We start from the raw sequence: 66,260 nt of genomic DNA, 5'->3' as shown, positions 1-66,260 counted from the left end.
AATACAAAGGATGAATTGACGACAAATTACCCAAGTAAACTGAGGTTCAGCATTTGTTGCGAACTTTTGTGTTTACTTTCCGTTTAGCTCTTTCGAGTTTCTGTTTAACTCATATGAGTTTTCATTTAACCCTAATGGGTTTTCGTTTAGCTCTTTTAAGCTTCTGTTTAACCCTTCTGGGTTTTCGTTCAGCTCCTATGAGCTTCCATTCAACCCTTATGGGTTTCCGCTTAGCACTTATGTGCTTCTGTATAGCCTTCGGGCTTCTGAATACGATGTACTCATATCCATAAGTCGTTCTCCAATTTGATAAGATTTAGTAAAATTTTTATGTGAATTAAATTGAAAGTTGTATTGATCATTATTGATATTGAATTGAAGGAAGTGGGTTCATCGATTTATGTTGTGATTGACAAGGAAGTTACATTGAATGAAATTATTTAAGGTGATGTGTTATAGTAGGTTCGGTAAGATTTATATTTAAAGCCATCGAACTTACTAAGCTTCATTAAGTTTACTCGTGTTTTTTAATGTTCTTGTAGATTAACGTGAGGTCGGGAGATCGGATCAACACATCAAGTCACACTATCCAATTTAATCCGGTAGCTTTTGCAATATATATTTTGGTTTATATGGCATGTATAGGGATGATTTGACAATGAAATAATTTAAAATGTGGTTGTGAATGATATATGTTGTATGTATGTTTACATAATTAGTAGTAGATTTTGATAAACCAATGAGATGGATTGAATAGGTAAGTTTTGGTATTTGAGTATTTCGAATGTTATGTCATACTTAAAACATGATTTTGGTTGGTTTTAATTGCTTGCTTGTGATGTATTGTTGTATCAAAATGTTGTGTATAGGTTGATTTAAAAAAGGGGTGAGAAGTGTGGCCTTAAGATGGCCTATTTTCGTCCACACGGGCAGAGACACGAGTGTGTGTCTCAGCAGTGTGTCAGCACATGGGCGTGTAGTCTGGCTGTGTTTCCCCTGCATCCTTAAAATTTAGAAACATAATGCCTAGGTATTTTCACACGGCCTAGCACACGTGCGTGTGGCCTGGCCATGTGACCCCTGCACCTTAATTTCACAAATTAACATACTCACACGGCCTAACACACGGGCGTGTGACTTGGTCGTGTGACCCAAGTCAGAGAGTTACACAGTCTAAGACATGGGCGTGTCTCTTGGCCGTGTAAACCACACGGCCTGGACACACGGCCGTGTAACCTCTGCACCTAAGGTAAATTTTGAAATTTTGGGAAAAATTCTTTAAGTTTCTGATTTAGTCCGGATTTATTTCTAATGTTTATTTTGGGCATTGAGGGCCCATATAAGGAACAATACGAGTGAGTTGTGATTGATTTCTGATATATTTATTAAATGTTATAAAATGTTCATATTTATTCTGCAAGGTTCAGTAATGTCCAGTAACCCTATTCTAGCGACGGATAAGGGTTAGGGGTGTTACATAGTAAGTTCCCATGGTTGGAATCTGCCTTTAGCTGTGGCTTCACAACAAAAGTCCTGCAGATGAAACTTATTTTTTAGCTATAGATTTTACAACATAAACCTGCCATTGGAATCGACCTTTGGCTGTGGATTCACAACAGTACCCACAGATGGAATCTAAATTTGGCTGTAGGTACACAACAATTTACAAATAAGAACTGTCGTATGGCTGTGACCTTGCACCACCATTTTTCTTGCAAATAGATTGCTTGATCTTCCTCTGTACATATCATCCCAACCTATGCAATGCATTATGACATATTGAATTTAGACAAAATATGATAGTATTTAATTTACTAACACATGACAAATTAGTAACGAAGTCATGCTTCTATCAAGTATTTGGGTTAACAGTATCATAGTGCATGTCATATATCCATTCGCAAGTATAGATTCAATAGCAACATAATGTATTCATTTCTTATGCAAATATTCATAAATATAAATAAATACAACAATAAATAATCAATCCTGATTTCTAGCATATTTCTTATCATCAGGGACCTAATTGCATAATTTAATTCACTAAAAGTAGTTCGAAACCTATTCAAGGACTAATATGATCAAAACATAAAATTTTAGGTTAAAACTATAAATCCTGAGTTATAGGGCACACACGGCCATGTGACTGGACCGTGTAGGAAACCCTGGACTGTGTGAAGGGGGTACACGGCCGTGTGAGAAACTGTGGCTGTGTGGTGTTCAAAAATCCAACCTACAAGGGAGACACAACTGTGTGGAGGGTCCTAGACTGTGTGAAAAGTGAGAATCTAGGGTTTCAGGGGGGGACATGGCCATGTAAGGTGGTCGTGTGGTCCACACGGGTGGCTTACATGCCCGCATGGCTGGCCATGTGGTCTAATCTAGACTCGGTTTTGTCTCGATTTTCTCATAAAAACACACACCTGGCTTTCAAAGTCTCGAACAATGATCCTCACGTCCAAGCCTGATTCGAGATACCTACAACGAGTCTTTCAAATGACAAGTACGCGAGAATTAATATCGATTTTCAAGATTCATCAAAAGTATCATGATTTTCGAGAAAACTCGTAAAAGAGTCGTAATCAATTTGAAAGATTTGACAAGAACGATATTTATTCCAGAATTTTTGAGTTTTATTTAATTGGAAACAAGAATACTTATCGATCTTTGGGGGAATTCCAAAGGTTATCGATGATAAATTCAATGCTCGGAAGGGAGACAGGTTAAATCATGAATTGATTTTGATTTGGGATTTCAAAAGACTAGTTTCCAACAAAGAATGTAAAATTTTTATGAAAAGAAAAAGGGGAATAAAAGAAAAAAGATGTATTTAAAGAGAAGAGAGGAAAAATTCTAGTTAGGGTTGAAAAAGACGTAGAAATTCACATGTAATTAGGAAAATAGATTAAATAGTTAGGGTTTTAGTAATTTGAGGGGGTAAATGGTAAATTACCCTTTTTTGTCAAAAATGAAGAAAAAGAAATGAAGGAAATAAGTTTGGTGTGGCTTAAAGTTGAGTGCAATGGAAAAGGAGAGTGCTTAACCATTACTGCCCATTCTTAGTTTATTTTTACCACATTTATTATATATCTTAGTTGACCTTGGTTCCTAAAATAAAATAAAAGAAAATGGAAAAAATTACGTTTTAAACCTTAGTTCTTTAATAAATATCCTAAACTCTTAACCATTAAGACTAAGACTCATTTCTTGATAATTAATTAAATTTCTAACCCTATGTATTTTGAGGTGTTACGACTACCAACTGAAAGGTCACCAAAAGCTTCACCTTCCATCTTAGCCGCCCAGGCAAGCGAGAGGTAACCATTCAAGGAAGACAACCACATGTCTCTCCTAGCACCTGATCTCTTGTTAAAAACATGATCCTTTTGGTCACCAAACCCTATGTGGGTTCAACTGCTCCATACCATCGAATCAGAATGAATGACAAAATATGTCCCGTCATAGACATCCTCATCCTATCGAAGACATCTGCCCCACTCATCCCATAATGATGATTTGTTTGTGGGACTAACATGTTAATGCCATCTACACATGACCTCACCTATATATACCCCAAGGACGATGAAGAAAGGATCAACTCTTAAGCATACTAGACTATACTCTGCAAAATTTACCCTAACACTTTCAAACTCTCTCCACCTCCACTTTTGATAACTTCCGACTCTCCATCCTAATTGAATGAATCAACCTCCATTGATACCACCACATTTTTCTCTATACTTCTCCCTTATTGTACCATTATATCAACAAATAGTAAACTTTTTTAACTCTTCCACCTTCTTTTTCTTCAACTTCATCAATAAGAGAGGGCTTATTAACTATCAAATCAGGATGTTCTCCACTCTTTTCTCGATTTCCACAGTTGTGACAACTAGTAACATAAGTAAATTTTAGGTCAACCATTGCCTTCAATTGAGCATATAGACATCTTTGATTTTTCTTATCTTCATCATATGGAGTTAAGATTACTTTGTATCTTAAATTCCATTTTTATTGGCTAGGGAAACCTAATTTTTAAAAGCTTGTTTATGATCATGCTAGTAGATATGACATTGGTATAGGTTATATCAGGTGGTACTTATCGTCTCAATCCTAAACCAATATAGTTTAAGTGGTCAAAATTGCAATGTGTTTTTGTCATTGCAGGTTAATATCGATTTGCACTAATACGTATCGGCTTGTATCGGATGGTACAAGAAATTTGATATTTTAAAATAGCTTTGAATTTTTTTTATCTTAACATTTTTATAATTAAAATGTAATTAAAAATTAAGTTATTGAACTTAATTAATAATTTCAAAATTTATATTTACATATAAATATATTTACATGTATATAACATATATTTTATTAAGAAACTAAAATTAGAGTATAAATATATATATACATTTAAAAACATGGATGAACCCAAATAATACATCAATATCAATACATACTTATATTAGAACAAAATGATACAACACTAACAACCTTACATCATCCATCTAATTGTCCTACATAAAGTTTGTGGTCTCAATGATGAAGCTATGATATTATTTTGAAATCAAAATGCAATATTTTACTTTTATATGAAAAATAATTTGTTATTGATTTTAATTGAATTTTCCGTCGCGCTATCTACTTTTACTTATTGTAACATTTTCATAAAATAATAGCAACTAAACAGCTTTGCTAATAAATACTCAACAGTCAAAATTGATTTAGTTGTGAGGTTTGAACCATAAATTTTGTCAACAAACTAATTTACGAGTAATCTTCATTAATAAATCCATCACTACTCAATCTTAACATGAATTTTAACATTGGAGGAGGTAACTTAAACCCTACTAATTTTCCTACCAATATGATGGTGTAAAATAAATATTAGAAAACGGAGTATCTCTAAAGCCACCATCCATCCTCCCGAAGGCATCCCACGCTGCTTTCACACATCTCTGAATATTGGATTCGTTAGCACATACGTCGAGCTCAATAACGACAGCTCGAGGACCACTAGGTTGAGGTTCGGAAACAGGAAAGTTGAGGCGATTGATATCATCACAGAAGGATTTAAGGCGACCAACGCGGCACGCGGTAGCCACAATAAGACAGCCAGATAAACCCAAGTCAAGACCCGGTCACCATCACCACATTTCCGCTGAGGTTGGCCCATGGCTCTTGTTGCTTCTGCTCCGCCATTGCCAATATCAGAGGATGGATGTCGAAACAATCTGAGAGACCGGTGGGAATAACACGAGGTTGACACCAGCACTTAAGAAGTTGGACACTTCCACTTAATTGCCCATTATTTAGTATATAGGCTCATGCCTAATTATGTTACGATTATTAAGAAGTTAGTCACTTGCACTAATTGCCCATTACTTAGGACACTTTTGGATTGATGATGCTTTTATATAAAAACAACGGCGCACCGTATTAAAAGTAAACGTCTATCAAAGGGCCCTTAATCTATACCCTTTTGAGTTGACGGCTATTATTTATTTTTCTTTTATCATTTTATTGTAAGAAGTTAGGCACTTGCATTAATTCTCCATTATTTTAGTTAATACCAACAACCTTATATTTCTATCTCTCTTTTCCAAAAATATCTAAACAAACCCTCGCCAGGTTTACTTAAAACATAAAACAACAGTGGTATCCGGAAATATTTAATCTATAATCTAACAAGATTTGAACTAAAGGCATCATGCATATAAAACTCTTTTATTTACCAATTGAACTAAAACAATTTTTAATTTTCATTTGAAACTTTTATAAGTATATATGTCTTCTAAATTTTATCTATTTATGTATATCTATACTTTTATACTATTATTTAAGCTCTTAATTAAGTTGGTGTCACCTCAACCGGATTACCAACTCGGTTAAAAAATTGTAGAAATGTCCTTCCGTAATTAAAATCAGTTATATTATTTGATAGTATTTTAATCTTTTATTTAAAAAACTAATAAACATATGCATATAATAAGATTTGAACCCGAACCTATTGCTATAAAACTTTTAATTTATCAATGAGTTAAAGCTTTATTTGAATATTTTTATACATTTTAATTTTATTATGCACACTTTATTACTTTCATTAATTGTATATCTATCTAATGTATTTAATTTAGAGTTATTAAAATAATTATAATTATAATATTTTAAAATAATTATAATATTTAATTTAGAGTTATTAATTAAAATTTTAACGTAACAGTTCTAATAATTATACATTTAAATATACTTCTAATTTAATAAAATTTATGATAACTACACATTTAAAAATAATTATTATTTTAAAAAGTTTGATGTAAACAAAATTTTGCTAATTCTAAAATAGAATTATTACTTCAAATTCCTCTAAGCATGAAATATAATAAAATTATGATAATTATAATTATAATTTAATTTACAATTATTAGTTAGAATAGTTATAATTTAATTTTAACATTATTATAATTAAAATGATTTTTTAAAAAAATTGTGCTAATTTTATTTATATAAAAATAGAGTTATTAACGGAATAAAACTCTAAGCATCTTGATTACCACTTAATTAGCATTAGAATTATATGTCAATTAAAATTTAACTTTAGCTTTATAAATAGCATTGAATAGTTAGCTATATGCAACCAAGTAGCATCTAAGAAAAATTGCTGATAAAAATGAAGAATGTTAGCAATAATAAGTTAGAATTATTTCAAAAGAATGAAGCCTTCAAGCTATGGTTCTTCGAAGAAGTAATATCGAATCATATTCAAACAACAATAACACTGAAAAGAGATAAAATATTATTTTCATCGATGATGAGGTAATATAATGTTATCATATTATTTGTTAAATTTCTTTTGTAAGTTGTTTATACTATTCAAGCAAGCAATCTTAAATCCATTGTTTATTTATCCATTATTTGTTGGGTGGAGGTGAAAATGTTCTATAAATTTGTTTTTGAAAAAAAAATCAGATTTCAACATTTATTTTTAGTGATGATTAATTTAATATAAATATTTATGTATTTACTTTCATATAATTCTAAATTTGTATATTATTTTAATGTTATACATATAAGTACTTGGAATGTTCATAAGGGTGCATTTAAGTGCTTATATGATTGTTATGGAGTGTTTTGGTTGGATTGCACCATAGGTGTATTTGGAGTGTTTAGATGAATATATTTCACGAATCTTGCTTATATTCCATCTCTATTAGTAAGGACTATGAATGAAATCGTACTATTGACTATTGATGAAATTGTGATATGGTATAATCAAATTTAAATGAATTACGGAATGAATTTAAAGAGTTTATATAATTTTTAAGAGACGAAAAATTAGTATGTGATGGATGATGTTCAAAACTTGCACTTAGAAATAGATGCATCGTGAAAGTGAAATAAAAGTTTAATAGAGTCACATTTGAAATTGCAATATGAGGTTTGTAAATTGCATGGAGTAAAAGTGTAATAGAAATAGCTTAGTAAATGAGATCGGGAATTTGTAAAAGAGTAGGTAAGGCAATCGGTAATGAGAGTTGGTACATTGTTAACTTAATGAGTATAAGGTATAGTAATGAATGGGATAGATTGGGTAAATGAGAAGATATGGAAACTTGGTATAAATTAGTAAATTCAAAAGGGAAAAGTACTGGTGTAGAAACTTGTTGATTCATAAGGTGGAGGGCATAACATACCCAACACTATATCTGAATTTGTAACATAGCTAAAATCTAAAAAGAAATGAGCTAGTAAATTAAATAAGGGTAAGAAGAGATAGTAATCATAAGTCGGTGTGTAAATGGCCTAAATCATGATTCAATGGAGCATCACTAAACATTTTCAAATGCTTGCATAAGTTTGGAGTGATAAGGAATGCTGCTGCCAATTCCTGCATCATCAGGGTCACAATCCAACAAGTGAAATGTCATGCTTTTAAGTTGGTTTCATAATTGCATGTACCTAGGTTAATTAGAGTTGTATCATTTGGAGCGTAATTGATAACTATGCTTGTTAGTAGATCGGTTTTGTTATGGGTTGCTTAGGAGTCAAATTATGGGTTGTTCTGCAGCCAGGTAGTGATACCCAATTAGGGTTGTCGATGCTTAAGAAAGTTGATAACCATTTGAGGTTTTTGGATGAGTTAGGTATCCGTATTAGTATTTGGGTATTGATACCTCAAGCATAAATATCAATACTGACTAGTAAGCATCAATACTCACTGAAGTTAATAGAAAAATGAAATTTTCTCTAGACAAGGTCTTAATACTTATCCCTAAGATACTGATACCCTTATTCCATTAAGTATATATGGAAGTTCTCTAAGATTAGTATGAGACCCAATCATCATTTTAAAGTTTACAATTATGTTAGCAACACTATATCGCGATATTATGATCATATTTTAGATTGGAATATCAATAAATGCCTTCGAATATTGGATGTAGCATTATTTATTTAAAATCATTGTCATTCTGGCTAAGGAGTGGTACATTTTCAGATACTCTCAAGAAAAAAATATCATTCATGATTAATGTGGTCAATGATAAAAGTGATGCTCGTATGATCATTCATGATATACAATAACTATCTTCAAGCTCCAACATTGAATTTTATCACATCTTCATAGAAGGAAACAAGATAGTTGATTAGGTGGCTAAGAAAATAGTGATTGGAATCTGTCCACCCAACTGAATTCTATATATTTCTCTTGATAAGTTGAAATATTTGTTGTAACCTTAGATTTGTTTAATAGGATGAATATTGACTAAAAACAAAAGATTAACTATATTGCTCTTCCTTTCATTCTTGATCTTTATTTAAAAAAAAACACCTCAACCATCCTAATTATTGTAGGTAAACATCTATTATATACTAAAATTAACTATATATCAAAAAAAAAAACATGAACTCTAGATAATGCCTTGTGATTGATTCATGAATAATTGACTTATGCGTGCAGAAATGAATGAATCTCAATATTTTTATATTAATTTATGTAATCATATATATTATATAAAGCATGATGCACTAGTAAATTAAGAAATAACACAAAGTGGAAGCATAAAATTTTGACAAGTGGATAATCTATTTGATTGAAACATCGTCGATTTAATAATAAAATAAAAAATATTTGGTACATTGTCAATGGAAATTTTGGACATCATAAATAGGGTCAAGGTTGATAAATATCCTAAAAGAATATAGTAAAATACTAAAATATATATTTTAAAAGGAAACACATGACTATTTTAAAACTGCATGGAATAAAAAAATACACTACTAATGTACCAAATCTTAATCTTAACAAAATATGCGGACCTAAATGTTAAAGGATATTTTGCCTAAAAAATGTTTCAAAAATAATTTTAAGTCACAATTAAATTAAATTTTTGAAAATTCGTACATTTTTAAAAATCAGTTGTAAAATTGTTTTAAAATATTAAAATTTTTAATCAAAATTGTTTAAAAAATTATAACTTTTTACAATTACAGTTTCCTATCAACAAATTATGAATTGTTTAAAACCTAATTACAAAGGATTAAAAACATAGTTAATAGAATTTAAAATAATTAAAATAACATTAAAACTATTTAATAATATTAATATCCGTTTTCAATAATAATAACAAAATAAATATTTCTATAATTGTTTTCAATAATAGCAAAAATTATCTGTGTCAAATAATAATAAAAATAAAGTGTGTTAGTAAGTGTGTTAAATAATAAATAATCCATGAAAAATATTTTACAACATTTTAAAAAATATATTTTATTAAATTAAATGTATCTTATATATAATTTTAAAAATTCAAAATATTGTTTTAAAATTTTATTGAACTGATATTTGTTTAAAGCTTTATTTTTAAAAACATAAATAAAAATCTATATAAATGAATAACTTTTAAATTGGAACATAAACAATATAAGGAAAAAAACCAAATTAGTGTGTAATTTAATACATATGATGATAATTTTTGTAGTAATATTTTTCAAAATAATATTAAAATTTAAAATAGATACATAAATTTATATATTTTAAAAATAATTTAATGATGTTTTAAAATTATTTGTTATCACCTATATTTTTAATGTATTATTAAATACTTTATTTTTAATTCTTATATTATTTGTAAATCCACTAAATAAAAAAACATTATGAATTAATTTAATATATTTTAACTATTAAATATAGTAAATTTGTGTATCCGATGGGAATAAAACTAGTTATATTATATTATGCTAGATCATGAGGGAGTGAAAAATTATATAACAAATAAAATTTATAAAAAGGATTAAACAAAATTTTATTAAAATGATAAAGGCATTAATAATTACAATAATTTGAGTTGAAAACTCATCAAGGTTTCATATTATTTAATGAGTAAACTGATTATATACGTAGTTATGGTGATATGAATAAATAAATATGCGGCCATGAAGTGGAAAGAAAGGAAATTGGGAAAGGTTTGCAATGACAATAGTTAGGCATTAGTCAAATTATGATACAATTATGGGGCATTTGATGTGAGTAGCTTCGTAAACATGGCACAACTTCAACCATGAATATACTTTTTTATATTTTTTATATATACACACATCGGATATTAAAACCAATATTTTAAAATGTGCCAATTTTGAAAGTTGAAAGCAAAAAAACCAAGTACATCACACTATAACTTTCTTTTTCATGGAGCATACGATAATTTTATATTTGGTTCAAATAGTATTTATTATTTATGTTTCCTAAGTGAGATAAAATCATTTATTTACTATAAAAATGCGAGTTAAATTAGAAATTTTATTATATGCGTATTTAGAACATATATAAGGATATTTAAAAATACATACAATAAATAATGCAACGTATGATATAAAACTAAATAATTATAACACATGAAACATATACGACAATAAATGAAAAAATAGATTAGATTGTAAGTAAAATAAATTTTAAACATGTAAATACATAGTATTGAGAATACTAAATGTAATATAGTTGTTTATCATGGTGTTGTCATCAATCTTGAGTTAGTGTCGAAATAACTTACCACACCAACTTAATCAACAACCTTACTAATACTAGATTAAATTATGAGTAAAATCAAATTTAAACATATAAATGCACTACAATTGTTGATCATTGTATTGTCATCAATCTTAAGTTTGTATCGAGTTGACTCATGACACCAACTCAATTAAGGATTTTATTAATAGTATAGCTATACAATTGACGGTGATAATGAAGTGTGCATAATAAAATTAAAATGAATAAATAAAGTTAAATAAAGTTTTGGTTGAGTGGTAATTTTAAGGTTTTCCCAATGTAATTGACATAAGTTCAAATCTCATTATCTGCATATTTAAAAAAAATTTAAAAAGACTAAAGTATCATCAAATAATATAACTTATTTTAAATAAGAAAGAACATTTTTGTTATTTCCCTAACTGAGTTGGTGTCCGGTTGACTTGTGACACCGGTTCAATTAGGGACAATTGATGGAGTTAAGAAAGTCATAATACAATAAAATATAAATATTATACTAAAATCAAGTTTTTGTTTAGTGGTGAAGTTAATTTGCTATTGATCTATATAGCATGGGTACAAATTCAACCACATGCAAAATTTTAATTTTTAAATAAAAGATTAAAATACTCTTGCATAATATAACTTATTTTAGTTACGAATGAACATTTTATAATTTTCTTAATCGAGTTGGTGCTCAATTGACTTGTAACACTAATTCAATCGAGGCTTAAATAATAGTATAGATAATAACCGCAAGTATAATATATATATTTAAGAATTTATATAATTTACAGTTAATTTTTAAATTTTTTAAATATTATGATATGTTTAATATTTTTAAAGAATACAAACACCCAACTAATCTGGCAAAGAGAAAATAAATCTAAAGTTCTTAATTTTTTTGTTTATTTTTGAAGTGTAACAAGCAGAATATAATTAAAGTATAAATACAAATTGAAGTAGTCATAAGTATAAAACTATTACAAATGTACTGTTTGAGTAGACACATTGTATAATTACACAATTACATCAAAAATAAAGTAAGAAGTGATACAATCCAAAGTAAAACTAATAAATTGACTGGACTAAAACTTACCTATGACAATAACACGTTATGAGGTTTGGAGACCTACGCATATAATTGTGCAAGATAAGTCTCGAAACTAAATTAAGGTGTCTTTAATATCTAAAAATAAAATATTTAAAATTAAAAATTAAAAAGATATAGATTTGGCGGTTCTTTTATTTGAAAATAGTTGCTAAGAATCACTGTTCTGCTTTGATGAGTAGGCAATTATTGCTTGTCGTCTAATATACGGACCCCGCTATTGACTTGTCTTTATCCCAGCCAATCACTGGCTGCCCATAATGTACTAGGGTTGCCCCTTACTCCACGAAACGAGGGTAGTCTAGTAATTAAATGGAGCAAAAATGACACGAACGCCCTTATTATTCCACGTCTCTAAATTTTAAGAGGACACTCTATTCATCCCCAATCATGCAGATGTCCAAACAAATCAGGTGCTCCTAGAATTATTATTGGGCTGCCAAGTGGCATAACTTTATTGGTAATGAGATTTGTGCTCGGCCATTTGTTTTAGGACAGTCACATTAATAATTTAATCAAAATAATAAATAGTTATTATATTAAATTATTTAAATAATATTTAACCAAATGTATAATATTAGTTGAATTAACCCTTGATTTAGTCTTGCTTAATCAATACAAGTAATTAATTAATTAGAGTTTTTCTATCATAGCTTTAAGTTGATGCATGTTTGCTTTTCGTTTCCACACGAAAATGTACGAGGGAGGGACATGATTGCAAAATAAATATTTTATTTAAGCAATTGAAAAAATGTATTATCTACTCCCTTTGTTCAGACACAAACAAATATACCCTTTCATTTCATATTTTATAAAAGCTTAAAAAACACATAATGGATCCCACTTAAATACCTTTGTTCAAATTTCTTGCCTTTTTCATTTTATAACTTCCCATTCTCTTCACTGCTTCTTTCTTTCGGTTTTTCAAGGAAGAGAAAAAAATGTTTGCTTCTGGGTACAGAAATGGAAAGAGCAAAAAGAAAGCCCAACAAAAAGGTTTCTGTTATGCTTGAGATTGGATTAGAGACTATATTATACCCCAACCTTGGTTCTTTGGATTGCTTTAACTGTAAGTAATAATGCTTTTGCTTCTTTGTTTCCTTTTCTGTTGCCTTCAGTGAATTTTCCTACTTTGAATTATTTTTGTTTCCCGTTTAAACTGTGTAATTCAGAGCTCGAATATGTCAACTTCGTTTTCTCGGGAAAAACTTAGAACAGTTGCCATTTTGGAAATCCAAGGATTGATGCTTTGGAGCTTTTATATATATTTTAGATTAATTGACTTTATGAAGTTTTGCTTTTCCGATCTTTCATTTGAGTGCATTTGATTTGATGAATTAATCTTTTCTCTCTCTCTCTCTCTCTCCTTTGCCCAGAGATCTCAGTTCAGCCTTGAATGTTGGTGTCGCCCTTTATTTCATGTTTTTGTTCATTTATCTCACTGGATTTTTTTACTTGTCCTGGTATATGCATGTCAATATTATTTTCCAGTTCATTATCGCTGTTTTTGATGAACACTGTTTGATCTGATGCTGTGTTCTCTGTTTAATCTGTATCTTTTTATGTCAATTGATTTGATGTCATATGTACGGGCGGCAATCATTTTTTCAGGTTTTGGAATCTTTTTCCTTTGGGACATAAGACTGGGAGTTTTTTTTTTTTTTTTGGATCTGGTTTTAAATACCGGTTAGTATATATGATCATTGCAATTCTAAGTTGTTCTCCCTATGCTTTATGTTCCTTTTGATCTCTGTAACAAAGGGATCCTTTTGTTCTTACCATAAATACTACCAAATAGAAGCAATAATCTTTAAAATTCCTGATTCATTTGGGACACTTCAGCAATGTATGCAGAATTGCAGATTTATTTGTGAACACAGGTAGGGGGATAGTGAAGTTTTTGGTTTATGTATTGCTGGTACACTTGTAGCACCGTTCTTTGGTTTATAAAGTTTGGGAATATTTGGAGTACATGTTTATCTTCTGGTGAACTCTGCAATATGCCATCCTGCTGGTTTTCAAGAACTATTACATGTACTCAATACTGGAACAGTATGACCTCTCTTTGCAGCTATTCTCTACTGGGAAGGTAGTCTTTGAATAAAAGAAAATCAATTTGTCAAACACCAAAAGAAATTGGTTTGTTAAGTTTGTATAAACATTTTACTTTTTAGTTTCTTTTATGCTGACTATCTTATATTTTGAACAAATGAACTTTATTAAGATAACTTACTAAGAGAAACCATTGTAGCATTTTCTAGTCAATTTGAAGCTTATGAGTGCCTTCCAAAAGTTTTTGTTTACTCAATATGGGATCTTAATATCTAAATGCTGGAGTGATCTTACAACACTATCTTATTTTGCTTATCAAACTTATCTCTTTTACTATTCTTATCCAAATAGGTGATTAAATTTTGCTGGAGTTAATATTGCATTGGATGTGTAGCATGTGTCATTACTGTGGTGCTGAACTTGCGAAGTCTATTGAAGAAAAGAGGAAACAGGATAATGGTAATGCTGTAATTTCAAGTACTGGAGACCCCATTTGGTCTTGTAAATTATGCTGTGAGAGGAAAGGAAGAGACTTCGTAAAGCAGGATGGTATTACTCCATATGCAACACCAATGATCAGTCCAATTTTCTCATTGTCTTGTAGTGACCGCTCATATTCTAGCTGCAGTAAGCACCTATACTTTTTTATTAGTTAATTTGTTTCAATTTCCTTTTAATCCAAACCTTTACATTTTGCATTCTGTTCTATCAGGTGATTTTTCAGTTGATATAAACTCATATGATCAGTGGGTTTCCTTATTCTCAGTTACGGTGCTGTTATATTAACTGGAGTCTTGAAACTAAATCATGGTGTGAGCGGGCATTTATTTATTATTTTTCGGGGGCGAGGATGGCCAAGAGGTTGTTTCAAAAAATATTCTGCCAAATGGCCGATTGCAACACCTGAGCTCAGAAGGCCCTAGGAAGAGAGTTGATAGCTTGAATATGATGATAGAAAGCAACTTGAGGGATAAGAAAAATAGCTATGATATGGACATAGTGAGAGATATTGAGATAACAGAAGCTAGTAATGAACAAGAAGCAAAAGAGAGCATTGTTGAAAATTCTCCTACAACCCTAGGCAAAGAAAATGGGGCTTCTCAGTCCATTAATGTTGAAATGGATAGTCAAATTTGGGAACCTCCAGAGCCAGAATATCCAGTGGATGACTTGGAGGGAACCGTGGCTTATGATGATGATGATGATGAATGTGGAGATGGCACAGAATGGGGAAAACCAAGTTCCTTGAGTCATATTATAGATGATGACAATGGAAGATACAGGTTTAAAGAGGAAAAAAAAAGAGCAATGGAAGAGGTAATAAATGGGAAGTTCAAAGCTATCATCAGTCAATTTCTTAAATCTGTGGGCGTTGCCTGTTCTGTTAATGACAGCAATAGTTGGGTGGATATAGTTATTTCTTTATCTTGGGAAGCTGCTATGTTTTTGAATCCCGATGCTATTGATGACAAAGCAAATGGTCCAGATAGATACGTGAAAGTAAAATGCATTGCAACTGGTTCTCGCAGTCAAAGGTGATAGGAGTTAAATATACTGTTTCTTAAAATTACAGTTCTCTTTATGGATACAGTTCTCTTTATGGATATTTATTCATTAAGTAATTCAGATTTTACATTAAATAGACTCAAATGTTTTTGTTACCTTTGATGTTTCCTTTTTAAGATTGAAAGGTGGTTGTAATGTGCTTTTTCTGAAGCAGAATATAGTTCTTATAAACATCTGTTGTCTCTATAAAGTATAATTGAGGAACAGATTACTGTTTTTCTCTCCTTCAGTCTGTAGCATGTGAAAGGACATCCTCTTTTGTAAATTTTAATCGCCTTTTAGTTAAATGAGCATAGAGCACAAATGAAAATCCTCGTTCTTCTTATTTTATTTGAAAATATAACCCAGCAATTTAATGTTCATGCTGTTATAGGAATTTTCTCTTCAACTTATAAATTAATGTTTATTTTGCAGCCAATTGATCAAGGGATTGGTCTTCAAAAAGCATGCTGCTCATAAGCGCATGCAAACTAGGTACAAGAATCCAAGGCTGTTACTAATTCAGGGAGTCCTTGGTCAGTCGTCTAGTGGGTTGTCTTCATTCAGTTCACTAGATGAGGTAACTTGGCAATAACCAACTTTGTTTTTGTACTGCAGAGGTATGCTATATGTTTCTGATTATTGACCTATAAATACAGGAAAAATGTCATCTGAAATGTCTAAGTGAGATGATAGATATGTGCCATCCAAATGTGATATTAGTGGAGAAAACTGTTTCACGTGATTTTCAAGAGTGTATCCTTGAGAAAGGAATTACACTGGTGTTTGACATGAAGCTACATCGTCTAGAGAGAGTTGCACTTTGTACTGGCTTACCAGTTATACCATCTGAAACTTTGATGAATCAAAAGCTGAAGCAGAATGACTCCTTTAAGCAGTGCGACTCCTTTCACATAGAAAAGTTCGTTGAGGAACATGCTTGCTCTGGTGAAGGGGGGAAACGACCAAGTAAAACATTGATGTTCCTTGAGGGCTGTCCTAAACATCTCGGTTGCACTGTAAGTTGACAACTTTTTCTTTCTTTTAATTATTTTCCCCTGTAATCAGGATGCACATACAAAAAACACTTTCTTAGGTGCGGGAAGCAAGATATCTAGTTGGATATGGGTCCTGTTTATATGTCGGAGCAGTGTTTATGTGGAAAATATAGTAAGCAGTTCTAATCAAAAGATTATTCCTTTGACAGCTTATCCATCATTTCTTGCCCTATAACTTCTTGATGGGAAGACATCAAAAATTCTTGTGCCTGTTCTCTGCAATTAATGAAATTGGATAAGGCCATCAATTCAAACCTCATTTATCAAAGGCCATTAAATATTCAATTATAATTCACATTAAAGTACTAATTAGACCTGTAGCTTCTTAGGTTTTTATATATGATGATTTGTTGTAACTTGTAAGCTTGAAATTCAGAATTATCTTAACGCTTAAACCTGTTTTGTTGAAACGTTGAGAAAAAAGCAGCTTGTTGTAGTCTTTGATCTTTCTCATAGAAATACTTAACTCCGTATAGCATATGGCCTTCCCGTATTAAAAATGTGCTTTTCTTATTTTAAGCCTTTAGTTAATTTACATTTGACCAGTTTGTATAGATTGTTGCTCTGGGTTGTCTTTCCTTGTTGATTAGACTTTTGAGGCTTCAGTGTCGTGTCTTCCACTTGAGTTTCTTTTGCATCATCCATTTTTATACCTTTGGTTTCTCAAGAACAAATCGTGTTTGATATCTGGACTTAAGATGTTTGACCTGATGCCATCTGTCTGAAAACAAGCTCTCTCTTTCCTTGTTTCTTTTCCGGTTAGATATGTAGGCATATTCCTGTGTATGAATTGCCTTGTTAATTTGATATCATAATGCTGCAGATTTTGTTGAAAGGAAGTCATTCTGAAGAACTCAAAAAGATTAAGTGTGTTGTGCAGAATGCCGTTGTCATGGCATATCATTTAATCCTGGAAACTTCTTTCCTTACTGATCAGAAGGCAATGTTCTCTAGAATTCTTTTCACTGGAATAGCAAATGTGTTGCTACCAGGTCGGGAATCCTGTGCTTCAGAAATCGGTAACCTGAGTGTTCCTTGTCTCGATGAGTCTATTGCTGAAACTCGATCGCATGAAATTGACATTCCGATTTCCAATGCATTCCATGAAGAAGGTTACCACATAAATGGGGAAATAAATGGTGATCAAATCATGAATTCAGGATTAGACTACAATTCAGCATTATCTTTGGAGCCATATAATCCGGCAATTCTCTCTGGGTTGTCGTCTATTTCTGCTTCTCTGAAGAAAGTTATAGGAAATAATTTCCCTCTTGCATCCACTGCCCCTTATCGGTCATTGTCTGCATATTTTGGGTTAAATGGGATGCAATCCAAGCTAACAGAAGCAGTTCCGACAGTGAAATGTTTTGAGGTCACAGATGAATTTTATGTGGAATCTAAAGGTGATCCTGATGAAAAGAAACCTCTTGAGGACAGACCCCAATCTTCTCATGCTTTCTTTGAAGCCCCATTTGACTTGAAAGCTAATGGACATGATAACGAAGAACTTAACAATAAGGACCTCAACACAATGTTGAATTCACAGAGTATTTTGGTTCTTATTTCAAGCCGGAATGCCTTACGGGAGACTATATGTAAGCAAAGCCATTTTAGCCATATAATGTTCTACGGGAATTTTGATGTTCCTCTTGGAAAGTTCCTTCAAGATAATCTACTCAATCAGGTCTGGAATCCCCTCTTATTAGTAGCTTTTTCTCTTCTTGTTAATTTTTCTCCATTATTTTGATGAGACGAGGTTGATTAGATTGCCAACTTCTCTGAAGTATTGGAGATATGATCTTTATCTTGTAATGTTTTGAAATTATGTCACCTACAATTATTGGTTATTTAGTTTACCTTTATTCTCATTAGAAACTTAGGTAACCTGAAGTTGTATGATAATGGATTGCATTTGAATACCTAACTTTTTGTCGCTGTCTGATGCTTTTGGGTTTTCCACTGACAGAAACTTCTGCTTTTGCAGGGAAGTCAGTGTGCTGTATGTGCTGAACCGCCAAAAGTTCACTTTTACCATTATGCACATCATAGTAAGCAATTAACAATACAGGTTAAACAGCTTCCTAAGCATTTACCTGGGGAAGCACAGGGAAAACTCTGGATGTGGAGTCGCTGTGGCAAGTGTAAAACTGGGAATGGAATTTCAAAAACTACAAAAAGAGTGCTAATGTCAACTGCTGCCCGTAGTCTTTCATTTGGAAAGTTCTTGGAACTCAGCTTTTCTGAACACTCTTCATTCGGCCAATCATCCAGCTGTGGTCATTCTCTGCATAAGGACTTCCTATATTTCTTTGGGTATCGATTGCTGCTTCTCTTGTCATTTAACAATAAACTCACAGTACATTCATATGCACTAGTCAAATGGGAAAAACTTTCCTTTTTGTTTGAGAATTATGCTTAATGTTTTTCTGTTAACACCTTCTGACTTTTAAATGCTTGTAAGTAACTTACTGCCTAGAATTTGAGGAGGTTTATACAGTTCTTATGCTCAGGGATTTATTCAATAGGTTTAGGGTGGTTTTCCATCTTAGAATGCAGAATAATTAGCAAAATGCATGCTTTTCCTATGGAGTTGTCTAATAATAGCTAACATCTCTACTTTTTTAAGAAAAAGTCTAGAAATTCTGCAAAGAGCTGCCTTAGAAATTTGATTTCCTCACATTTCTTGTCATGTTAATGTAATTGCAGGTCGGGTCCTATGGTTGCAATGTTTAGTTGCTCCTCAGTTACTACTTATACCATGTCAATGCCTCCACAACAGCTGGAGTTTAGTAAGTCAATTAGATCAGATTGGCTGAAGGAAGAGTTTGAAAATGTATGTTCATATTCCATTTTCACTGTGCTTTATCTTCTGATATAATGTTTCTTCTGTGATGAAACATATTTGTCTTCTCGCCTTTGACATTCACTCGTGATAATATATTTGAATTGATATTGATATTTCCTCTAGGTTTATATGAAAGGGATGCTAATGTTCAGAGAGGTTGCAAGCTTTTTGGTGCAGATAAGGTCTCAATTTGAGGGCTCAACTCTAAACCTTAAAGGCTCCTTAAAGGAATTTTCTGATGTTGAAGAGATGTTGAAACTGGAAGCTTCTGATTTTGAGGTTGGTTTTCTCCTGTTCTTTCTGATCTATTGTTCTTTCTGATCTATTGTTGGGTGTGTGATGCTTGTTTCTGTTTCTCCTTGTTTGAATAAGCTGTTATTCTAAGTGAAACTAGATTGTATGTACAATTTTTTATATGCATGATATCTTATCAACACAGTAAAATTAAGACTATTGTTGCTCTGCTATGCACTTGAAATCACTATTTAAATGATTTTTTTGCCACAGTATTTGAGTGTATGTTTCTCTGATTCATGTGTATTATTGGGCAAAAAACTGCAGGTAAACTTTCAGAATGCTGTTGCAGAGAATGGAAATGCAAACTTGGGTTTTCATCCACTCCTCAGCTTGACCCAAGTAAGGTGGGTTCTTCTTCTGGAATCATGCCTTTGGGATAGACGCCTGCATTCTCTCCTCTTGCCTGATCCTACAGTAGTAGTTGTTGGTGCCAATAACAAAGCGGTTCTGGAGCAATTGGAGTCGGATATGAGTAGTGCTGATGGAGAGGACAATAGGACAGAAGCTAAATCTGGAAATGGTGATAAGTGTTCTTATAATACAGGTAATCTGAAAGATGAGACAGGTTCATTTGTTGAAAGAAATGAATTTTCAGGTGATAAATTCTCTTCAAATGTTCCTGTCAAAAAATTCGAGGAATGTGACAGCATACACAATTCCACTATGGTTGAGAATATTGGAAAGCCAGCAGTGAATGGTACATGCCCTGTGAAATCATCCAGCCTAGAGTTTGTTGTGACATCTAATATTTCTGTTCTTCCTCATCTTGGTGATGAGAATTATCAAGCAGAGGATGAACTGCTGTCAGATCATTTGCAAGTGGATAGAACAATTCCAATTTCTACAGAGCTTTCTTCCGATGAATCGATAGTTGACTCAAATGGATCTAGTAGGGGTGGATCTCCACGTTCATTACTATCCAGCTTAGAAAACTTAAACGGATGGTTTTGGATGCCTTTATCTGAAATCAGACAGATATACATGAAGGATCTTCTAAGAGGAAAGGCCCCCAAGTTCGAATCTATCAGTAGTTATACTCCTGAGAAAATACCCACAGGCAATCAATTAATCAGGGACGAAGGGACGAGGCTACACATACCTCTAGGAATGAATGATTATATATTGTCAGACTATGAGAGTGAACTATCAAGTATAATTGCTTGTGCATTATTGTCGCTGAAAGATCATGCTGTAGCAGAAATGTCTAATGAGGATGGGAGGAGAGATAAACTAACTGAAAGTTTACGTCGCCACATTCAAGTTCCTACAATAACATCCCCCCATTGGTCTCCTAGTGGTTCATCTGATTCAGACTCTGTCTCTAGTCTGAGCATTTCTTCAGACGAGTCACAGTTTTCCAGTTTTGATGGGTTAAACTTGATGGATTCTTTAGTTCCTCCTGATGCTCTTAACATAGAAGTTCCTCTAGGGGTTTCAAAATCACTTGGGAAGGGTAAATACACAGTAGTATGTTTATATGCTAACCAGTTCCGTGATCTTCGGGAACGGTGCTGCCCTTCAGAGCTTGATTATATTGCTTCGCTTAGCCGTTGCAGAAACTGGGATGCCAAAGGAGGGAAGAGCAAGTCCTTTTTTGGCAAAACACTTGATGACAGATTTATTATAAAGGAAATTAAGAAGACGGAGTATGATTCATTTGAGAAGTTTGCTTTACATTATTTCAAATACATGAACCAGGCGTTTGAGTCTGGTAGCCAAACCTGTCTTGCCAAAGTTCTTGGAATTTATCAGGTTAGCTTTTATTTGTTTTGACATCTTGATTACTTTATTCTTTGTTTTTTTTTCTTTGAACCATTTGAACATTTTGTAGGTGATAGTAAGACAGCCAAAAACTGGGAAAGAGACAAGAAATGATCTTATGGTAATGGAGAATCTTACCTTTGGAAGAAACATTACTCGCCAGTATGATCTTAAAGGTGCCTTGCATGCTCGATTAAGTTCAGCTGCTGATGGTTCTGGAGATGTTCTTTTGGATCAGAACTTTGTCAATGACATGAATTCTTCTCCGTTATACCTTAGTAATAAAAACAAGCGTCTCTTGCAGCGTGCTATATGGAATGACACAACGTTCCTCAATGTGAGCTTTTAATTCTTTCAATTGGATTTTTTCTCCCTTTTTAGGTTAAACTTCTCTCACTGGGAATAAGGTACTGACTGAAAGGGCTATGATTATTTGCAGTCGATCAACGTAATGGATTACTCTTTACTTCTTGGTGTGGATACGCAGCGGCGGGAGCTTGTTTGCGGGATTATTGATTATCTGAGGCAGTATACATGGGACAAACAACTAGAGACATGGGTTAAGTCTTCTCTAGTTGTTCCCAAGAACGTGTTGCCAACAGTTATCTCTCCCAAGGAATACAAGAAAAGGTTCAGAAAGTTCATGTCAACTTACTTTTTCAGCGTCCCTGATGATTGGTGCTCACAGGAATCCTGTGATCCTTGTGAACTTGGTGGTGGCATTAGAGATGATGATATTGATATGTCCTCTCAATCCAAGTAATGGTATTTCTGCCTAGATCTTGTATTCCTTGTTTCTCTTTTCTTTGTTTTCCCTGGAAGTAGCCATCATTTTTGAGAAATTATTGTGTACATATCCAATCCGTTATCGTGCAGTTTTTAGCAATTTTTTTAGCAAATTTCTGGGGTAGTTTCATTGCTATAGGTCTACCATATCCATATTAATGTCCATATCTTTGTACAGTGAAGAGAGGAATTGTAGATAGCCGGGGTAATTGGAAGACTGATAATTTTAAAGCAATTTAAAGTTGGTGCTTTTGTTAATAGCATGTAAATATTGAAGTTTTATGTTGAAGATTGTACTTGCAATTATGAATGTATTGATGGGGATGATCCATCCTCTGGTTTTGACTACACTGTCAGTTATGTTCCCAGCAAAGGATTTGCAGATATTTAATATGGGTGGAAGATCTTAAAGGATGCAAGGATAAATGATTATCAAACTCAGTAGCTGGATTTGTTTAACTTTAAGCAACAAGCAAACCCGCAATTATGAATAGGGTTTTGTTTTTGATGTTTTTATAATAGAAAAAGGTTTTTTATTTAATATTAATATAATTATTAAAATCTTTAATAGGCAAGTATCAATCGATAAAAAAATAATTTAAATACTTGGAGAAGTGAAAGGTGGAAAGTGTAGAGGAGTAAAATTGCGGTTGAGGGAAGTAGGAAAACCGGGAAAGGCATACATGGAGAAACATGATTGGGTTGTGAAGAGTAACAAAGTGACAGTGAGTATGACTTAGTCTCTCTTCGTCCACGCTCGTTCTAACAGAAAGAATCTTGCCCACTAGTGTGTCTCTCCATTACGCACTCCCACTTAATATTTTTAATGTTAACCCACTTGCACTTGAACTTGCACTTGCACGGACCCTTCTTTTAAAGTCTCCCACGCCAGGAATCAACCAAGCCAAGCAAAGCACAACGCAACCCACTTAGCTACTACAACGCTTACCCAAACTTACCAAACCTCAAATAAACAGTTTACAGGTAATTTTTCTTTCTTCAGATCTCACCTTCTGTTTTTTTCTTTCTTTTTTTTTGGTGTCACTTTTTCTTTCAATTCTTGTCTTTACTATTTTTATTTTGCTTTTGTTCCTATTCGTTTTTTTTTTGGGGGGGTCGTTAGGTTTCGGTTTCCGTGTGCGTTTTATGGAATATGGTTTTTAATTGATGGGAACTCCAAATTGGGAGTGTTTTAAGATGGGTTTCTAGTTTTGTCTCTTTTCCTATCTCTAAAAATGGAACAAGGGAGGGAATAATTGAATTGTTTCGATGTCTTGTTATTATTTTAAGTGTTTTGGGTCGTTTATGGAAATGTTAGATATATGTGATTTGCATGTAGAGCAATGAACAGAGGTTTTTTTTAGCTTCCCAATAAATGAATTGGTCCTGTCTTGGATCGTGAGGTAAATTAAGCACAGTTTGATTGTCAATTGGTTGTTAATGGAAACAACTGTTCTTGGTTTTATCTTTTATTTATTTGTCTGTTTGTTTTCGTTTGGCCGGCATTGTATGTCATACACAAATTGCAGCTGTGTGTTTTGCATATAAGTTTCGCTTGAGATTCAATTACCATAAACTTTTCAAAAAGGAAAGAAGAAAATAGGGCATATTTTACAAGGGATGGTGTGTTGAACTATTTGGGGTTGTTGGAGAATCAAAGTGCACAAATCTCCATTCATGCATTCAGTATGCTTGTGATTCTAGCATCATCAGTCATTTCTATTTCTTTTCTGAATCTGTTGAGTAGGTCTTCTTACAATTAGTATAATTTATAACAAGCGTGTTCATGAACATGTAAACAAGAAAAATTTCCTAGTTATGTGGTCGACACAAAGATTGCCATTCCTGTAACTAAGAAAACAAGTTTCATTGTATATACCCAATCTTTAGTATAGTATGAATTCATTCTCATGCATCATCAATAGAGCTGGGAATTACTACATACCAAAGTGGAAACTAAGAAAGTGAGCTTATTTGTTTGGCATTGTTGTGCCTTGGTTCTTTTAATGTTGGTGGGGACATGGGAGATCATCGATTGCAATGATTTGCATAAAGGAAGAAGGTCTCTCCTTACCCCAACATCTTTAGGTATGTACATTGTTGGATACATCTGTGAGTTTGATGTTTTTGTTGTTTGTTCATAGAGAATCACATTGAAGATACTTCATAACATTTAGCATAACCATTTATGTATTGCACAACTTAAGAGAGATCTAGAAAGGAAGGGGAAGTTAGGGAACTAGAATATATAATGATGATGGTTCACACACATGCATGTATAGAAAAATAAGGAGTTAGGGTTCTTCAGTTGATTGTCCTCAGAAATTTGTTGATGCTTGGTAATCTGCTCGTTAAGTAGTACAAGTTTGTTAACAGAAAACCTATTTGCAGACGATGTTATTTTGTTGTCTTGAGAGCTGTTGTTCATCACAGGTAAAGTTAAAAGTCACCAGTAACCAGTGGCAGAGAAAGTGAAAAGAGATGGATTCTGGTATAGCAGACAGGGCAGTAATATTAGAATTATAGTGTTGTATTCTGGAAAGATCTAGCATAATAAGTAGTCAAATCACTGTTGGTGAACTGAGAAATGTTTTATTTTGTCTAGAATTTCTTATCGTAAAAAACTGTTCACTGGTTTAGCTTGCTATTTGCTAATTTGATAATGTTACATCTTATATTCTAGGCAAACTCCTCTTGCTTTCTCTGTTGTCTAATTGTTGATAGAAATTGCAGGCATGTCATCAAGGCACACTATGATAAGCATTATGCATTATGCATTTTGCTTCATTCAGTTAATGTACCATAGGCTTAGAAACATGTACAAGAAGTCTCAGTGAGATCACTGTTTATTTTCCTGTTAAACTATTACCAGATGCTCCTTTACAAATTTATCTTTTTATTTATTTCTTTATTCCTTTAACAGTTAAGGTACAGCAAGCTGCCTTCTTTCCCTTGCCTGTAACTTAAACTAATGGCTGAAGAAATTAAGGGTCTCCTCATTTTCTTCAGTGTTAGTCTGAGAAAATAATGAGACATATCTGTTATTTACTTGTTAAATTACTCGAAAGAAACGTTACCTCTGTATGTGTTACACACCCTGCTTTGACTTTAGAATGCACAATGCACTTAAGATGGATTTATTTTTATTTTTTAAGTTGCATGGTTTACTATCATATGTGCCCTTTCATGATTTTATCATTTTATTTATATGCTTCTTAATCAAGATTCGGAGACTCCGTGTTGGGACCAAATTAGTTCCCCCACCCCCCTCCCCTACATCTGTCTGCAACTGTCAGCAAGTGGTAGTACCAACTTGATAGAAATTCTAAGGCAACTGAGTCAAAATTCAATGATCTATACTCCCCGATAACTATTAATATAGAATGGTAGTCAGGTTTGATGTTCCTCTTTGATTGATTGATGTTTGTGTTGCTTGTTATACATACACTTTTTAAATTATAAGATAATGGGCTAGTAGCTTTCTTAGGAAGCTATTTGAAATTATGTCTCTGTTGCTGCACTTTTGTGAATTATTTATTTAATTTGAGAGTCGCATTTCTTTATTTTTCATATAAAATAGCTCTAATTTGACAGTAGCTCCTTCATTCCTGGATTTGGTTTTCAACAACCTGTGATGGAAAACTGTCCTGTTTAAGTTATTGGACATTTACATCTTATCTTCTTATATGTGGCTGCAGTATCGCAGTGATAGAAAGTTAACCTCTGGTTTGAGGGTCTCCAAGGCCAAAAGATGAGTCTTGCATGCCTGGTGTGCCACAGTGTGGAAAGTCCATCACACTCTTTCCGGAGTTACTCTGTTTCAAGCTCAGATAACGAGGGAAGATGTTCAGCTGTTGCTAACTGCTTAGCAAGGAAGACATCTCTACCATCTGCAAGACCAGCTATAACAACGACCTCCAAAGTGGCCCCACAACCAAATTTTCAAAACAGCGTTGGAATGGCAGGTCCGCCACGTCTGGTGCGTAGTCGTGCTGTTAGGAGGGATCTTGTGAGAGACTGGAACTTTGAAGAGGTTGTGATGGAACGCTAGTTTGCTTAGTATGAGGTGCAAGACTGTGGGGGCTCTCTCCATTTGGGCTCTCTATTTTGTATTAGTATGCAAAAACTGAACTTTTCAGCATATGTAACACACTGAGTAAAGATTATTGAATGTGAAGAACATATCACATGTCCTATGTCTCCTGCCTTATTTGTTTAGGTGTTTTGGTACAGCATGGGCATGGCTGACAATCTGCACAGCTTCCTCAACCCACTGCAAATTTGGGTTAGACAGGTGGAAGCCAGCAAGATTGGCTCTGCTCAGTCCTCGTTAGACAGCATTCGAAGTTAGTTTTATTATTGTCCTCAATTGTGCCAGCTGGGGCAGTCCACTTCATCTGCCTTTTATCTTTATTTTTCATTTTGATGTATGATGATATGGTTCAGATTGAAATTATAGATTTTTGTTGTAACTGAATACTAGTGGAAACTGAATTTTGGGGATGAACCCCACACCCAACACTCATAATTTAGTCTAATTCCAAAGTTTCAAACTTTAAGTCTTACTTGCTCAAAAGGTATATCTTATGCTTCTTTTCAATTTGAAATGAAGCAATTCCTTGGATTTGAATTAATGATCATTTAGTTTACCATTGATGAGATATAAAAGTATTTTTTAATAGATATATAAAATAATGGTTTTTATTTAATTATTTATCTTCAATTAGTTTTTATCATATAATATTTTTATAAAATTTGTTATTAGTGTCATGAGTTAACCGAAAATGGAAAAACAAATAAAATAAAATTATAATATAAAAAAACAATAAAATGATTAAAACGGTATTCATAATTCTTCAGCAAAGATTAAGGGGTGGATGCTTCACTGCAGAGGAATCCAAATAAACCATTCCTGCAAGCTCAACATCAAGTTCTATTTCTATATGTTAAATTCTCCCAATTATATTTAGGTTTTGACCTTTCTTAATCCTTACATCAAAAACAAACAAAATAAATTAAATGAAAATGTTAATTTGAGTTCTTTTTAAATATGAACTTTTGTTACTTACAAATATCCTAAAAGCTTAAGATGAAAATTTTATTAATTTTACATGAATCGTTATGTTAATATAATAAAGTTTTTTTCGAGGTGGATACCATGGGATATTAAGAATGAAGGTAATTTGTTGTCTTCTGAGTTCTGATGGAGAGGCCTATTTTCTATTCTATTATCTGCTGGTTTATTTGGAAGAACATACATAGTTTCATTTTCTGCCATTCTAGTGTAAGTATTTCTGAACTTATCAATTCCGCAAGGATATGGAAAAAATCTTTGGGGACTAAACAACTCGATAAACAATGGGCTATTGTTCAGCTATCGTTCAATGGAGCTTAGCTTTATGCTTATATATCTGATTAAGATCGTAGCTTTTATTTTTTTTAAATAAAAATTGAAAATCAAAGGTCTGAATTTAAAGTAATAAAACACAATTTCATTTGTTACTATGAAAATAGATTTAATTTCCTGGAACATTTAGCAAAGAAATGAAATCAAGATAGCCGTCTCAAGCACTCCATTAAAGCATCTGTTTGTTCAGGCTTCCCAGCAGTCACACGGATGTAGCCCTTCAACTCTTTCTTGTTATAGTGACGGACCATTACACCCATTTTTGAAAGGTCATCCTGTATCAATTATTTCAAAGGCAATGGACAAAGTAAAGACGGGGGAGAACAAGCAGTCATAATCCTAGTTACTCTGAATTGCGGTCAAAAGGTGAAGTTGCAATTTTCATGAACCATACACATTTGGTTTGCTTCTTAAGAACAACCAGAATTCTATAGCTCAAAATAGACCAAGTCACATTATTAGAAGCTTTTATTCTTCTACATCACCGTTCAAACATGGTTGCAAAATAGAGCAGATGAATTTTCTCAAGCAAGTTTGTAATACTTCATGGTTCAAGTAAACCTACTCTAATAAAAGGTTTGAAGCATCCACATTAGATGATACCCATAATAGCTCTCAGTCCAAAATAGTTGCAAGACGCAGTAAAAGTGTTAACAGAGGAATATTTGATATTTACACTTGGCAGAAATAGCATACAATTTCAAACATGTCGCATAGTATATGAAAATTGAAAATTGAAAATTGAAAATTGAAGAACAAAGGCACGCAAACATGACAAATCACAAATTATCTTGAACAGCCTCAAATGGAAAGAGATGGATGGCAATCATGCATAAATACTATTGCAAGAAACAAAATAACAAAGAGAGCAAAGCAGTGACAAATGGGAGCAGGGGAGATTAGAATATAGCTTGGATATGGATTCAGAAATGTCACCTTCAATTTCTTAGCATCCATTCCAGATGTCACCTCACATAGAATGAAATTAGAATAGCTTGGATATGGATTCAGAAATGGTACTTCCTTGAGAAGCTTGAAAAGCCTATCCCGTTCTTGTATCAAAGCGTCTTTCACCAACTGGTAAAGATTTGCAGAGCAGTATTAGGAATGAGTTTCAAGCATAAGGGAATCAAGATGCCGAAATATCCCATTTTTAGAGGGAACAGTTTTTAAAGAAGCTCGCAACAAAGACTAAAATCATGTTAAGAACTGAAAAGGGAAAAAGAAACAATAAGAACCTCTAGATACTTTGGGTTCTGCAATGCAGCACATGCAGCAACTTCAGCAGCGACAGAAACATTGTATGGTTGCTTTGCTCTCCACAAATACTCAATTATGCTCAAAGGGAATGAGCCATATCCAACACGGAGCCCGGCTAAACCTGAAATAATTATTAATTTTCAATAGCAAGTTCTAATTTATTTCCCTTTCCTTGGACAAGTGAGGGCTAGACATTCACCCACATCCACACACAGAAATAAGTAGAATGATTAATTGAAAAACATGTAAATGCCACAAAAGTCCCTGATGAACCAGCAAAGCATATATCTTCTATTCAGATTGACATCAACTGAAGATTAAATTAAAAACATACTGAATTTCCATCTCCAAAGAATATTAGAACCTCACTATCTTACAGAGGATACAAGTTTCAGACGCTCTCCAAGGTTTCAGAAGTCTGAAACGATCCATATAACTATTAAAATGCAGAAGCTACGATCTCCAATGTTGCTTAATCCGAGGTCACACGAATATAAGATGTTTTATTCATTTTTTAAATAAAAAGGTTATACTTGAAAAAATTTCCTGGACATAGAAGAGGAAAAATCAAAACAACAACGCATACTATTCAGAATAAGATACTAATTTATATTCTTCCCTTATATCCTATGTTGCTCCTGCTCTTCATTTTTCTTAAAGTACCTATTTTGACATTTAAGAGACTCAGGTATGGCCATAGGATCATCTAAGGACTCTCCAAATACATGAAAATCTTGGCAAAAATTGAACATCCCCTTCTTAGGCACATAGCCATGTGGGACACAACCGAGTCCAAGTGACATAGCTTATATCCACCCTCCACCCCCCAATGAATTCTTAACTTTTAAACCCACGAATAACTGTGTAGCACCAGAAAGCTTGAATTATTTATATTCTACATCAAACATCATTCCTTAAGCAGAAAATCCATACAAAAGCAACAAAGAAAATAATTGTTCCTTCAGTAATGCAAGAATCATTACTGAAAACCAATTAGCAGAGTGGTTACAGATGTTCACTATAAAACTACCGAAAGAAAATAATAATCCACCCAAATCATGATTTCAGGCAAACCAAAATATGCGAGACTTGTTTCTAAATTTTTCTACATTTGTCTCAAAACATAATGCTACTACTCTGATCAATGCAACTGAGAGCATATGATGTTGGAAGTTCTAGTTAGCAGCTTGCATATCAACATCAAGGAAAAAGATAATCAGAATCTCATCCATTATTCATCATACATATTTATGAAAGTAGACTAGAGATAACAAGCCCTCAGCTTCCAAGATTTAGAAACCCTATCAAAACCACACAACCAAAGAGAATAGAAGGAAAACGTTTAAATTCATGAAAAACTTGACTTTAAGAATTGAAGAAGAGAATCACAAGCATACCAGCTCTTTTACTAAATGTTCGAAGAACAATTAAATTATCATGCTTCTTCACCCACTGCATCCTAGATTCGTTTCCTGAAAACTCAATGTAAGCTTCATCTAGAACCACCAAAATGGGCATGTCAAGGATCTTCAAGAGAACTTCATCGCTAATTATACTGCCAAATTCCAATTAACAAAGAAATGGAGGTATCAAAACAATATGTGGAAGAACATATCAGAGCAATGTATAGTTACAGTTTCAACATTGCAGATTTAAAATAAAGTCCACAAGCTCATGAAATCATCATAACGATTTCAGAAGACCCACCTTAAAGAGCTTCAGAATGAAGCAACTAAATTATAGTAGCAAGTCACCAGGAAAAGGAACGCAGTCATGTATAGAGGTGTCCATGGGCCGGGCCCAACCAAAAGTTAGACCCTGCCAAAAAAATGGGCCTAAAATTTTGCCCAAGACCGTTCCGCCCATATTAATTTTTTTATATTATCTTTTTTAAAAATATAATACATCAAAAATACTAAAAACATTAAAATAAATGTTTCCCAACAAATTCCAACAAATTGAAAAAAAATTTTAAAAAAATATGTATACTTAACAAGCAAATGCCTCTAAAATAGTAACAAAATTAACAATAAAACAAGAGTTATACAATATCCAAACAATAACAACAAAACAGTAGCAACATAATAGTGAAAGGTAGCAAAATAGTGAAAAGAAACAATAAGAAAATAGCAAGAAAACAGTAAAAAAGAAAAAACAGCTTTTTTTTTGGGGCATATTTGGGCCGGGTTCAGGCCCAAAAAACCTTACCCAAGGCCCGGCCCATTTTCTAAATGGGCCCCTTTTTTCCTAAACCCATTTTTCGGGCCTATATTTTTACCCAAACCCTCTCACTTCTCGGGCGGGCCTTCTAGCCAGGCGGCCCTGACCCATGGACAGGTCTAGTCATGTATAACAAATTCAAAGGGATGAGAGAGACTGATTCCATCCAACAATTTTCAGTCACTCTTGATCAGTAAATTTTAGGGTTTAGGATGGCACCCCCTTTGTGCCTTTTAGAGTATATTTCATCTAGAAATGAATGCCAATCAGACAACATTCTTATAGAATGCAACACAATGATCATGTCCCTCAGATTTAAAAAAAGGAAAGCTGTTGGAAACACTTACCTTCCATCAGGATTATTTGGAGAAGTAAGAAATATGCATTTTGGCTTTTCATGCTCAACAGCCTCAGCAATTGCTTCTATATTCAAGCTGAAGTCTGGCTTCCTTGGAACTGCACAGAATATTAATATGTTCATGATTATGCGTATTATAGCAGAATGGAAAATAATTAAATAACTGACAATTTTAGTGCATAAATTCTAAATACTCATGCATTAATTTGGTACTACTTCCAGGAGGGGAGTAAGGCTAGACGTCAATGATTATTTGTTAATTATTATTTTTAGAATGATATTAGCTTTAGGAGATCTTTACTCAAAAGTATCTTTATGTTATTAGGGTTTAGGAGTCATTCTTTATTTAGAATCCTTGTTTTCCTTGGCTTATAAGTCCTCTATTAAAACAAGTAAACCTATGTAAGCTCTATTTAAGAGGCTGATAGGCAGCATTAAAATTAAGTCAGATTTGTTAGAGAGAGTCTTAAACCTCTTAAAATTGAATTAATCTAAGGGGGCTCCCTTTGAAGTGTCCCACACATTCACCATAGGGCATTCGCATTGAATAAATAGAAACAAGGGGAAAAGCCCTGCTAACTTAAACAATTTTCCTATGAATTGTCCGGTGACTCAATCCATAACTCAGAGCTGTAACAACAATCCACGCCCAAGACACAAACAAAGATAATTATGAAGTTCGAAGTGAAGATGTCTATGAAAGTGAAACTAGTATAAAGTATATTTCTCTACCTTTGATAACTTGTGCCCCATTAACACCAGCATCAAATTCATACATTGTGAAGGTTGGAGGACAGTCAACAATCTTGTCCCCAGGATCAAGCACGCATCTGTAACAAAATATTAATCCAAAATAGAAGAGAAACTAGTTGGAAATTCATAATGCTTGAAACCACAGAGAGTAGAAGCTATGGGCTAGGTTGGATAACTAAGTTTCCTGGTTCTAACCGCATTATCAGATCAATAAGTTCATCACAGCCACAACCTACAAGAATATAATCAGATTCAATCCCCGAATCTTCAGCAAGGGCAGCACGCAATTGACGAGATTCAGGATCAGGGTAGATGTATGGGAATTTCAGTGACCCCAAAGCTTCAAGAACCTACAAACAATCTGAAATTTGTAATCAGGGAATAATGGATTACTCTATTGCAAGAATGGTGCCTGCAATTGGTACAGAACAAAGGCACAAATCAAATTCAACCGAAATAAATTTTCTTTGAACTTCTTTCATGCTTGCATTATGGCTACAGAAAAGGAAGTAGTTAGGCCAATGACCTCCGGAGGTGGGCCATAAGGATTTTCATTCGCATCTAATTTGATGATATCCTCAGGCTTTCTTCCCAGTTTTGCTGACAAAACCTAGAAAACAAAGACCCGACTCTATAAATAAGAAATAAAAACCAACAAATTGATTAACATGAGAGGCATATAGGAAGCTAATGATCTTAAAATAGCGTATCAATCATGTAAGTTGCCAGACCACATGAATCAGCAAGAAATAACCATAATGTATCAATCACGTCAAGATATTAAAATAGTTACTTAATCAAACACTGCAGCGAGAGAGATGGGGGACTAAATAAGGAGAAGACTGATATGGGGTTTCTTCCAATTACCTCAAAAGGTAAAATGGGCTGATAAGGAGACAATTTTCTCAAATGGGGTCGAATAAAAGAGTCACCACTCAACTTCTGATTGACATGCTCAACCGAAACCGTGGAAGGCGATGAAGAGAAAGTAGCCATGATGAGCCCCTTTTGATTTCCTTCAAAAGAGCGAATGGGCCTTTGAGTTTGACGAACGTTGGATTTGAGCAAGCAAAGTGAAGCAGGGTTGAATATATTGCTGACTCCCATTCTGCCAAAGGTTCTGTTTGATAATAAGATGCCTACTGAAATATGAAAATGTATGAAACCCTAAAACACTACACCTCCTACACAATAGAAACCGACAAATTTGGTCAATCTTATTTAGCCTAAAAATTCCACTATACATTGCTAATGTATGTCGTGAGGGCTGTCATTAACGGAAAATTCTAAAAACATCCCCTTTAAAAAACAAAGAAGAATCGTTAGATATTAAAATATATTGAATCTGAACCGTTGAAAAAGGAGCAATGTTTTAAAAGCGGTACAGATGATGATATAATTAAATATAATAATAAATAAGTTTTAAATCATTTAATATAATAATACATAAATTATATAAACAATTATATATTTTTTAAATAGTTAATACAAATAAAGATGTTTTGAAAATTTTCACTAACTAAAAGTCAAAAGCATCTAAATTCCAACTTTTGTATCTAGGTGAAAAAGACTTTTTCACCGCATTTTGACCCCGAAAGCCAAGTGCTCTTCATTGATTTTACAGTGAAAAAGCACTTCTAGAACTCCTAATGCAATGAAGATCGAAGCCTAAGTATATTGTTCTAAACATTTGTTTGATAAGTTATTACAAAATTTTACTCCATTAAAAAGAATAAAATATGGTTTAAATTTTTTTAATGTGTTGGATATTTTTTGCACATTTTAATTGTGTTTGATAATAATATTATATTTTAATTACTACAAATTTTTAACAAAAAAAGTGTTTGATAATAAGTTATACTAAACCTTTAAGTTGAATTTTTTTAGGGTAAATTACATCATGAGTCACTCTAAAATAGCATTGTTCCTATTTTGGTCATTTTAATTTTTTTTATCAATTTAATCACCGTAATTAAAATAATTGCTTAAATTGGTCACTACCATTAAAAATTCCATTAATCTATTAACGGATTGTTGACGTGATTTTTTTTTACTTTTGATTTAAACTAGGGGCTTCTCTATAATTAGTACAAAACATTTTTTTTGTTTATTTGTAACATAAGAACTACAAATTCTCATTATCACCTATCCCCTACTCCCCTGTCTCTAGGCTCTTTACTACACTGTCTCTTCACCATAAGAATCACCTTACACAACTGCTTTTCCAAAATAATTAAATAAAAATTGACTAGTTTTAGTTAGGTTTGAATATTAGTGTTTTGGGATTTATCTTTTTCATTCTCCTAAAAATGGAAGAAGGAATAGAAATTTAGTAGAAGGAAATAATAAAACGACAACATTGTTCATTCTTATGTATTCCGACTTGTATCAATGATAGGAACAATGTTGATTTGGGTTGGATTCATTATCAAAGCCAATGTTTGATTAAAATTGGATTGGGTGAGTAATAACAAATCTTGAATCATCTTTGATTTATCCCTGAAATAAAACCTAAAATAAAAAATGAAGTTGGTGGTGGGCTTAATTGAAGAAATCACCTACATCCATTTCTTAAATTCATTAGTTAATTGCATCACTCATGTTGGAGAACCAGTCATGTAAAGTGAGCATATATCTATAACTATAATCGATGTTACAAGTAACTTAACATACCAACTCATGTTACTTTCATATAACTTATCAACAAGGTATATCAATCAACAAATCATAAAATTATAACAAGTATACATAATTCAATTCAATCACCTTTGTTATCAACAATCATAAAGATATATCACTTACAAATCAATCCATTCAATGACTTTTCAATTTGGATATCAAATCCATTTCATCACATTTCAAACTTTTCAATTTCATTTATATTGTTACATCCGCATAGATACCATAGACTGCATGTTGGTTGGCTACATGAGCATGTTCATGTATGCCTTGAGGACTCCCAAGATCGACAAGCCTAACTAACATAAAAAATAAAACAATAAAAATAACATTTGACATTGCGGACTTTGAGGTAAAAAGCTACTGCAAACTAAGGCCATATCTAGGAAGAACGACAAAAGGATATCCTCATCCATTGCAATATGCATTGAGGAAATGGATGCAACCTTCTTGTCCCTTGTGACAGAGATCAAGTTGATGAACTCTGCGAAACATTTGTCTCGTCCATGAAACTCCCTCAGGTTAAGCTGATCAATGGGAGTTTTCCACCAATGATGAGATTCGCTTCCACATGATTGTTGCGCCAAAGAAAACACCTTTTGTTTTTCTTTCGATGCATCTAGTTGGTCGTGGATGTAATGCCCCTAACCCGAATCCGTCGCCAAAACAGGGTTACGGAGTATTACCGGAGTTTACAAATTAATTATCAGACATTTCATTTCATCTAGCATTCATATTTGAAACCAATCAAAATCATACATATTGCCCCATAAACGAGCCCTCGAGACCCAAATTTACGCAGTAGAAACACATAGGGACTAAGTCGAAAACTTAGAAAATTTTTCGAAAATATTTAAATTTTCCAACATTGCAGGGGTCACACGGTCGTGTGGCCATGCCGTATGAATCACGCAGTTTAGAGGGACGCCCGTGTCTCAAGCCGTGTGGGTATTCGAAATAAGGACCCACGGTCGTGTTTCAGCCCGTGTTCGTGCCCATGTGAGTATACTGACTTAGGTCACACTGCCAAGTCACACGCCCGTGTGCTAGGTCGTGTGGGCATTCTGTTTTGTGCAAATTTAAGATACAGGAGACACACGACCATGTCACCTGGCCGTGTGTCACACACGGTTGAGACACACGCTCGTGTCTCTACCCGTGTGGACGAAAATAGGTCATTTTACAGGTCATATTCCTCATCCAATTTGTTACTAACCTAGCCTCTCCAATTCACAAATCTACAAACTATAACATGGCATTCAACACAAGCTAAAATAAGTGGCTAATCTCAACAATTTACATATAGACCAACATTAAACAAAATACCTATACATGTCATTATGACCACAATTAAAACATTCGAAATTACCGATAGAACTAATGGATAGTGTGATATATCTCCGACAAGCTTCCAACCTAATCAAGCTTTTGATAATCTGAAAAGTAAACGGAAACAATTACATAAGCAATGAATGCTTAATAAGCTCGTATAAACTTTAATCATATCAATTCATTTTAAATAAGAAATTTATGCATATCTAGAATAATCCAGTATTGATACCACAATATTCATAAAGTATATTCAACAACTTCAACTATTCCAAATTTTTAAACTTTCATTTGCATTTTTTTACTTTCCTCACTCATTCCATATGCATAACTCACCAGTCATTAACATACCATACCACCATAACTACAAGCTAATGCATTTGAACATAGCCCTTTTTAAAGATTAATCACATGATAAACCATTTCATAAGAAATTGCACAACTTAAAACTTACCACTCTTTCATGAGCACAAGTATATTTTCATTTGAGCACTTACCTTTTCAATGCATCATATAAATAAACATATTACCATTTAACCAATAGCTTGGCACTTGTCTAAGCATCAACAACAATACTTGTTAGCATACTTGAACATGTTTCATATAAGTTCAACATTGATAAACTTATTTTATCAACATATCACACTTGAATTTATTACTCGTCACAACTTCAATCGATGAATACACTTATTTGAGATCAACACCAATAATAACATTAAGTTTTCAAACATTAATTTCATATGTCACTTATCGATCTTCTTGAATAAGGGAACTTTTACAATTTAGTCCTCAACTAGTTAATCTATCAAATCAATTAATTTTTCTCGATTAATATTTTATCCAAATATTGTAGGATATCATACGCCCTTAATAAAACAAAATTTAATACCAAACCCTAATATTTTAACTATTTTCACAATTTGATGTTAACATCAATATTTAACAAAATCGATTTATATTGTCATCATACAACAAGATTAATGCTCTAAACCCGCTTAATATTAATAATTTATTTCAATACATTAATTTAGACAATAAAACAATTCATTTCATGTAATTTTGGTCATTTTACCTTTTACAAAATTACCCCTAAAATTTTACTTTTATTCAATTTAGTCCTTAAGCCTAAAACATGCAAATTAGCCATTTTAATGTAACCCATGCTAGCTAAATATTCATATATATTTTCCTCCTCCTCCTCTTTATTCCACATCCTTAATGTATATAATATGCTTATATGTAACATTATCTATAATTTCACTATTTACTTATATGTTTATTCAAAGTTGTCCACTTGAGTCAAAGTTACTAAATTATTTATATCTTGAGCTACAGAATTCTAAATTAAGAACCGCTTGAATTTTTGAAACTAGACTCACATATCTTTTCACCATAAAATTTTAGACTTTATGATTTAGCCAATAAGTACAGTAAAATCTTCAAATTTATACATTTCTTTGTTTGAAAGCTTTACCTTTGCTTACTAAAAATTAATTATCTCTTATTACGGGGTTTGAATGATGTTTCCATTTTTTTTCTCTTGAAAATAGACTCATCAATAATTTAAACATATAAATTTAAACCCCTAATTATTTTTTTACAATTTTTGATGATTTTCCAAAGTCAAAACAGGGGAACCCGAAATCAATCTGACCCTGTCTCACAAAAATTCATATATCTCATAACATGAAAATATTTTGCTTACACCGTTTCTTCTATGTAAAAGTAGACTCAATAGGCTTTAATTTAATACTTTAATTAATGCTAATTCAATTTCTACAGTTTTTGGTGAATTTTCAAAGTCAGACTACTACTGCTGCCCAAAACTGTTTTAGTGTAAAATATCGATAACCAAATTTATAACACCTTCCTTTCCTTTCTCTACAATATTTCTCATCACTTCCTCTGATTTCCCTTCACTAACATATCAAGAACATAGAACCTTATATAATAAAACTCTACTTTAACATCATTTTCATACTTTCTCAATAATATCAAACTCAAAAATATATTGAAATCTTGATGTTCTTACCTTGTCCTATTGATTTCAATCTTTAACTTGATTTTCTCTCTCCTTCAGCTTCTATTTCTTGAATCTAACTTGATATTCTAGCTTCCCATTGTCTCCTTATTAATTTTCTCTCTTGGTAGCTAGGGAAATTCTTTTGATTTATAAGTGAAAATGGTGAAATTTTGGCAAAAAAACCAAATTGTAAAGAAAGGAAAATTTCTTTCTTCTCTTCTCTTCTCTTCTCACGTGGGTGCATGGAAAGATGATGAAAATTCTTCATCTTTCTTTCCTTTTATACTAAATAAAATAATAATAAAATATCTCATTAAAATATTAATAAAATAATATTTATCTAATTAAATAATTATAAAATATCATCAAAATATCTCTAATATCATCATTGCCTTCTAGAATTCTCTCTCTTTCTAATTTACCATTTTGCCCTTTATGATCTTTTAAAATTTCATCATTGAGTCATCACTTAATTTGGTAAAATTATGATTTAGTCCCTCATAACTCTTCACTTATTCAATTTGGTCCTAATTCATCCATTTTCCTTAGTTTCTAGATCATTCCACCCTTAAAATATTTGCACTATTGATCCTTCAACTTTTTCATATTTACACTTTAACCCCTCAAATTTTGAGTATTTACCTTTGGGCAACAAAACTTTTCTCACTTTTGTGATTTAATCATTTCTTGAATTAATATGTCATAGTATACTTCCCAATGTTGGTATAACTAAGAATTTCCCTTTTTGTCACTTTATTTCCTTATTTTACTATATTAAGGATACTATCTTACTTTCTTACTGTAATAATTTTCGGCGTATTACAGTGGACCTCATTGCAATCTTAGACTAGAGACTTGATTCTTACCTTACGGTAAGCCTCAACAGGAGCGTCTGTCGTTTCATGAAGAGGTTGGTTTGGATTTAGAAAGCGTTTAGTAAGAAATTCAGTAGAAGGATGAGCAAACGAATAAGGCTTACCTTTTGGTGAGAAAATAATAAAGAGAATATCACTGCCACATAAAGTGGAGAGCTCAGAGATTTTCTTATAAATTCCAAAACATCGTTTTGAAAATGAGATGAGCCTATCATCCTCATTTTCAATTATCTTAATCTCAATTTTTTGTTTTCCCCTAGTTTTCTTGCTTGAGCTTGCCATTGCAAAAAAGAATCAATGGACAAAAGAAACAAGTAAGAAAGTTAAAAATGAATGCTTTAGTGGCCTTTTAGATGGTTTGGAATGAGGTTCTCATTTGATGGGGTTTATATATATAGGCCAAAACAACTCAATAAATTAAATGGTTAAACTAATTAAATTGGGTGGTCAAATTTGACGTTCAACAATCGATTATCCTGTTTGTAATTGAATCTAGTCGTGAATTTGGTAGGTAAATATGTTTCTTGAATGCAATATAAATATTGTTTTACTGATCGTGTATATATTTTATCAAGTATTCCAGAAAATGAAAAAAAATCATAATTTCATAGTGCATTTTAAGTTAGTTATATGTTGGAAAGTACTAAAAAGCAATACCGTTATTCGTAACATTAGAAGCTCACCCTAGAATAAGTAATAGAATCTTAAAAAATGGAAAGACATCTAAAGAAAGTAAGTAAAAATTTTTTGAAAAGCATATAAAGAAATAATGGATATCAAATCTATTGCATAGCAAATTATGGTAACTTTTAGAACAGGCTAAGTTGTACTACCAAAGAAAGTATGATGTTGCTGTCAATAACATCTGAAAAGACCTAGATTTTGCTTCTCAACTTGGTTTTATTTTACGATACATAAATATCGCATTGCTTGCATCGGCGTTATATAAAGAAGAATAATAAAGAAAATAAAATTGTTCTGAGTTTTAAAAATTCAACTCTTAGTTTTACTGCGAATTGCAGTAATAACAAGTTGTTTAATGAAAGATGAGCACCTAATATTAAACAACTTCACATTGAATAGTGTTATCTAGTTCAAGATTTTCCATATGCAAAAACCATAATCCATGAGGAAAGATAAAGAGTTTCGATTTGTTCTGATAATTAGTTTATTGCGTTCTTTTCATGGAGTTTATTGGTTGGAGCTAAAAGAATGATATTCATTGGTTTTAATTGTCTTATTGCAATTTTTTTATTTACAATTATTGAATAATTTAGTTACTTTGTAATAAGCCAATGAGAAAAACAAAACAATTCAACTCAACATTATCCTAATTTAATCAAATATATGGTTAAAGTACAATTAAAAAGCGCTTACGTAAAATAAATCTAAACATAACATTTAGATTTTTTTGCACAATTCATTATGCTCTCTCCTATTTATTACTTAAAAAATGAAAAATGGTTAAAGTATTTTAAATTTTAGTTTCTTATTTAATGATAATTCTACGTATTTGTACAGATTTAGTAAGCCTAAAATGCAAATGTATAATCGATTTTGTTTGAATAAAGTTACATCTAATGCATGCATTTTATTATTAGTCTTTTATTTTTCTTGAAGAATTATCGAAAAGGATATGAAAATATGACCTTTTAAATATCGAAAACAACTTAAAAAGATGCGGTGAAGCCATATTTTTAATATATAACTATATGGAACAAAGAACTTGCTACAAGAAGAACTCCCAATAATATATTCTATTTAGACTCCATTTGCCTAGAAGGCCTATCATTAATCCTAAAGTGAAAACTAGCAATCTTTTAAGAAATTTCTATTAATTTTTAATCATTTGGTTGCGAAACTTGATGTGGAATCTTGCAAGAAAAGAAATCATATTCCACTATGATATATTCTTCTCTTTACATTACATGAAAACTTTTTGACAAATTCTGAAAGTGAAGAGTGTATTAGCCTATGAATTGAAACTTGACCGAGTTATTAATATAAGCACCAGTTTATTGAAAGTCAATTGTTGATACAACATCATAATTGGAACCAAAATAGCCCTAGACCCTAAATAGTCAAGGCTCGGGAATGCTACAATAGAGACCATAGAAAGCATGTTGGTTAGCTACATGAGCATGTTCATGTATGCCTTGAGGACTCCAAAGATCTAGAAGCCTAACTAACATAAAAAAATAAAACAATAAAAATAACATTTGACATTGAGGACTTTGAGGTAAACAGCTACTGCAAACTAAGGCCATATCTAGAAGGAACGACAAAAGGGAGATCCTCATCCATTGCAGCATGCATTGAGGAAATGGATGCAATCTTCTTGTCTCTTGCGACAGAGATCAAGCTGATGAACTCTGCGAAATGTTTGTCTCGTTCATGGAGCTCTCTCGGGTTAAGCTGATATATGGGAGTTTTCCACCAATGATGAGATTCGCTTCCACGTGATTGCTGGGCCAAAAAAAATGCCTTTTGTTTTTCTTTTGATGCATCTAGTTGGTCGTGGACCTCATTGTAATCTTGGACTAGCGACTTGATTCTTACCTTACGGTAAGCCTCAACAAGAGCATCCGTGGTTTCATAAAGAGGTTGGTTTGGGTTTAGAAAGCGTTTAGTCACAGCTTCAATAGAAGGATGAGCAAACGAATAAGGCTTACCTTTTGGTGAGAAAATAATAAAGAGAATGTCACAACCACATAAAGTGGAGAGCTCAGAGATTTTCTTATAAATTCCAAAACGTCGTTTTGAAAATGAGATAAGCCTATCATCCTCATTTTCAATTATCTTAATCTCAATTTTTTGTTTTCCCCTAGTTTTCTTGCTTGAGCTTGCCATTGCAAAAAAGAATCAAAGGACAAAAGAAACAAGCAAGAAAGTTAAAAATGAATGTTTTAGTTGCCTTTTAGATGGTTTGGAATGAAGTTCTCATTTGATGGGGTTTATATATATATAGGCCAAAACAACTCAATAAATTAAATGGTTAAACTAATTAAATTAGGTGGTCAAATTTGACATTCAACAATCGATTATCGTGTTTGTAATTGAATCTAGTCGTGAATTTGGTAGGTAAATATGTTTCTTGAATGCAATATAAATATTGTTTTACTGATCGTGTATATATTTTATCAAGTATTCCAGAAAATGAAAAAAATTCATAACATCATGGTGCAAATTAAGTTAGTTATATGTTTGAAAGTACCGAAAAGCAATATCGTTATTCGGTAACATTAGAAGCTCACCCTAGAATAAGTAATAGAATGTTCAAAAACGGAAAAACATCTAAAGAAAGTAAGTAAAATATTTTTTAAAAGCATATAAAGAAATAATGGATATCAAATCTATTGCATAGCAAATTATGGTAACTTTTAGAACAGCCTAGGTTGTACTACCAAAGAAAGTATTATGATGTTGTCAATAGCATCTGAAAAGACCTGGATTTTTCTTCTCAACTTGGTTTTATTTTACGATACATAAATATCAGATTGCTTGCATCGGCGTTATGTAAAGAAGAATAATAAAGAAAATAAAATTGTTCTAAGTTTTAAGAATTCAACTCTTAGTGTTACTGCGAATTGCAGTAATAACAAGTTGTTTAATGAAAGACGAGCACCTAATATTAAACAACTTCACACTGAATAGTGTTATCTAGTTTAGGATTTTCCATATGCAAAAACCGTAATCCATAAGGAAAGATAAAGAGTTTCGATTTGTTCTAAAAATTAGTTTATTGCCTTCTTTTCATGGTGTTTATTTGTTGGATCTATAAGAATGATGTTCATTGGTTTTAATTGTCTTATTGCAAAATTTTTTTACAATTATTGAATAATTTAGTTATTTTGTAATAAGCCAATGAGAAAAACAAAACAATTCAACTCAACATTATCCTAATTTAATTAAATATATGGTTAAAGTATAATTGAAAATTGCTTACACGTAAAATAAATCTAAACATAACATTTAGATTATTTTTGCAAAGACAATTCATTATGCTCTCTCCTATTTATTACTTAAAAATGAAAAATCGGTTAAATTATTTTTAAATTTTAGTTTCTTATTTAATGATAATTCTACGTACTTGTACTGATTTAGTAAGTCGAAAACACAAATGTATAATAATCAAAATTTGTTTGTATAAAGTTACACATAATGCATGCATTTTATTATTAGTCTTTTATTTTTCCTAAAGGATCATCGGAAAAGATATGAAAATATGACTTTTAAATAATTATAACAACTAAAGAAGATGCATTGAAGACATATTTTATTATATAATTATAGGAACAAAGAACTTGCTACAAGAAGAATTCCCAATAATATATTCTATTTAGACTTCATCTGCCTAAAAACCCTATAATAAATCCTAAAGTGAAAACTATTTAGGCAGTAAATTGATGTCGAGCAATCTTTTTAAGAAATTTCTATTAATTTTTAATCATTTGGTTGCGAAACTTGATGTGGAATCATGTAAGAAAGTTGAGCATATTCCACTATGATATATTCTTCTATATTTACGTTGCATGAAAACTTTTTGACAATATCCTAAAAGTGAAGAGTGTATTAGCCTATGAATTGAAACTTGATCGAGTTATTAATATAAGCACCAGTTTATTGAAAGTCGATTGTTGATACAACATTATAATTGGAACCAAAATAGCCCTAGACCCTAAATAGTCAAGGCTCGGGAATACTACAATAGAGACCATAGACCGCATGTTGGTTAGCTACATAAGCATGTTCATGTATGCCTCGAGGACTTCCAAGATCGAGAAGCCTAACTAACATAAAAAATAAAACAATAAAAATAACATTTGACATTGCGAACTTTGAGGTAAAAAGCTACTGCAAACTAGGGCCATATCTAGGAGGAACGACAAAAGGGACATCCCCATCCATTGCAGCATGCATTGAGGAAATGGATGCAATCTTCTTGTCCCTTGCGACAGAGATCAAGTTGATGAACTTTACGAAACGTTTGTCTCGTTCATGGAGCTCCCTCAGGTTAAGCTGATATATGGGTGCTTTCCACCGATGATAAGATTCGCTTCCACGTGATTGCTGGGCCAAATAAAACGCCTTTTGTTTTTCTTTTGATGCATCTAGTTGGTCGTGGACCTCATTGTAATCTTAGACTAGCGACTTGATTCTTACCTTACGGTAAGCCTCAACAAGAGCGTTTGTGGTTTCATGAAGAGGTTGGTTTGGGTTTAGAAAGCGTTTAGTCACAACTTCAATAGAAGGATGAGCAAACGAATAAGGCTTACCTTTTGGTGAGAAAATAATAAAGAGAATCTCACTACCACATAAAGTGGAGAGGTCAAAGATTTTCTTATATATTCCAAAATGTCGTTTTAAAAATTAGATGAGCCTATCATCCTTATTTTCAATTATCTTAATCTCAATTTTTTGTTTTCCCCTAGTTTTCTTGCTTGAGCTTGCCATTGCAAAAAAGAATCAAATGACAAAAGAAACAAACAAGAAAGTTAAAAATGAATGCTTTAGTTTCCTTTTAGATGGTTTGGAATGAAGTTCTCATTTGAAGGGGTTCATATATCTATAGGCCAAAACAACTCAAAAAATTAAATGGTTAAACTAATTAAATTAGGTGGCAAATTTGACCTTCAACAATCGATTATCGTGTTTGTAATTGAATCTAGTCTTGAATTTGGTAGGTAAATTTGTTTCTTAAATGCAATATAAATATTGTTTTATTGATCGTGTATATATGTTATCAAGTATTCCAGAAAATGAAAAAAATTCATAATATCATGGTGCATTTTAAGTTAGTTATATGTTGAAAAGTACCGAAAAGCAATACCGTTTTTGGTAACATTAGAAGCTCAACCTGGAATAAGTAATAGAATGTTCAAAAACGAAAAGACTTCTAAAGAAAGTAAGTAAAAGAAAATCTCGAAAAGCATATAAAGAAATAATAGATATAAAATCTTTTGGATAGCAAATTATGGTACAAGAACTTGCTACAAGCAGAACTCCCAATAATATATTCTATTTAGACTTTATCTGCCTAGAAAGCCTATAGTTAATCCTAAAGTGAAAACTATTTGGACAATAAATTGTCGTCGAGCAATCTTTTTAAGAAATTACTATTAATTTTTAATCATTTGGTTACGAAAATTGATGTGGAATCATGTAAGAAAAGAGAGCATATTCCACTATGATATATTCTTCTCTTTACGTTGCATGAAATCTTTTTTGACAATATCCTAAAAGTGAAGAGTGTATTAGCCTATGAATTGAAACTTGACCGAGTTATTAATATAAGCACCAGTTTATTGAAAGTCAATTGTTGATACAACGTCATAATTGGAACCAAAATAGCCCTAGACCTTAAATAGTCAAGGCTCGGGAATGCTACAATAGAGACCATAGACCACATGTTGGTTAGATACATGAGCATGTTCATATGCCTTGAGGACTCCCAAGATCGAGAAGCCTAATTAACATAAAAAATAAAACAATAAAAATAACATTTGACATTGCGAACTTTGAGGTAAAAAGCTACTGCAAACTAGGGCCATATCTAGGAGGAACGACAAAAGGGACATCCTCATCCATTGCAGCATGCATTGAGGAAATGGATGCAATCTTCTTGTCCCTTGCGATAGAGACCAAGTTGATAAACTCTGCGAAACGTTTGTCTTGTTCGTGGAGCTCCCTTGGGTTAAGCTGGTATATGGGAGTTTTCCACCAATGATGAGATTCGCTTCCACGTGATTGTTGGGCCAAAGAAAACGCCTTTTGTTTTTCTTTTGATGCATCTAGTTGGTCATGGACCTCATTGTAATCTTGGACTAGTGACTTGATTCTTACCTTACGGTAAGTCTCAATAGGAGCGTCTGTGGTTTCATGAAGAGGTTGGTGTGGGTTTAGAAAGCGTTTAGTCACAGCTTCAATAGAAGGATGAGCAAACGAATAAGGCTTACCTTTTGGTGAGAAAATAATAAAGAGAATCTCACAGCCACATAAAGTGGAGAGCTCAGAGATTTTCTTATAAATTCCAAAACGTCGTTTTGAAAATGAGATGAGCCTATCATCCTCATTTTCAATTATCTTAATCTCAATTTTTTGTTTTCCCCTAGTTTTCTTGCTTGAGCTTGCCATTGCAAAAAAGAATCAAAGGACAAAAGAAACAAGCAAGAAAGTTAAAAATGAATGTTTTAGTTGCCTTTTAGATGGTTTGGAATGAAGTTCTCATTTGATGGGGTTTATATATATATATAGGCCAAAACAACTCAATAAGTTAAATGGTTAAACTAATTAAATTAGGTGGTCAAATTTAACATTCAACAATCGATTATCGTGTTTGTAATTGAATCTAGTCGTGAATTTGGTAGGTAAATATGTTTCTTGAATGCAATATAAATATTGTTTTACTGATCGTGTATATATTTTATCAAGTATTCCAGAAAATGAAAAAAAATCATAACATCATGGTGCAATTTAAGTTAGTTATATGTTTGAAAGTACCGAAAAGCAATACCGTTATTCGGTAACATTAGAAGCTCACCCTAGAATAAGTAATAGAATGTTCAAAAACGGAAAAACATCTAAAGAAAGTAAGTAAAATATTTTTTAAAAGCATATAAAGAAATAATGGATATCAAATCTATTGCATAGCAAATTATGGTAACTTTTAGAACAGCCTAGGTTGTACTACCAAAGAAAGTATTATGATGTTGTCAATAGCATCTGGAAAGACCTAGATTTTTCTTCTCAACTTGGTTTTATTTTACGATGCATGAAATATCACATTGTTTGCATCAGGGCTATATAGAGAAGAATAATAAAGAAAATAAAATTGTTCTAAGTTTTAAGAATTCAACTCTTAGTGTTACTGCGAATTGCAGTAATAACAAGTTGTTTAATGAAAGATGAGCACCTAATACTAAATAACTTCACATTGAATAGTGTTATCTAGTTTAGGATTTTCCATATGCAAAAACCATAATCCATGAGAAAAGATAAAGAGTTTCGATTTGTTCTAATAATTAGTTTATTGCGTTCTTTTCATGACATTTATTGGTTGGAGCTATAAGAATCATGTTCATTGGTTTTAATTGTCTTATTGCAATTTTTTTACAATTATTGAATAATTTAGTTATTTTGTAATAAGCCAATGAGAAAAACAAAATAATTAAACTCAACATTATCCTAATTTAATCAAATATATGGTTGAAGTATAATTGAAAACTACTTACACATAAAATAAATCTAAACATAACATTTAGATTGGTTTTGCGGCACAATTCATTGTGCTTTCTCCGATTTATTACTTAAAATAGAAAAATGGGTAAAGTATTTTTAAATTTTAATTTCTTATTTAATGATAATTGTATGTACTTGCACAGATTTAGTAAGCCTATAACACAAATGTATAATCAAAATTTTTAAAAATAAAATGCATGCATTTTATTAGTAGTCTTTATTTTCATAAATAAGATGGTTAAAACATTCACAATTGATGGTTAAAATATTTTTATTATTGTATACTTGGTTGAAAATATTGGCTAAAGCAATAATTTCTAATAAAAGAAACATAACTAAATTGGAGATATTTAAAATAGCATGTAGAGATGAATATGAATACAAACTATAATTCAAGGACTTACGGTGCAAATAAATCGTAAAGACTATTAGATGACATATTAAGAAGGGATAATATAATTTTTTGCCCCTTAACTTGGCAACTAAGTTCACTTTGGTACTTAATACTTTTTTTATCCACTTTGGCACTTGAACTCGACAGCTAAATCCATTTTGATCCCTGAAAAAGTTTGAAGATGTTGCACAATCACATTATGCCATATCATCACTTGAAAATTTTAAAAAATTGTGTAAATGTTCTGGTGATAGTGTGGTATAATTTCATAATGTCACATTCAGTTTTTTAATAATCAGATTGGTTGTTGAACAAGTTAGACCACCGGTCCCAACTCCCAAATCAATCAGTTTGATTAATTTGATCGTTGAACCAATATTAATTAATTAAAAATTCACAAAAATCTAACTTAGTTCAACTTTTTTCCTAATTTTCAATTTTTATGAATTTCAAGTAGTTTTTAAATTAATCAATTCAACTCCTTTATTCGAATCATTATATGAATCAACTTTTGGTCTATCGATCCAATCATATTCCAATAATATTGGTCACATTTTTAAATCTTGACAGAATCTAAATTCAACTATCAAAATAAATTTAATTGTCAAATTTAAGAACTAATATAGACAGATATATATATAGATATATAGATATATAGATATAAATACCAAGATCAACCTAAAAAATAGGTTATCTTCAATAAAACCATCTGTAGATGCGTTTGTGAAATGTCTTAAAAAGCATTTTCTTTAAATAAATGATTGTTCTTGTAAATATTGTTTTTGTGAAACTGTTTAGCAGTTTACTTTACTAAATTTTAGAGAAATTATTATTAAATTTTAATATAAACAATGTATACGAGGTTGCAAAAAGCTATATATGAGGTTGTAAAACACCATATACAAGTTTTTGATCTTGGTTAAGTCTTCAGTTGTTTTGGTGGAAAAACGTTTTTATATTTTTATTAACATTAAATATAAAAAGGTGTGAAGATTTTTAAAAGTATTTAAAAACTCATTATCCAAATTCAAAATTGATTTGTTTTTTGATAATGTTGTCAACAAAATTTAAAGATCAAACGGCATTTCCCTATCGGGAAGGAAAAAGAAAACCTCGAAAATGGTGAAAACAAAAATTTTATATCTGTTTTCTTTTTCCTTCTGTGTCCTCTGTTGTCATACATAACTTACGTCTCGCTGGTTCAAATTTTTTATTGGTTCATGCAAAGAAGTTGAATTTGTTTTTGAAGGGTTGGGTTTTGTCATCGGAGGGTTCGAAACGTTTAAGTTCTCATTTGGCAGTGCCTGTGGGGGGTTTCCGTCGAGGCTTTCGGAGCATTTGGGTTTCTTCAATTAGCTCAGTTGCTCTTGTTTCTGGGAAAAGGCCACATTGGGGCTTTCTTATTTGGCCTTTTAGGTTGAGATTTGAGATAATATTTTTCTTCTTCTGTTTGAGGAGTGGGTATGCCGAATTCAAAGATTTGAACTTTATGGCTGGAAGGTGAAGTTGAAATGTTAAAATCTTCTATTTTCTGCAAAATATATTCACTGTTGAGAACTTCGCAAGGATTTTTTTTTTTTTAAAAAGAGTTATAAAATCCTCCAAAAGAAAACAATTCATCATCAATGGCAAAGATCAATAAATCTCTTTTTTCAAAAGCCGTACACAAGATTCAACTCCAGCTCCTTGACGGGTCCAAGGCGAGAAAAACTTTATATTCATCAGTCATTAAAATCAACTGTTATTGGTAGAATTTCACGACGATGAAGATTCATCCCAGAATTTCTGTTTAAATAGTTTTTATTTTTAATTTCTAGGATGCATTTTGATTTTTTGATTTTATAATTTCTATTTATATATTTTAAATTATGGTGTAATTAATGATGTGATTTAATTTCGAAGTCTCATTTTAATGGATTTATAAAAAAATAGTTAAAAAAGTTTAGGTTTTAATTCGAAAAAAAAACCTTAAATGCGAATTTGGAGGAAATGTTAAGTTGAATGACAGGTAGGCTAATGACAAGATCAAGGAATAAAAGAAAACAAAAATTAAATTCAGGCAGTATAAATATCACATCTTTAACACCAACCTATATGGTTGTATTTACCATACAATGATTGAACGTTAATTTGGATTAATACGAAATATTTAGTTTTTAGCAAAGAAACAAAAAATTGAGTCATTCATCCAAGGTCGTCTAAATTACCAATGATTAATTTGAGATAGTAGACTTTTATATATATATATATATATATATATTATATTCTTTATGAATTTCAAAATGTAGGGAGCATTCATAGTGCATTTCCAAGCTGGAACATTACTAGTTAGCAACTTCAAATTTGATAGCATGGGTGTTTCAATTCTTAGAAGGGTTATAAGCTAATCCTTTCTGATCCTTTTCCACTCAACCAAAAAAATAAAATGGTGGCAAAGCTTAAGTAAAAAGTGTATAATATCTATATATATAAATGCATACCTTCCATTTCCATCATTTTGACTACAAATCGTATGGACATAATTAAAGCATGGAGGAGGAGGAGGCCTTGGTTGGTGAGCAGCAAATAAAACAATGGAAGATGAGATTATATATTAGTTTGGCAAGTGTGAGTTGGAAGAGCGATGAGAATTATGGAGCAAGAACTTTCTCAATACCCTCATGAAAACCAGCATGCCTGCTCTCCTGGGGCTTGGAGAAAACATGCCCACATTGGTTTTCGACAATTTCAGGCTGTGACCACCACCGCATCCCATTTCTACCATATCTTCTGAACACCTCGATGAACTTCCACTTCTTGGCAATTCTTCTTCGTTGAAATCCTCCCACAACATGTCCATCTTTTCCTCTTCATCTTCCTCTTCATCTTCAGCAACGCCTTTGTCCGACTGCTTCCAATCATTGTGATCTTCGTGCGATTTGCTCTTTCTTTCCTGATGATCATCTTCGTCTGCTCTCTGACTAACTGGAAAACAATCTTCTTCTTCTTGTTTACCTTTGCTGTGAAGAAAAACGTCAGGAGATGCTGCAGGAGACAGATGCCATAACGGCGGTGAATCAATGGAGCAAGGGTACAAATCAGTGAACGTAGGGAAGCTGAATTCTTCGGTAGTGGCCATGATTGCCGCTCATCCTCGGATCTTTTCTATTAAAATTAAAAAATGAGATGAGATGAGAAAAAGAGAAGGGGTGTTTGGGTTTTGAAGTTTGGTGGTGGATGTGGTTGCCTTCGTAATCTTTTTTTAGTTCAACTGCTCCCTCAAGTTAACAACTTTTTTATGTTAAAGAATCTTAGATTGAGGGTCCCCACACCCACCCAAACATTTCAATTTTTTTGGCCACCTATCTATAATTTGGTACTCACCTATTGTCAAGTTGGCCCAAAACTTAAAAAGATTAATATTCCATTAATTGTTTATATTAAAACTTCCTCGATTGTGGGTTTCTTGATGCGGCCGAAGGCTCTGCACCTTCCTTTATTTGGAAGAGTATCTATAAGGCAAAGGCGTTGTTAAACAAAGGAGTTGGGTGATGGGTAGGAGATGATGCTCGGATAGATATTTTCAATGACCCTTAGGTTAGAGATGATGAGAATTTTTTTCACTGATACTGTGCCATTAGAAAGTTGAGAGAGAATGAAAGTTCAGGACTTGATTCATACGAGTGGGGTGCTTGGGATAAGGATTTGATGGAGGGCCTTTTATCACCTTATGATATGCAACACATTCTGTGCATGCCGCTTAGCATGTTTTCTTCGGACGATCGTCTCATTTGGTACTTCACTCATAATGGGTTTTGCACTGCTAGTTCTGTCTATAAAATTGCTCTTCAACTTTTTTTCGAATGTGAATGACTATAATATGATGGCATTGGATTGCGCTTTGGAACAAGCTCTTGCCTCCTAAAATTAAAGATTGCATTTGGAGATTCCTTTGCGGGTTTATCCCTTGCAATAAGAATCTAGTACGCTGAGGATTGAATATTGACATGTTTGTTTCCGGTGTCATCAAGCAAATGAAAATGTGGAACATATGTGATTTCTCATTGCTTTTTCGCGAAAGAGGTTTGGTGTTTGGTTGGATTTGATTTCCAACCACGTACATCTTTCGAGTTTATTGGTTCGGTCCTCTCTCAGTCTGATATTGAGCGTCATCATATGATTTTTTCACTCATTTGGAGTATTTGGTACCATCGCAACTTAGCGCTATAGAGAAACCAGAACCAAGTTGCTGTTGATGTTGTTTATTATTTTGCTACCTCTTTTCTACGAGGGTGGTCTATAGTTTTTCAATCCCAGTTGGTTTCTAGCTCAAAAGGCAAGCAAATGAGGGAGCATGGTGTAAACCCCTATTGGGTACAATCAAATGTAATGTTGACGGAGCCATTTTTGTGGATAATAATGCCACCGATTGGGCAACTATTGTGCGAGATGCTATGGGTGATTTTGTTCGTTGCATTTTCGGTTTCTCGAATGGAATGCTTGAACCTTTCATGGTTGAGGCAATTGTAGTACGTGTGGTGCTCTCGTGGCTTCGTTCTTGGCATGTCGATGGTGTTGTTTTAGAGATTGATAATCAACAACTTTGGTTTTGGTATGCATTGAATTTTGCTCACCCTAATTGAAATTACTCATAAATTATGAAAATCTTCAATATATTTACCCAAACAAATAAATTTATTTTTAGAAATTTGAAAATCTTGATATAAATGAAATCCCTCATCCAAACACACCCTTGTGGTTAATATGTAGTTTACTCCCTAAACTTGCCTAAAAGTATCTAATTTGTACCTGAACTTCTATTACATTACTTAGGTTGGAACTTTCACACTAGCACCATTACTTTGTGCTGATATGACACTAATGGTCAATTATATGGTGATATGTGGCAGTCTCTCAGTATATAACATGCAGTGGATATAAATTAGAAAAATTAAAAAATATATTTAATAAATATAAATTAATAAAAAAATTTATACTTTTTTCACATCAAGAATGAACTTGGACAAATGATCATCCAGATACATCTGAATATGAACACCAATTTGTCCATGGGTTATTCATCTAAAATGAACAATTTAATTACTATTTGTTATTAATTGGTTTTTTCATGAAGAAAGATGTAATGGTTACCATAAGATAAAACAGAATCATATTGGGTGAACAAATTTAACACAAAAAGAATTAAGGGAATCAAATATGGGTAGCACACACATGATAAGGTCATTGGAAAAACACTTGATAAGTAGCTTTCGTAATGGTATATAGTGGGGAGAGCTTAGTCATGGTATCCTAATAGAATGACTCCATGACTAAATAATGTTGTAATTAATCGACGAAGAGTCAAAACTTAATTAAAAATTATTTGAACCCTAATTATATAAGTCCAACCGATTCGTTCACTAGCTCGGTACAACCTTAATAGCTTGCATTTGAATCAATGAGATAAAAAATGAAAACAATGAATTAGAGAAATAGATCGCATGTATCAATATCTATGGTGAATGTGTTTTCTTGCTATGAGCAAGAGACGACTTAGAGATTAAATTAATTTTTCAAATTATTGTTTAATTTATTGTAATTAAATAATTGAAGTTCGAAGTGAAAATTAATTTAATTATTCATCGCATCTTATTGAACAAGATAATTAAATTTATGCACTTATAAATTATAGTATAGTAAAATCATTATGACTTTAATGAAATTAGAATTGAACTGTGAAAATAATTTAATTAAGAAAATTAATTAAATTTATTTTAAATAAATAAATAAATAATATTTTAATAAATAGAAAATTGTTTATTGAGTTGGATTAAATTATATGAGTTGGTTTAAAGATCAAATAACACATATAATTATGCTCAATACATGAAAGACCTAATAGAGCCTATTTATATGTGATGGGCGACAACCCTAGGTAACCTAGAGTGTGTGTGTCGCCAACCATAGTCAAATCCCAAAGGGTTTGTGTATTTTTAATTAAAATATTATTGTTTTGATAAAGATCATGTGCTAGACCAAAATAGACTATACTAAGTGTTGACACTCTATAAAACTTTAGTGAGATTTATTTTTCCAAATAAATTCTAATTTTAAGGGAGTTCGCTTTCGGTTTCTAGCCCTTCAGAGATATTGATATTCTCACTAAGTATTGATAGAAAGTTTTCATAGTGTTCATTGGTTCGTGAATTAGAACACATACTCTAAGCAAGCCAAGGTTCGAGAATAGCAGAGAAGATTATATTGGTAAAGAGTTTAATGCTATAAATAACACAACCGCTCAAGTTTTAGAAAAAAATATTATTTTGTTGTGTAGCAAAATTGTTTTTAAATCGAATTTTCTAACATGATGGGAAATACTCTTTGAGTGTTTTGATTTTTTGGGTTTTTGGCTCTCCACTAACTTTACTGACTATTGACTGTATTAAGTTTTTCGATTTCTTTTTTATATTTGCTTTTTTCCTTTTTGGGGTTTTCCGACACTGACTGTAACAACTCGTTTTCAGTGAAATTAGAACAGTAGTTTTGGGACCACAAATTCGAGGTCAAAAAATTTATTTTAATAAATTTTTATATTCTGTATTATGATAGAAATATCTTATAAAATTTTTGATAAGAAATTCTACCAATTACATGATTAATTTGATGAAAAGGACCAAATTGCATAGAATACAAAAGTTTAATTCTAGTGGCTAAAGGTACCAAATAGCTATGAAATTCAAAATTAGAGGTCCTAATATGGCAAATAGACCATTTAGTGGAGTTAGTATATAAGATTGATGATTCATCATTGGAAATTAGTAAATTATTAGTGTTAATTTTGGAAAGATGATTAATTAAAAGATGATAAATGAATTAAATAATAAAATATCATCATTTTCATCATCTTCCGTAAAATAAGAATATGAAAACCCTAGTTATGAAGCTTGAAGATAGACAAGCTTATTTTGCTCAATTAGGTATGTATTCTTGTCTCGCTTTTAATGATTTTTATATTTCCAAGATCGTAGTAGCTTAATCTAGCTATCTCGACGATTAATTTGTAAAACTATCAAAGTATTAGGGTTTTTCATGGATGAATATGTATGAATTTTGAAGTTTTATGGTAGAAAATGGAAGGTTGTTGATAGATAAACAACTTTTGTAAAGAGAATTTTGGTGAAATTATGATTTAGGGACTAAATTGATAAGATGGAAAATTTATAGAAAATTATAAATTTTATGAAATAAATGGGCTGCTATTGTTATATATGAAAACCGACTAGGCTTGGAATAATGATTAAATTGTATGAATTTTATTTTCCAAGCCTAGGGATAAAATCATAATTAATTAAAAGTATAGGGGTAAAATAGTAATTTTTCCAAATATATGTATTGGACTGAATTGAATGTGAATTTGAATTAAATTGAGTTAAATTCATTCGTATAGATCCAGATAGACACAATACGAGATTAGATTGAGGAAAAGAAAAAGTATCGGATTAGTAGCTTACAAATCCATGAACACTTGTCGAGGTAAGTTCGTGTAACTAAATTGTATGTTTATATGTTTAAATTGAATGAAATGTATGTGAAATGTATAATTGCCATGTATAAGTATTGATCACATGTCTGAATATATCTGACAAATACTAAGTCTCGTTTGAACTTAAGAAATACGATGGATGCAAATGACATTGTCATTAAGGATTCCTGAATTGGTTGTGATCCTGCATGTGTTGCGGACACACCACAGCTAGCAAGAGCGTCCCGTTATTTAGCTCTCATGAGCATTCCGATTAATGGCTCTCTTGAGCTTCTCGTTTACGGCTCGTATGAGCTTCTCGATAATTGGTTCTCCGGAGCTTCCCGATTAATGGCTCTCTAGAGCTTCCCGATGTTGGCTCGCATGAGCTTCCCGATTATGGCTCTTATGAGCTTCCCGTTACATGGCTTGAAAGAGCTTCCCGATTACGTGCACTTAGGGGCATACCTGTATATAAATTAACAAATTACATATTTGTACACTTCATGTGTACTACCCGAGTATCCAACGATATTTAAATGGTTCAACAAGCAAAGTTCTAATAAAAGACAATATGGATTCGAGACGAATTATTATGGAAATATATTTGAAATACATGTATATGATTTGTACATGTTATATGGACACATGATGTGGAAAGTATATGTATATGGAAATATGATTATTGTTGAGCTCATACATTTTTCTTGATATTCATATGAAATATATGACTAACATGGCTGATGAGGATATGTGTTAGGGCTTTTGGTCAAATTGGTTTGAATGTGCCTTGTGTGTTTATCTTAAACATGAATAAATGGTAAGTTAATTTCCATGTTATACGAACTTACTAAGCATTAAATGCTTACTCTGTTTATTTTCCCTTGTTTTATAGTAACTCGAAAGCTCGTTAAGGTTGCAAGCTGGTCGGAGCAACATCACACTATCCGTCATCCTATTTCAGTATATATAGTAAATCAACTTTGGTTATAATGGCATGTATAGTTTATATTTGGCCAATGATGGCATGTAAATGTTTTGGTTGAAACTAGCTATTGGTATGGCTTGTGATTGATATATTTTGATATATATATATATATATATATATGGCCTTAACTTGTTTGATATGTGATTGAAATGGTTGAATGATGGTTAGCAAATAGGCTTATTGAGGCATGGTTTGATTTGGTATATTTGGTACAAATATGCTTATATATGTAATTGGTCAATCTGGTAAGTATGGATATTTGGATATATGTGGTGATTTGTCAAGTATAAGACATGATTTTGGCTTGTTTGGTTTCTTTGTTGAGGCTTGTTGATGTGTTAAAATGATGTGTTTAGGCTGATGCTAAAATGGGTGACAAATGTGACTTGGAAATGGTCTATTTTCGTCCACACAGGCAGAGACACGGGCATGTGTTCAGCCATGTGTGACACACGACCTTGTGACACGGTCGTGTGTCCCCTATATCTTAAAAATTTACACAAGTAAAAATACTCAAAATTGTTCACACGGCCTAGCACACGGGCGTGTGGTTTGGCCGTGTATCCCCTGCATCTTTTAAATTGCAAAATAGAATGCTCAAATTATTCACATGGCCTAGCACACGGGCATGTGGCTTGGTCGTGTGACCTAAGTCAGAGAGTTCCCTAATTTGGACATGGGCTGGAGCACGGCCGTGTGCCCCTAATTCGAATGAGGCACGGGTGTGTCTCTTGACCGTGTGAGACACACGGCCTGGACACACGGGCATGTGTCCTCTACACCTTTGAAAAATTTTGATATTTTTCGAAAAATTTTCTGAGTACCCGGTTTAGTCCCGACTTGTTTCTAATGAATATTTTGGGCATCGAAGGCTCATATAAGGGACAATATGATTGGTTTCTGATACGAATGTTAAATAATATGAAATGTCTGTATTTGATCTTTAAATTTTGGTAATGCTCCGTAACCCTGTTCTGTCGTAATTTGATACGTCAAATTAGGCTCTCTCGAATACTTAATGAGTTTGTTCTCAAGCAATTTACAAGTCTTTTCTATATTTTTCTTTGGTTTTTATTTTTTAGTATTAATAATCATTTTTATTTGATTTTACTCCTTTTGATGCCCAAATTGGTAAAATGGTGCCATTGGAAATCTAATAGTGCATCTGAGTTGGTGTAGGGTAGACCTGTCCATGGGCCGGTCAGCCTGGAAAATTTTTCACCTGCCCTACTGAAATATGGGCAGAATTTTACCCAGTGCCCGCCGAAAAAATATCATAAGTCCGAGCCCGACCCGGCCCGGCCCATTTTTAAAATAAACATTAAAAATTTATTTTAAAAATATAAAATAAAAAAATTATTTTAAAAGTATTTTAAAATTAAAAAATAAAAATAAAAAATATATATTTATTATATTGGGTGGGCCGGCCAAAAAGTGGTGCCCGAGGTCGGCTGCTTTTTAAACAAGCTTTTTTTGCCCAAGCCCATATTTCGAGCCTATATTTTTACTCGAACCCTCCCATATTTCGAGCGGGCCGTCAGACTAGGCCGGGCCGCCCGGCCCATGGACAGGTCTAGTGTAGGGAGATGACGAAAGCCAAACTTAATAAGAACTGCATTTGATGTGGGTGTCACAACACTGAGTCTCCACTACCACAAGGATGTAAGACTTCAACAAGAAATCAACCTGGAGCTGACTGTCGAGAGTGTCGCCACACTAAATGTGTTGTGTCGCGACATTGAGCCCAAAGTTGTGACACCAAACCTCTAAGTTCGCGACATCGAGAACCCCCAAAATCAAAAGTGTGCCATTGAGAAGGGTGTCGTGACACTAAAATTTGCATGTTGCAACACCGTTACCTAACGGGGTGAAAATACTGTAAGGGTAGTCTTTTGTCCAACACAAACCCAAGTCAACCTATACACTTCAATGGCGTTTTTGTTAATTTTAGGGTTGAAAGTTAGTCTTTATTAAAGATGTTTTGGCTGTCAAACTAAAGAGAATCACATTTTTATTATCTTTTTAGCTTAGTAGTTATTCTCTCCACCATTTTTAGGTTTAGTTCTTTGCTTTTTTGAGCTTACTCTACTTTGTATTTTGATTTCATTTAAATTCTTCAATATGTAACACCCCTAACCCACATTCGTCTCCAGAATAAGGTTTCGGAGCATTACCGAAGCTTATCGATCAAATAGACTTAAATTACGAACATTTCTTATCATATTATAATCATATCAAAAATAAATTAAACTCATACATATAGTCCCTTAATTGATCCCTCGAGGCTCAAAATACACGTTAGAAATAAATCGGGATTAATTTGGAAACTCAAAGAATTTTTTGAAAATATTAAAAAATTTCAAAGCTGCATTGTTCACACGCCCGTGTGGTCAGGCCGTGTGTCTCATATGGTCCAGTCACACGCCCGTGTGGACTCAAAATGTACCTTTAACGACAAGTTTACCATTCCCTGCAAGCTTGAACAATAAGCAACTCAAAAATCATTCGTTTAACCAATTCGAAACACAATCAAACACATCCAAAATATGTTAAAACAATCATCCTAGGTGCCTAACCAATGTACCCTCATAGTTACCACAATTATATCATCAAACATATCAATAAAACATCATTCAAATCCAATTTGTAACCATGCCAAATTCAATCTATTTTACCTATTTCATGTTCATTTAAACATTAACTTAAACTTGCCATAATATGACCTCAAACATAAACACATATTTATATGGATATAACCATCCAATATTAACTTATAATCTTATTTACAATCAATTCACAAAATGATTAATATTTAGACACCCTAGGTACGTGCCGACACAAAAGGAAAAACATCACCACGTTTGAGTTCGGGATCGTTGTTGGATGCTAAATCGATGATCAAAATTTAGTACTTAACTTGCACATGGAAAACAAAACCGTACGCTGAGTAAAACTCAGTGATATTTCTATAATCCGAATATTTAAAGACAAGATAATATAATATGCACATTTTAATTATAAGCACAATTGAATATTAAAAACCACATTTATTCATACAATGACATTAGTCATTTAATATTCAATTCATAAATACATCATTTATACCATACTCAATTCTCATCATTTGCTATATAATAGCTTTTCACAATATGATACACATATCATTTAAATAATAATATTGTTCATTCCATATCCAATTCATGAATACACAATTCATGTGTCTCAATCCATATTTCAATTCACTGTCCCATTTTTATTTCACATACAATATCATTTAATATCAATCATAATGTCATTTCATTTAATTACCCCTATTAACACGACTCAGACTCGGACTGGTACACAGATCCAACCAAAACACACCAGTTTGGCACCTACTGCCTCATCGGATAATTTGAAATAATAAATTGACACCCAGTGTCTCATCGGCTAAACCGAAGTAAATTGGCACACAGTGCCTCATCGAACTAATCCGAAGTAGTAAATTGACACCTAGTGTCTCGACTTGAAGTCGAAGAAATCCCTGAATTCTTCCAATCCTATGGCATACCATCTATATCCGACTCAGCCCGATACAGTTAATAGGGTTTAGTTTCACTTTCCAATAATAATATCCAATATCATATTTGCACAATATTACATTTACACATATATTCATAATATATATTTCGATTCAATTCAATCAATATAAATTCAATAATTTCATCATATACCAAATCAATCTATTTCAATTGCAAAACACAAATATTCTCACCTCAACACTTACCATATACATTAAATAAAAATTACAGCAATTAATAACTAGCTTTGGTTTATAGAAATACAAACCAGAAATTCCGAGCTATTCATCGTCGACTTTATCTTTCCCCTTTTTAGTTGAGAGTTCCGGTACGACATTAGCTACGGAATTAAAACAATTAAAATTTATCAATACAATACAATTTAAATTTCATATTGAATATTTCAACTTTTTACTCAATTTTTGTCTAAATTCCAATTTAGTCCCTAAACCGAGACTAACTTTTAATCTTCACAATCAATCTTATATTTTCATACAAATTCCACTTTAGACTAGATTTAACTCCTATTTTCACACAAATTCCTAAATTTTTAAATTTTACAATTTAGTCCCTATTACTCAAAATTTACAATTTATTCTACAATTCAATCCTTTTTCATTTCTAACTTAAAATCTATCAATTTAATCCCTAATACTCAAATTATTCAACATAGTCAACATTTAAAAACTCAATAATTTCTAAAATTTCAACATAGATCGGGTAGCATTTAATATCGGGATTCTAAAATATAAAAATTACAAAATGGACTAAATTGACTAACCAATTGAATTTAGAACCTTAAAACCCTAGTTTCTCCTTTCTTTTTTTTCTTTCTTCCTTTTCTTTTCTCCCTGTTTCGTTTTCTGCTTTGTTCTTTCTATTCTTTTTATTTTCTTTATTTATTTCATTTACTTATTTATTTTATTATATTTACTTTATTATTATATTATATATATTTACTTAAATATTAAGTAATACATATTTTATTAATATATACATATATATTATTTTTACACATGTAATCATTATTACCATCCACTTGCTGAAATAAGGCTTAATTGCTTATTTAGTCCCTTTACTTTTTCTTTAATCTATAATCCAACTTTCATCTTTTATGTAATTTAGTCCTTATACCTAATTACTCTTAATTCATGCAAATTCACCTAATCAAAACCTAATTAACTACACAACTAACTTCGTAAATATTTTTAATAAATATTTACGAATCCATTTTACGAAAACGGAGTCTCGAAAATACATTTTCTGACACCCGTGACTATCTGGTCGTTACACAAAATATTTCAGCCTTATTAACTCTCAAAAGTGCAAAAATATTTGCTTTAGTTGTTCTTTCTCCTTCATTGTTGCTACTATCATCTTCTCTAAAGGACCTATCAAGAGTCTTTAAGATTTCTCTAACCGTGCTTTTATGTTTTCTTTAATCAATCATTTGAGCATATATTTTGCTGATGTTGTTGTGTTGATGATGGATAGTAACTTAATTTTATGGCAGTTGGTTGATGGAAGTGTTGCATGTTTAGTTTTTGGGTCAAAGACTAAATTATAAAAAAATTAGACTAAATCAAATAAACTTCAAAACCTAGAATTGATGCCTCTAGGCGAACATTTAGATTGGTGAGACTAAGAGGAGATCCTATTGGGAACCAATTTGATTGTCCCAATTTAGGTTGGTGAGATCAAGAGATAAATCGGACTAAATCGTCTAATTTGGTAAAATTGTGACCGAAATGTAAAATTGAACCAATTAGGAATTTGAACCCTTTAAATCCCTAATCCAATAACTAATTAGCAACATGGAAGTCAACCAAACACTTTAGTTCTTTGGATTGATTTTTGTGCACTTTGATTGTTTTACAATTTAATCCTTTTAAGTATTAGATAGCGTAATTGATCCTTGATAACAATTTCCTGTACTATAATACTTAGTGAGTAGCTAGTTACAATTCTTGTTTGCATGCATTTTCATTGATAACCTTTGTTGACACCATTTTTTTTGATGAAAACGGGGTCGACTTGGATTTTGAAAAATGAAAACAAAAACGGGAGTCGCCACCAATCCTTTTTAATAAGGTGTGATTGGATCACCTTAAAAAGTGGTTGTTTTTAGTAAACAATTTGATTTTATTAAAACAACGATTTTGGTCCGCGAAATTCAGAAAAAAAAACGGGTTCGGGAGTCGGTTACGCACGAGGAAGGATTAGCACCCTTGTAATGCCCAAAATTGGTACCTAGTTGATTAGTTAATGTCTTAATGTCAAAAATTGAGAACTTTGAAGAGTTTTAAAAAAAATACAATCCTTGTATTAAAACATTGAAAATTTTCAGGAAAAAGGGCATATTTCACGTTATCCGAGAAAGAGAAACATATCCAGTAAGTTAGGACACAACATCTAAAATCCCCGATACGAGAATGAATGCCTAAAAAATAATTATTTATTTTGAAAGAGTTTGATTATCTCGAGTTTAAAAAGTAGGTCATATCCCGTGAGTTAGAACGCAACCTTTTATTAATTCTAGAATATTTAAAATTTGATTGAAATGATTTGCATATTTTGATTTGTCATGGAGATTGAAACCCGTAAGTTAGGGTACGATCTTCTCGCATTTCAAAATGCAAAATTTTTGTTTATTTTAAAACCATATTAAACAAAATTAATTTAACATAAAATGGGGAACAAATGCAATATTAACATGTATAACAAAGTGATAATACAAGCACCACTAATACAAGCAATAATAAAATAAAATACATAGTAAAAAAGTATGAAATAATAAATAAGTACATAAAAGAAACTAAAGCATTTCCTAAGAATAATAATGAACACAATGAATGGATTAACAAACAAATATCCAATAGAATGACATCAACAATCCAAATAGCGAGAGATAAAATACTTACATGCATTAGTATATTAAAATTATAAGAATGCATGCATTTATATACATGTGTAAAATAAATATACATATCTATTATGAAGTATAAGAAAACATAAATGTGTATATATCAAAAATGTGTAAGTATATAGAAATTATATGAAAATAAAAAACATATAAATGTGTATACGTATTCATAAAAATAAAATATGTGAAATATAAAAATAAGGTAAGATAAAATATATACATGTAAAATATACATATTTTAATATGTAAAAGTATATATATATAAGTATGTATATACATTTGTGAAAGTAAAATGCATATATAGATGTATATGGAGATGTACATAAATTATAAAAATATGAAAATAAGTACATGTTTATATAAAATGTTTACATATAGATATATTTTACAAAATGTATGCGTATATATATATCATGAAATTATGCATGCCGATATGTGTATATAGATCATAAAATATGAGTATGTAGATATATATGTATATAGATTATCAAATACAAAACATAGAAATATATATATATATATATGAATACGTAAACAAAAATAATACGAAAATAATAGTGAAATACAGTAATAATAATATTAAAATGATCAATTTTATGATGAATAATCAAAGTACTAAACAGAGGACTAAATCGAAACTAAATGAAACATTAGGGCCGAAATCGGTGATAACAAACACTGTAACAGACCAAATCGTGATGCGCGCGAAAGTAAAAGGGGCCAAAAGGAAATTAATCCTAGCCGCCAGAGCGCACCGCTTTGACAAGGACCAGATCGAAATGAGAGAAAAATAATAGGGTCAAAATTGCAAATAAAAAATAAACGACATTACAGAAATAGAAAATTTGGAAGGACCGAAACGGTGAATATCCCCAAAAGTCAGAAAACGCGCGGATCCTCCCCAGGGTCGGGTCACCGTGCGGGTCAGGGCCAAAACGGCGTCGTTTTGGCTCCTGACCCTTAAGGGCAAAACGGCGCCATTTCATAACCCCTATTCAAAGCAATTTTTTTAAAAAAATTTCATTCTTTCAGTGTAAAAAGAAAAAAAACTGCAGAGAGGAAAAAACATTCTCTCAATCCTTCCCCTTTCCGGTCGAATGGGCCACCGTCGGCCCCGCCGTGGGCGGTGGTCGGAAGCCCAAACGTCGGGCTTTTAAGCCCTGCTTCAAGGACCACTGAAGACCAAGTCTTCATAGCCTCGGGGTCACGAGAGAAAAATAAATCGTCGCCCTCCTTGCCCGATTTCGGTGACCCGGAGTAGGACTCCGGCGACGATGCTCGCAGGGCGATTCCGGTAAGATTCTTTCTCCTTTTCCCTTTTTGTTTTTTTTTGTTTAAAGGATCGTAAAAAAAAAAGAAAATAAAACAGAATAGAAACAAGAACAGAAAACAAAAATCGGAGCCGTAAAACCAGAGTCAACCTTTTTTTTCTGTAACAAGAGAAGAAGATTACAATGTTAGCATTCGGCTCTTTATAGCCGATTTTTACAATATTTTGTTTCTATTTTTGCTCTCATTTTCTTGCTTTCTGCCTTTGCGTGTTTTCTCTCCTTTTGCAGATGGAGCAAGTGCACGGCGCCGGTGCAGATGACACGTGCGGTGATGGGACAAGGGCGGTGGCAACAGGTCCTAGCATGCGGCGCACTAGGGTTAGGTTTTTTTTATTTTTGCTGAAATTGTTTTAAGTTTGGGCCATGGTTGGTTTGGGTTTGGGCCGTTTGGGCCTGTAATGTCATTTGGGTATTGGGCTAGTGTTTAGGTGGGTAGTTAGGCTTGAATGGACTGTGGACCTTTGTTTAATTTAGGCCCGGGTAAAATTGGGCCTGTACAACCTTATCACCCGAATTCTCTTGGGTTCGACCTTTGGAATACTTCGTGTTCCATTGTAACATGAAAATATTACAATTGACCTATCACACTTACAAATAACCGCTACATTTTTATTTGTATTTATGTTGGATTCCATTACCTCGACACACGTGAAGGCGCAATTAGATAGGTTTCTATTTATAGCTGTTATTCTAAATTGTATTAACCGCTAATCTTGGTATTTTAATTAACAAATTTTGGTTTAGCTACTTGTTTGGTCCATTTTTTTATTCCAAAAGTTTTGTTTATTCATTTTCTTAATCGCTGTTGAAATGTGATTAGTCAGAAAAAAAGGTTTACCTTTCCCTGTGCGTTCACGCTAGTGGCACAATGCCTAATTCCAAATTGGCATTTTGAAAGGGACTCGGGCTTCAAAACGGATTCAGGCTTCAAATCGAATTGGGCTTCGAACTGCATTTTGAATAAGATGGGTTTAAATTTTTATAAACTTACAAAATTATAATTTTTTTTAAGAAGGATAAAAATCCCTGTAAAGCTTAAACATTATCCTGTAAATTGAGAAAAAATCATTAATTGTAAGTGGATCACTTTAAAATTCTTGTTTTCTTTATTTTTTTTACTATCCCTTCGTATGTTTTGAACATAACATATTAATTGTATGAAATATTTTAAAATTTAAATATCATACATGTGCTCTCATAAACTAAATTTCCATTTTATTAAACATTACATATACATGATATATAAGGTTGGGTTAATAATTGGTATAGGGTGAGTATCTGATACACTCAATGTGTAACATTATAAAATTGTCATGTGTCTTTCTTTTTTTTTAATATTTTACTATACCTTTATAGAATACTGTCAACTATCTAACCCTATTTGTAAAATTTAAAAACTCCGTTAACAGTGTATCAAATTATTTTCTTTTGGCATATTGCTAGTAGAATGCTTAACACTACCACATGTTTTTTTAATTTATATTCTTTTTACTATACCTAAATGAGATATTGTTACCTTTAAAATTTGCTTGTGGAATCTAAAACTTTCGTTAACAATGAATCAAATAATTTTCTATCGTTTTATATATTTAAAATTTATATTAAATTAAATCTTACAAACAATTTATATTAATTACATCAAAATATTTAAAATTTATATGTCATTTATCAAAATATTAATAATATACTACAATAAAATTTGTTTTATATGTTTATTTCATATATTTTAGTATTAACTAATTTAATCGCTACGCTTAAAACACTTGAATTTTAAATTAATATTTTCAAAATTCTTTTCCAAAAATAAAGGTAAATTATATTAGTAGTCATTCAATTATTAGTAATTTTTCTTGGTCACCCAATTATAAAAAAGTTGCAAAATGGTCAATTAACTATTAGTAAATTTCTTTTTTGGTCACCCAAATGTTGAATTTTGTCTTTTTTGG

General features: G+C 32.2%; 6 protein-coding genes and 1 long non-coding RNA gene across 11 annotated transcripts; 3 read left to right on the top strand and 4 right to left on the bottom strand.

Moving 5' to 3' along the window:
* The first annotated feature begins 12,950 nt into the window (after positions 1-12,950).
* On the top strand, positions 12,951-22,823 carry LOC105799444 (putative 1-phosphatidylinositol-3-phosphate 5-kinase FAB1D). Of its 3 annotated transcripts, none has more exons than XM_012630007.2 (12): positions 12,951-13,200; positions 14,535-14,810; positions 14,950-15,718; positions 16,164-16,308; positions 16,388-16,747; positions 17,610-18,470; positions 18,771-19,099; positions 19,493-19,619; positions 19,755-19,910; positions 20,193-21,680; positions 21,760-22,026; positions 22,129-22,823. In XM_012630007.2, the coding sequence occupies exons 3-12, from the start codon at positions 15,129-15,131 to the stop codon at positions 22,450-22,452; spliced, it is 4,647 nt and encodes a 1,548-aa protein (XP_012485461.1). In that variant the 5' UTR covers positions 12,951-13,200; positions 14,535-14,810; positions 14,950-15,128; the 3' UTR covers positions 22,453-22,823. The 3 variants fall into 3 exon arrangements, with proteins under 3 accessions (XP_012485461.1, XP_052476381.1, XP_052476382.1); XM_052620421.1 differs by having other exon boundaries at positions 14,896-15,718; XM_052620422.1 differs by lacking the exon at positions 12,951-13,200 and adding an exon at positions 13,212-14,220 and having other exon boundaries at positions 14,896-15,718.
* A 351-nt stretch (positions 22,824-23,174) lies between these two features.
* LOC105799445 (hypothetical protein) lies at positions 23,175-27,034 on the top strand. Of its 3 annotated transcripts, none has more exons than XM_012630009.2 (2): positions 23,175-23,459; positions 26,174-27,034. In XM_012630009.2, exon 2 carries the CDS (start codon positions 26,227-26,229, stop codon positions 26,524-26,526), a length of 300 nt encoding a protein of 99 aa, XP_012485463.1. In that variant the 5' UTR covers positions 23,175-23,459; positions 26,174-26,226; the 3' UTR covers positions 26,527-27,034. The 3 variants fall into 3 exon arrangements, with proteins under 3 accessions (XP_012485463.1, XP_012485462.1, XP_012485464.1); XM_012630008.2 differs by lacking the exon at positions 23,175-23,459 and adding an exon at positions 23,512-23,878; XM_012630010.2 differs by lacking the exon at positions 23,175-23,459 and adding an exon at positions 23,897-24,563.
* An 837-nt stretch (positions 27,035-27,871) lies between these two features.
* On the bottom strand, positions 27,872-33,696 carry LOC105799443 (histidinol-phosphate aminotransferase, chloroplastic). Its single transcript, XM_012629999.2, has 9 exons — positions 33,341-33,696; positions 33,000-33,083; positions 32,669-32,823; positions 32,453-32,550; positions 31,710-31,818; positions 30,540-30,697; positions 29,121-29,263; positions 28,819-28,959; positions 27,872-28,157 (listed from the first exon to the last, which is right to left on the bottom strand). Exons 1-9 carry the CDS (start codon positions 33,578-33,580, stop codon positions 28,026-28,028), a joined length of 1,260 nt encoding a protein of 419 aa, XP_012485453.1. The 5' UTR covers positions 33,581-33,696; the 3' UTR covers positions 27,872-28,025.
* Positions 33,697-41,626: 7,930 nt separating this feature from the next.
* LOC105797682 (agamous-like MADS-box protein AGL62) lies at positions 41,627-42,229 on the bottom strand. Its single transcript, XM_012627623.1, has one exon. It carries the CDS (start codon positions 42,227-42,229, stop codon positions 41,627-41,629), a length of 603 nt encoding a protein of 200 aa, XP_012483077.1.
* A 3,681-nt stretch (positions 42,230-45,910) lies between these two features.
* LOC105797681 (agamous-like MADS-box protein AGL62) lies at positions 45,911-46,513 on the bottom strand. The gene has a single exon (XM_012627622.1). It carries the CDS (start codon positions 46,511-46,513, stop codon positions 45,911-45,913), a length of 603 nt encoding a protein of 200 aa, XP_012483076.1.
* A 3,936-nt stretch (positions 46,514-50,449) lies between these two features.
* On the bottom strand, positions 50,450-51,247 carry LOC105799442 (hypothetical protein). Its single transcript, XM_012629998.2, has one exon. It carries the CDS (start codon positions 51,127-51,129, stop codon positions 50,605-50,607), a length of 525 nt encoding a protein of 174 aa, XP_012485452.1. The 5' UTR covers positions 51,130-51,247; the 3' UTR covers positions 50,450-50,604.
* A 12,746-nt stretch (positions 51,248-63,993) lies between these two features.
* On the top strand, positions 63,994-64,912 carry LOC105799441 (uncharacterized). The gene is made up of 2 exons (XR_001135571.2): positions 63,994-64,277; positions 64,543-64,912. It is a non-coding gene; the product is annotated as an uncharacterized LOC105799441 (long non-coding RNA).
* The last annotated feature ends 1,348 nt before the right edge of the window (positions 64,913-66,260 follow it).

Source organism: Gossypium raimondii, chromosome 9 (assembly GCF_025698545.1).
Source record: "Gossypium raimondii isolate GPD5lz chromosome 9, ASM2569854v1, whole genome shotgun sequence".
Taxonomy (NCBI): Eukaryota; Viridiplantae; Streptophyta; class Magnoliopsida; order Malvales; family Malvaceae; genus Gossypium; species Gossypium raimondii.
The sequence above is the reverse complement of the archived record's forward strand: the minus strand, read 5'-3'. Positions and strand labels throughout refer to the sequence as shown.

What these genes read in the sequence shown, in the direction of transcription:
- LOC105799445 (XM_012630009.2), top strand. Translation starts at nt 26,227, where the DNA reads ATGAGTCTTGCATGCCTGGTGTGCCACAGTGTGGAAAGTCCATCACAC.
- LOC105799442 (XM_012629998.2), bottom strand. Translation starts at nt 51,129, where the DNA reads ATGGCCACTACCGAAGAATTCAGCTTCCCTACGTTCACTGATTTGTAC.
- LOC105797681 (XM_012627622.1), bottom strand. Translation starts at nt 46,513, where the DNA reads ATGGCAAGCTCAAGCAAGAAAACTAGGGGAAAACAAAAAATTGAGATT.
- LOC105799444 (XM_012630007.2), top strand. Translation starts at nt 15,129, where the DNA reads ATGATGATAGAAAGCAACTTGAGGGATAAGAAAAATAGCTATGATATG. An exon ending in CTAAACATCTCGGTTGCACT is followed by an intron (nt 16,748 to 17,609) that starts GTAAGTTGACAA and finishes ATAATGCTGCAG; the next exon opens with ATTTTGTTGAAAGGAAGTCA. An exon ending in AAGTTCTTGGAATTTATCAG is followed by an intron (nt 21,681 to 21,759) that starts GTTAGCTTTTAT and finishes AACATTTTGTAG; the next exon opens with GTGATAGTAAGACAGCCAAA.
- LOC105799443 (XM_012629999.2), bottom strand. Translation starts at nt 33,580, where the DNA reads ATGGGAGTCAGCAATATATTCAACCCTGCTTCACTTTGCTTGCTCAAA. An exon ending in AGCCCATTTTACCTTTTGAG is followed by an intron (nt 33,084 to 33,340) that starts GTAATTGGAAGA and finishes TTTGTTTTCTAG; the next exon opens with GTTTTGTCAGCAAAACTGGG. An exon ending in AACATTTAGTAAAAGAGCTG is followed by an intron (nt 29,264 to 30,539) that starts GTATGCTTGTGA and finishes TAATTATTTCAG; the next exon opens with GTTTAGCCGGGCTCCGTGTT.
- LOC105797682 (XM_012627623.1), bottom strand. Translation starts at nt 42,229, where the DNA reads ATGGCAAGCTCAAGCAAGAAAACTAGGGGAAAACAAAAAATTGAGATT.